The sequence below is a fragment of the Python bivittatus genome, unplaced genomic scaffold (genome assembly GCF_059951505.1).
Source record: "Python bivittatus isolate LINGU-HERP-01145 unplaced genomic scaffold, Pbiv_v1 ctg000480_np1212, whole genome shotgun sequence".
NCBI classification, from domain to species: Eukaryota; Metazoa; Chordata; class Lepidosauria; order Squamata; family Pythonidae; genus Python; species Python bivittatus.
This window is the reverse complement of record NW_028277075.1, coordinates 72,486,321-72,557,614: the sequence shown is the minus strand read 5'-3', so window position 1 is coordinate 72,557,614 and position 71,294 is coordinate 72,486,321. Positions and strand designations below refer to the sequence as shown.

The following is a 71,294-nucleotide window of genomic DNA, read 5'->3' as shown; positions in this document are numbered from 1 at the left end:
TATTTGGAGAGGAATACCATAGCTTTAGCGCCCTTGGACTCTTACCAAAGCACACAGAAAAGATATTCGGTACCGGCCATTCAATGGTTGATGTATATAGCACATACAGAGGACATACATATTCAGCACGCTCTGAATGGGGGCAAAAAGCAGGTAGACAGATATTTTTGGGACGGCTATGCTGTCATAAACGGGTGACCCACAGCCTTTGAATTTCACAGTTGTTTTTTTCATGGGTGCCCCATCTGCTACTGTGAAAAAGACGTCAGCAAACTACATGATGCAATCTATGGCGCCCTGTACAGCCATACAAAGTTTAAAGAAGAATACCTCAGGGAACGGGGTTATGCTGTGCGCACCATCTGGGAACACAAATGGAGGGATATGTTGGCGAACGATGACTTTTTGAAACAGTTCCTAGTTGAGAAGAAGTTCCCAACCCCTCTGAATCCGCGAGATGCTTTTTTTGGAGGTAGAACAAACGCCACATGCCTGTACTATAAACCAAAGCCTGGTGAACAAATCTCATATTACGATTTCACCAGTTTGTATCCCTTCGTGAACAAGAACAAAGAGTACCCGATTGGGCATCCACAAATCATCTATCAAAACTTTGAGGACATAAGAAATTATTTTGGGCTTGCCAAGGTCAGGGTGTACCCCCCAAGGAACCTTTACTTTCCGGTTCTGCCCTACAAATCACAGGGTAAATTAATGTTTAGTTTGTGTGCAACGTGCACAGAGAAACAACAGCCATATGTGACCATACTGATGACGAAAGAGCTCTGACCGGGACATGGTGTACCGTTGAACTGAATGTGGCTTTAGAGAAAGGTTACAGAATTGCAGAGATCTATGAGATCTGGCATTTTGAAAGAAAATCAGACACCCTATTTTCGGGTTATATGAATATGCATCTCAGGCAAAAGCAAGAGGCCAGAGGCTACCCTGCATGGTGCCAAACAGAACAGGATAAAGACCAATATATTCAGGATTATGAAAAGATGGAAGGGGTCCGCTTACGACGTGAGCATATTGAAGTAAACCCCGCTCAAAGACAGATTGCCAAACTCTTTTTAAACTCTCTTTGGGGCAAGTTTGGCCAAAGTACTAACCACCTGACTACCGCTGTGATCACAAACCCTGAGGAATTATTCAAATATCTTTTTGTACCCTATTATGAAGTATCCTCATGCGAGTTTGTGGATGCAAAGACGGCTATTGTGACGTGGAAAATAGCCAAGGATCACCCAACCAAAGCCTCGTGTACTAACGTGTTCATCGCAAGTTTTACAATGGCTTACGCGCGGCTAGAGTTATACAAGTTACTGGATGGCCTAGGCAATAGATGCCTGTACCATGACACCGATTCTGTCATTTTTATAAGTAGAGACGGGGCATGGACACCTCCTTTGGGCGACTATTTAGGACAGTTGACGAGTGAGATCCCTCCGAACACCACGATCACGGAGTTTGTGGCGGCCGGTCCCAAAACATACGGCTACTCATTGTCCAACGGGGAAGCGGTGCTGAAGGTGAAGGGGATCACGCTAAACAGCGGCAATTGTGACAAGGTTAATTTTGACAGCTTAAAAGAATTGGTAGATGATTACTGCTTGGCTGGCACAGAGAGAAAAAAAGAGATCAGGGTAGAACAACCCGGTATCGTCCGGAATAAGAAACAGTGGGCTCTAGAGATAAGGGTACTCAGAAAAACCCTAAAAGTGGTCTATAATAAAAGGGTGCTAAAGAGTGAGGATTACTGCTTGCTGCCGTACGGCTATTAAGGGTAATGGAAAATAGTGCTCAGTTTGAACACCCTTTTTCTTGTATTATAAGCGGGCCGTCCAATTCCGGCAAATCTTATTTTATCAAACAAATGTTAGAAAATGGTCCCGCTGTGATGTCTCAAATGCCTCAAAATATTGTATGGTTTTATAGCTGCTGGCAACCTCTCTACAAAGAACTGCTTAATAAAATCCCCTATATTAAATTTATGGAGGGCCTTCCAGCTTCCTTTGAAGATGATGATTTGTTCCCGCCAAACCAAACCAATCTAGCCATGGTAGATGATCTTATAGCCTCAGCCGGTGACAGTGACCAAATACAGAAGGCTTTTATGCAGTACATTCATCACAGGAACCTGAGTGTTATTCTCATACTTCAAAATCTGTTTTTTCAAGGTAAAAAAAATGAGAACAATAGCTCTGAATTCCAAATACCTAGTTTTATTCCGCAGCCCCCATGACCAGGTGCGAATTGTCACGTTGGCCCATCAGATGTACCCCATTAACAGCCGGTACTTTTTAGAAGTGTTCCAAGATGCCATGCACAACCCCTATGGCTATCTTTTGGTAGATTTGGCCGCCACTACTGCAGAGGACTACAGGCTGAGAACTGGTATCTTTCTGCCTGATTGGCCTGCTGTTTACATTATGAAAAAGAAGAATAAAATAGCATTAGCTTGAAAGTCTTGGAGTTAGTATATACAGGATGTCGGAGAGGGTGCGCAGAAATTGGGGGGTCTTAAAAATCTTAGTAAGGGCTGGTCCAAAACAGAGAAAAGCCATCTTGTGCAATGCAAATAATGACCTAGTGGGGGCGATAGCCGAAATAGCGTTGAACACCTTAAAAGGTAACCTCCCACTGAAACCTTCACAATACAGAGTTTTAAAGAGAAAGAAAGGGGCCATCAAAAGTGATAGAAAGGTGTCGCTCAAAAAGAAGAGGCAGCTCATTCGCCAGTCAGGGGGCTTCGTTGGATCGTTACTGGGGGCAACTATACCGCTGCTGGCTAGTCTGTTCACTCATTAACCCATGGAACATGTGCAGAAAATGTTTTTGGTGTCGCGCCGTCAGATGGAGCAACTACAGAGCAGAACAGCCACTATGGGGGTTGTAGCTGCTAACTGGCTGGATGATGAGATGTGGACCATTCTTCAGAGACCTGATTTGCGGGAGGATAAAAAGATTAAACTCTATAATTCTGTGCTGCAGAGGTTTCTAAGACTGAATAGACAAAACGATTCTGAAAAAGACAGCCTGACTCTCATTTACCCCTCAGAAGAGAGCCGGCAACCTCAGGCGTTGGCGGAACAACTATCACAGATGTCCCCCCAGGACACTGCACTACATGACATCCTAAGTGGCGTGAGCACACGTTACAGGAAAAATGCTGAACTTTTGCTTAACAAAATGAAACAGCACTGGGACATACTGTATCATCCTGGGATGAGCACGGCACATTTTTGTACAAGGGCGTGCCTATTCCCGGTACTAACATTTTAGATCTGGTGAAAGGGGCCACGCAACACCGCCCCCTTACTGAGAAGTGGAAACCTAAAGGCTGGGGTGAATTTATGAATGCTATGGCTGAGACAAATGTTCCAACCTCTGTGCTGGGGTCTACAGCGGTTAAAGATGAATTAGAAAGGTTGAAAGATCCCCCGCCCGCTAAGGGTGAAACTGCTATTAGCCCTGATTCTGTTATGATGGGTCAAACAGATCCTCTGGTTACTGATACACCCTCTAGATCCTGGTTGCTAAATCCTAGAAGTAGGCTTAGGTTTGGTGACTGGCTCAGTTTGTAAACGATGTATGCTGTGTGGTATAAATAAAAACATTGTGAAACCAGTAAAAAATGTTTAAGTCTTTCTCTTTATTTTACAGTAAGGCACAGACGATTGCATACATTGGTGGTTGATACATGTTCCAGGCCCCCTTCCCCCCTTTATGGCTTTTACATACCACTGGACCATTTGATCATTTTTAATATTAACATCAGAGTACATCTTTAAAATATTTTCATAGCCCATGCCTTTAAACCGGTTCTGTAGAAAAAACACACAATGTTGCCCACAGGTCACAGTGCTGGGGTGTTGCAACCACCGCTGATGAAATGTGTACTTCTTAGACTGACGCTCTAAGAACCTCACTATGGATCTGGGAAAGTCCAGACTGCCTGGCGGTCTTCCGTAAGAATCAAAAAATTCCCCATATCCAGGAGCTGGGAAGTAGAGGGCTAACCAGTGTTCTCTGGGTAAAGTCTGAGGGTGGGTGTTTACAATTAATCCGAAAGACCTTTTGGAGATCAGCATCGTGGGTAGCAGATCACAGGGGTACACCCCTAAAAAATCAGGGTTTCCAGAGAAGAACCGCAGGATCTGTAGGGTGTCCATTCTCACATATAATCAAAAAGCACATTTCTGGTGTGGCTTATTTCAAGAACGTTTTCAAAGATGGTGTAGAGTATCATGTTGACGGTGTTGAGTAGGGGTTGTGCGAATCTAATTTCCGCTCTGAGGTTGCCATTTCTGATCAAAGAATAGTGCTCGGCACACCCGTGATCGGGACATAGATCAAAACAATATAAGTTATACCCTGTCTTAAATTCTCCCCGGCTGATTAAGAGAGGTCTGTCTTTTATACCTTTACCGGTCATCTGCACCATCTGCATGTACTCTCTCACATAAAGGTCGTGTTCATAATCAGGCTGAAGAGGCTTAGCGAGGATCTGTTCACCATCGCAATTCAGTGCACAAAAATTGACATTGAAGTTCTTAAAATTGAATGGGTTTCTGTCATATTCACCACTGAAAGAGGCGTTATCCACAAAACCAATCACTAGTTGTTTAGGTAGCTGGCCCAGAAAAAGGTTTTCCTGATTACACACAAGGCTGCCTGCCGGAATGCTGTAAACCTTCATCCCCACTCGATCAATGGGGTACTTGGCATTGTTGGTCAGCAAAGCTTCCGCGTGGCCCAAACGCACTCCGGCTGATACTTTTACACGTTTCACAAAAAGAGAGGCCGACACCAGCTGCACTTTGTAATTCTCGTTGCTGTCCCTCATTAGACAAAATTCATTTCTGCTTCTTGTGAGTTTGATTTTCACATCAACACCATTAATTAACAGCTTGTCTTGAAAAAAAAGATCACTATGCAACAGGCCAATCAGGTCCCATTTATGACTAGCAGCGGTGTAGTTTGCTCTCGCTCTGAATCCACTATTGCCCACACCTGTCAGTAAAGTGCTCTCCATGCGGCTTGGCTCATCTTTGTAAAACCCCCTGGCTGTAAATTGGGTTCCTAGAGTATCAGCGCCATAATTCAGAATCAGTTGATCATGGCTCTATAAGGATAGCAGTGATGGCTCTGCGTAATGAGACGATCTCCCAGGGTAACATCCAGTTGGTTAAACAGCGATGTTATAGGATAGTTGACCAAATGCGTCGTCAGCGATATCTGTGCTGTCCGCATTTACAATCTTGCAAGTCATGTGCAACAATGTGTTGTTTAAATCTGTGTAATGCTCGCCGTGTCCTGTGATAAAAAATTCCAGGGGGGCATTGGGTGTTAGCGCAGATAAAGGCAGGATCTCGACATACATGCTGTTTTCAACACTGGTTTGTGTAGGTGGCAGTTGAAAAAGATCCAGTTCCAACTTCACACACTCCTGCGAAGCCTCATGGATAAAAGACATTTTGTATTAGAATATATCTTGGCTGTCACCGCGCTTCCTCTTCTGTGCCCGCTTCCTCTTTGTATGAGCGCGTTTTTTCACAACTCTTCTCTTTTTAAAGGGGATAGGCAGTCCCAAGCCCTCTTGGCCTCTCCCTATAATGTGGGATACAATCTGACCAGCCATGTCTTTGACAATGCTCTTGGCTGCAGATTTCACATGCGGCTTGACGATTTCTAACCCTTTCCTTAGAAGAGGCATGGCTTTTCGAAAAAGACCCCGGAACAACCCTCCTAAACCTGTCCCATACATGATGGGGGTTCCTCGGAAGCCCGCAAGACCACTACCTGCTTGATCCCGGTAGTAGGCCACATAGTCTTGAGGTCTCCCGTACTCCTTGATCACAACCATCCTTCGCTTTTCTGTGGCCTGAAATGAAGCTTGACGATGACCTACCCATGGTTAAAATGGATGTATTAGTTCTGTTTTGATTTCTACCATGATGTTAGGGATGAAATGTTTGCAGACCGGGACATAATGGGGGATGTCATAGGTTACCGTTATGAATTCTTTGTCTTGCCCCCTCACAGGTACACAGCGCAGTAACGGTACATAAAAGTCACCAACTACCTGGGGTTCCACAATGTCTGTATAAATATATAATGTGTTGAATCCTCCGGTCACATCCGCAGCAAAGGGGTATTTTTTGGCGCGGAAACCCGGGAACAAACCTAATATATGTGCAAGTTTGTCACCGGTTAGAATGGCATACGTCCCGTTTCCTGTAAGATTAATTTTTTGAACCACAGGGTCGTACTGCAGGGTCGTCTCAGGACCATCCTCGATGGCCACTATATGCTTGTTCATTATTTCTATCAGCTGCTCGATGCTGGCGTAGTAACCGGCTTCCAAACGAAAATACCACCTCCTTTCCTCGGTAAGGATTTCAAAATATAGATCTGAAGTTAATGTGTCCCAGCAGTGTGGATACTGTATCTCTACTAGCCCGACTTCCCACGGCCCTGGAAGATCCAGTGTCCTCACTAATTGAATAGTAAAATTAGAGCTTTTGTTTTTGGGAAAAGCTGCTGCCGACACATTGCTGGGAAGGGTGATGTAAAAACCAGCCATATCAAAGATGGTGTGCTTTGCTCTCCTTAATCCAACTGTTGAATTTCTCCGACCACCCCACCCATTTGACGAGAATCTCTCTATTTTTTCCCCGCGCTCTTTTTCTGATCATTTTTTCAATTCTGTATACATGTTGTTGGTCATCAGATATCTTTTGGAGCTCCTCTGGGTAAAAAGACCCCTTTACAGGCTCATCGGCATAATCTTTTAATCTATACACTGTTCTTTCACCCCTTGTCCCCAGTTCTTTGATGATGAATATTTCATCCGTATAGGTTTGCTGATAGCCTTTTTCAAATTTCCCTTTCACTCTGGATACCCGAACGTGGTCCCCGACCTTAAGATGTTTTTCCTTTCTTTTACTTTTTTACATGTGCCCATACAGTCTTAACCACACATCTCTTTCATTAGACACGTTTATAGCATTAGGAGCAGTCCGTATGCTACGGTGATAAGTACCGTTGTATCCCTGAAGAATGGCTGGCAAAATGTCCATGTACCAATGGATGTTTCTAGCTGTAAAATACCGCCAGAGTTTATTCTTTAGGGTGCAGTTGAACCTCTCTATAACAACTGCTTTAGTGTCACTATGGGTGACAAAATGTTGAACGCCATAACGTTCTAAAAGTTTCTTCAGTGGTCTATTTAAGAACTCTTTACCAGCATCCGTCTGTATTTTTCGGGGTACGCGTCCTGTTTCGAAGATTCTCTGGAAGACTCCTGCAACCTCATCCCCCGACTTATCAGCCAACGGGCATGCCCAGGCATGTTTAGACAATACATCTATAACTGTTAAAACAAACTTTTTTCCATTATTTTCCTTATAAAATTTGGAGAAATCTATGAGATCCGCCTGCCATTGTTGATCTATGCCTGACACCACTGTTTTATTTCTACGAAATAAATTATTTTCTATGAAATTTTCTACAAAAATTAATTCTTGACGGTTTATGAAGCATGTAAGCCTCTTGCCCTGAGAGCCGTGTCTTGACCTGTTTCATGGTCAGGTTTTTATCATGTTTTCTCCCCTCCTGAAAAAGCGAATTTACCCCTGCATAACTATCCATCCTCCCTGGCGTGTAATAAATGTCCCTTAGAACCTTTTCATACCTCATGATGCCTGGTCCTAGGACAGAATGATAACACTTTGTCTTTATTACAACTTTTAATTGATAACACAATTCAGCACAGCTTATCTATGTCATTGGAGAAAAAACCCTCATCATCTTCAGTAGGTAAACCGGCATACCCCTCTGTTTGATCCATGCCCTCCAAGCAGCTCCAGCAACCATTGCCAAATATCCCTTTATAAATTTCACAGGCCATGTCGTTGTCCGAGTCAGATAAGTCGCAAGATGGTGGGTGGATGCTGAGTTCTGAAAAGGGCATTCTTCGACATCTTTGCCCCCTAGGTGGCACAAAATATAAACTGTTACCTGTTAGAAAGCTATACGTGACCCCCCCCCCCCAACATTTACACGATCATAAATATATGCATATTTACTTACCATCTACGGATGCTTTACGGGGTATTACTATATCGCTCACCATTTCGCAGGTTGCCCGGTAAGTATCGCCGCCCACTTCTTCTCCTGTTTTACTCGGTGCTTTGCCGTTAAGATAGCAACAAGTGTTATGGCAACCAAATAAAATGGGTCTGAATAAAAAATTTTCTTTATCAAAACCCCGGCAACAGATGTTGGTGCATTCTTCCGGCAACGGCCTTGAGTTAGTCGGTGCAGTTAGGTTTGTCTACTGGTGCAGAAGCCTCTTTAGAATCTTCCGTAGCCATGATTTCCAAAAGAGAAACCTTCTCTCTCTCTCTCTCTCTCTCTCTCTCTCTCTCTGACTTGTCAGACCCTTTTGGTGCCAGATGTTCACAAATATAATACGTGCAAAAGACAGAGTCCATATACCTAGACCGCCTGCTGCAGGGCTTTGTCTGAACACACCTCACGCATGCCCTTGTCTCTACACGTTCCCTAACTCCACCCCGCCCTAGGAGGTTTTTGAATAAATAGCCAAACACAAGATGTAGGGAATTTTTTTCTTTTTTTCTTATTATTAAATAGTTTATTGTAATTAAACCCCGCCACGTTTCCCTCTTATGATTTTTTTCAGAGATTCTGGTAATTCGGTCTCGATTCTTGCCATGACGGTCTGCGGGTCAGAGGACCTCTCAATACATTTTATAAAAGACCAAAGGTCGCCTAGGCTGTCTTGTGTAAAACTTAATGTGCCTAGTTTACTGGAGAGATTATTTTTAATTTTGTCCATTACTGGTTGTGAATCATAGTCCTCAGTACATTCTGTAAAATCCTCAAGGTGATCAACGGCTTCCTGTGCGAAAAGTAGTTTGTCCAACCTGATGGCTGTGTTAATAAGGGTCCAAAGCCGCCTAGATCTGGTTAGGATAGTACACAGTGTTTGGATGATCTCTGCTTCATTGCCTTCTTGCAGCCTGGCCATTAACCCGCTGTATAAAAATTTTAGGATGCACACTTTCAAAACAGGCGCAACACCATCAGTCCATTTCATTTCTTTGAAAAAAGAAAAAGAAAAAGAACATTAAATCACCCCTGTGAATTGTTGCCGGGCGTTATTCAAAACGCTCTATGGCCGCTTACCCTCTGCAGGCTTGCAATATGTGCAATAACACGCCACAACCGGCCTGTCCTGCCCGCTTTCATACGGTGCCTGCCTGGCGGCTTTTTTCCTGGGTATTTTCTTTTTGGGTGCTCTGGGGCCGGGATCCCATCGAACAAAGATTCTGCAGTGCTTTCCATCTTAAAAATACAACTTTTTGTTTTTTGAAACATGCGCTCTGGCTCCCAAACCCTCGCTGGCGTCACGGTCCTGCCCACTGCCACATGTGTGCCACGTATGGCGCCCCATTGGCCTCAACACACCTCTGCCCCTGGCCGTGTCTGGAACATGCCTGGACATGACCCCCCTGGGGCGGGAACAACATGTTTTTTAAGGAATAAGGGCCCCCCGTACTTCTTTAGACAGACCCCCTGACAAGCCCCTCTTGCATTTGGGATTTAAGGGAAAAAACTCCTGTAGCCAGAGACAATGTTTTAAGGGTTCTTTTTCTCTCCCTGGCGTGGATAAACTCTGGGGGGGAGAGCCGGGCACCTTTTATCATGTGAGTAACGTGCTTATTTGTTTATTTACTTTGCTGCACCCGGAGAGGGCATTTTTACGGACTTGTTTCAGCACTCAGATGCTGCATTTTTAAGGGGAGGAAAAAAGCCCGGCGCAGCTGTGCTTTACACTCGGGGAAGCCGCTCTCTTCCGGGTGGGGGGGGCAGGACGGGGCTGCGCGGCGGGCGGCGCACATGTTACGCAGCTGTTCCGGCACGACGCTTCCATGGGGTGGGGACGGTGCGAGGGGTCCGGGAAGGAAAACCCGGGGCGCCTGCAGCCTTTATTGTGTGCGAGCAACGTGCTTATTTTTTAATTGCGGCGGTGCTTTTTAAATGCCGGGAAGTCGCTTTCTTCCGGATGGGGCGGGGGCGGCAGCTACGGGCAGCGCTCTGGCGAGCCTGGGGCTGGGATGGCTGTGGCGGCAGCGGGGCGGCGCTCGCGTTACGCACCCATTCCGGCCCCTTTATGCAGACCTTCCGGGTCTGGTTAGTCCTGCTGGCCGCAAGGCGCTCACAGGCACCGACTTGATGATTCTCCCCCCACACCGCCCAGTGATTTCCGCTCGGCCACATGCCCAGGGCGCCCGCAGGCGACACCTTGACGACCCGCCCTGTGACGTCATCATGACGTCAATATGACTCAGCAATTCCTTATCTGATCAACCCCCGTTAAAGTTTGTATGTACAATTACTACTCACATTTCTCAATAGATGATCTCCATTTAGCTAATGAAATCCTAGGTGGTCTATTTTCCAATGGAAATTTCCTCAATAGTACATCTATCTTAAGAAAATATTTTTTAATATTGCGATACCTCTTAATACATATATTAATCTTGGCACAGTATTAATTTAATAACCATTTTACCTCTCCAACTTAATGGAATTTTGATCCATCTATTAATATCTAGGCAAGGTTCTCTAATACCTTTAGTTTATATAATTCCCTATATTTAGCAATATTTTTGCCAAGGTAAGGTTGGACACTGAATAAGAATTTTCCAAAATCTGCTGCATCTAGCAATGGCCTATTAAGTAAAGGGCAGATCACTGCTTCTTTCAAAGCAGCTGGAACCATCCCCTCCCTGAGAGAAGCATTCTCTACTGCATGGATTCAGCCACATGTCACCACCCAGGAAGCCTTGACAGCTGGGGTGGAAGGGGGAGGGGGACATGCATCTGTAACACAGGAGGTAGACCCCCAGTCCCAAGGACCCTGTCCACTTCCTCAGGGCTAACAGGGGCAAATTCTTCTCATATAACTGAGAGGTTGGCTCTATAGGACTAACAAAGCCAAAGTACAACTACATGGATATCTGACCAAGAATCCCTCTGTGCTCAGCCAAGTTTTTTTAAATGGATATTAGGTTGACCCAGGCACCCATGAGGAAATCATGGATATGGCAGATTTGACTACGATCAACCTTGCATTCAGCAGCAACAGGGAGAAAACAGGGGAGCTGAAGCTCCAAAGACCAACTGTTGGCTCAACGTTGGGGGCTGGAATATGAAACTGGCAACAAATACCAAAAATGCCTTCCCTGAGAGTGGCCTGCCATTGATTCCTACCCTACTGTCCCATGCCCATCATCATCATCCTGATATTATAGCCTGCCCTATCCCCCACCAGACCCTCCTGACCTGATCTGACCCTCTGTCTCCCTGATTAAAAGTCCCCATTCAAACAAACCAACAACAGACTCCTCCAAGTGGCCAAAATAGCCGAATCTTTGGATACTTCTGATAGCACTTACTTGCTTCAAGTCTATCCAACAACCCCACTCCACCCTCCTCGACTCCCCACTTTCATCCTGGTAGCCAACAGGGAAAACACACACACACACACGGACACACACACACACACACGCTATATCTGACTAGGAAGGATACAAAAGCCAGTGCCCACCCAGAGAGGAGGAGGTGGCCCAGGTGTGCCCAACCCCAGCACACTGTCCAAACTGATGATCCAGAAACTGACACATGTAGCCCTCTCATCTTCGGGGGCACTGAGGTAAAGTCCATGGAGCTGCTAAACAACACATTCCAGGCAGACCTCAGTCCCTCCAAGTCTTATGGGTACTGGTAGCCAAAAGCAGACAATGGCCACAAGAGCCACTGTACAGTGTGGCAGGCTTCTTTTTTTCTGCATAGGAAGACACATGGACAGGTTTATAAACACGCAAGGCATTTTGTTCAAGAAGTATATTACTTGATTATTAATCCAGAGCTGATCTAGTTTTCCTCCACCCAGAGAGACAATGAACCCACACACACTTCCAGTCTGAAGGTAGAGGAGATTCTTTGCACCTCCAGGTAAGGCTAGGAAAGTCTCCTGTGAAATCCTGGGAACATATTGCTGGTCCAGTTAGACTGCACAGAACTAGACAAGCCAATCTTCTTACTTGGCATAAAACCAGTAGAACTGGCAGATTGCATCCTTATCTTTTAAATGAAGAGGCCAGACACAATATATTAACATATTTTTATCAGTTTTGTTAATAATGTTGTATCAAATTAAGCCACAGAAATATAATGGTGATGATGATGATAATTTCTATGCCAAGGTTCTCCGCACAATTTTATGACCTTGCCCCCACACCCCATTTCCTTTTTCCATGTAAAAGATCTTTCTTGTCCCCTTTGATATTTTATTTGCGTTTTTTCCTACCTCTTCTTCAGCTTTAAATGCATTTTCGAGATGGAATGACTAAATGATAAGAACTAGCCCTATCGATTTCTGCTAGTTGTAGAGTTCTACAGCAAGTGCATCAAAAATATGTTCATTATTCCCCAGCAGGACTTTCCTTAGCTTTGTGAATAATAGTATCTATTCAGTTGCCAAAAGAAACAAATCCTAGTAACTAAAAGGAACAAAAAAATCCATAAAATGTTTTAATTTAATGTTTGATTTCATTTCTTTCAGTGGTGTGGAGTTTAAAACAACTTCCTTCAAACCGGTATATGTGTTGGCTCCAAATTGATGAATCCTAACCAACATTGCCCTAGATAGGACAAGGCTAATTGAACAGGTAGTCTCCTTTACCCCAGAAAGAACTTGAAGTCAGATATTTTTAAGCTTGTAAAGATTATACTCATGGCTAATTTACAAACTCGCCGCCTTGTCATTTCTACAGTCAGTAGTTATAAAGGGTTTTGATCCTGTGATTTGTACAATCAATCATTTTGATTCAGGACTTGCAGGAACCATCTTTTGCTGGACACGTGCCTGGCTGCCATTGTTTATGGCTGAAGATCCTGGGAATGGCTATGGGGGAACCAGCTGGAAGGGCAAAACTTCTTTGATTAAACTGAAAGAATGGCCTATGGCAGAGGTTGGGACGCATGTTAATGAACTATATTTTATTTGTATAAAATGTGCTTTTTATTCAGATAATATTCAGAAGAGTAAGTGATCTGACATACAGTACACGCAGTTTGAAAGACAAGAGTATGCAAAGTGTTCTTTTTTCCATCAAAGACTTACTTCTGCAGAAGTGGCAGAGGTTGTGATCAAGTTGTGTTTTAAATTTGTCTAGAGCTATTTCCTTTAAAAATCCATGTATCACCCACTCATTTTACCATATCATCTAGATAAGCCTTCAGTATGTTTTTCACCCAAATGGCTACATTTGCAAGTTTTTATAAAACAAAGTTTATCCCTTTCCAAATCCATACATTGCCCACTGATTTTGTCAGAGCATCTTTCACCTCCTTGTTCCTCAGGCTGTAGATCAGAGGGTTGAGCATGGGGATCACAACCGTGTAGAACAATGAGGCCCATTTGTCTTGATCCATGGAAAAGCTGGAGCTGGGCCGGAAGTACATATAGAGAATTGTTCCATGGAATATCCCGACAGCCGTCAGGTGAGAAACACAAGTGGAAAACGCCTTGCGCCTGCCCTCAGCTGAGCGCGTTCTCAGGATGGTAGCCAAAATATACACATAGGATACAAGAACCATACCAATGCTGCCTGCTTCAAGGAAGCCATCAATGGTAAATATCACCATCTCATTAACATACGTCTCAGAACAGGAGAGTACTAGGAGTGGAAATTCATTACAGAAGAAGTGATTGATAATGTTAGAGTTGCAGAAAGACAGTCGGAATGTACAGGAAGTGTGTATTGTTGAATCCAGGAGAGCTGTAAAGTACACAATAGTGATCAATTGCTGGCAGGTCTTTTTGGACATTACATTTGAATAGAGAAGTGGATTGCAGATGGCTACATATCGATCATAGGCCATCACAGCCAACAAAAGGCATTCTGCATCTGCAAGCATATCAAATAGAAAGAACTGTGTAGCACAGGCACTGTAAGAAATCCTTTTCGTTGCACTTAATAAGTCAGACAGCATTTTAGGAGCAATGGCTGAGGAACAGCAGAGATCCACAAAGGAGAGGTTGCCCAGGAAGTAATACATGGGTTTGTGGAGTTGGGGTTGAGTGCAAATCAATAGAATCATGATGAGATTCCCTAACACAGTGATGGCATAAACGAAGAGGAAGATGATAAAAAGAACAAGCTGTATTTTGGGATTGTCTGTGAATCCCTGAAGAATGAATTCAGTAATGACAGAATTATTTCCTTTATCCATGATTTCCTCAGGGGATGGTTGGTTTAGGTTATTAACCGATCCTGAAAGTTTTTTCTGCTCTCTTGTGAGGGAAAATAACATTATATTACTTAGAGCTTCATGCATGTTCCTATCTTGATGCAAGAACAAGCTGGATTTTTTTTTAAGAGAACTGGGACCTCATTACTAACTTAACTCAGCATGCAGTATATTTTCTAGGTGGAATCTATTTATTATGCAAAAATGTACCTTGTAAGAATATACATAATTCTAATATACTTGCTTCATTTGGTGTTTCAATGTCAGTGAAGGACACAGATCAATATATTTCTATGTCTGTTGCTGTAAAAGTATATCTTGGATTTTAATGTACTTACGGCAGCTGGCATTTGCAATCCTCCCTCCTACCACCATTCCAAAACCTTGCAACATGTCTGAGAAAGGGGGATTTGAAAGCTCCAGAAGTCCTGGTTCAGACCCCCTTCATCCCAGGTCTCCGTTCAGTAGAAGGCAAGTTGGCAGGTGGTAGAGTACATGAGATTCCCACCCCATTCATTTTTCAGTTTTGTTTCTTTGGGGTCCTAATTTCAGGTTCAAGCAGCCATTAAAAGATTCTTTGTTTCAGAAGCTCTCAACATACACCAACCTGGAATTTCATGTCCGTTTATTGTTCTTTCTTGCATGTGTTCGCTTTTACACAATTTTCCCCTCCACATTGCCTGTGTGACACCCCTCTGTGTACCTATGGTGTCCCTTGCCTTTGGTGACAACTGAATTTATTTTGATGTGGAGCCAAGTAATGTAGGAAGTACACAGATTCTATTAGCCTATTTATTAAAGCACTTTTGACCAACATTTTAATGATAAAGGTTAAGAAATCCGGCAATAATTACTTGAGATATCTTTATAGGTAGGAGTGGAACAGTTGGAAAGTGATGCCTCCAAATTCTCACTGCCAATGCTCCATTATCACTGATGTATGAAGGCACTGAAAGATGTAGGTACATCAAGAGGGTTGCATTCTTTCCTGATGTCTCTGCTTGTAGAAATCATCCACCAGGATGACCAAAGGTTCTTCATGCCAGATCTGAGCCTCATCCCAGGCTGGGAAGGTTCAAGTTTTAACTAAGAAGTCCTGAAGCTGTAGGATCAATAAAACCCTATCCATCAGTTTGGCAAAATATCTAATACTTTGGCTGAGGTAACTGTTGATCAAGATCCTCACCACACCTCCTCTAAAGGGCAGGGTGAAAAACAGATATTAGTGATGTGATGGATGTTGTCAAAGAGAAATGCTTAGACACCCTCATATACCAAGCTGGGGGGGAGATAAAATCTTATGCCCTTTTTACAGAGACAAGTAACAACACTAATTGAAGCAGATAGTAAAACCTTGATATAATGTTCCCCGAAAAGACATCCTGTCTGTCCTAAATATGAGTTTTCTCATCCACAAAGAATCCCCCAGACTTCTCATGATAGAGTTTAGATGGTGTCTGGATGGAGTTAAGCCCTGGACTTGAACCGGGGAGCCCTGAAAAGCTCCCTTGGACAACTCATCTGATAGAGAACGGGGCAAGAAGCCTATCTCTTCCGTCTTTGATGACAATGGTCCAAAGCAATTTCTTGCCATTACTCGATACAGATTCCTAACTTTGCTTCTAGTTATTGTCTCATTCTTATTTAGACTTACTTGGAACTCAAATTAGAAAGATTCCATTTAATTACATTAAATTAAACTGAAGTCAGGAGAGGGCAAGAGACTACATGTTTATTGTTACAGTTGGGAGAGGGGATGATTCTCATTCTCTATGCTACACATGGAAATCATGTCCTGTTCTCAGTAAAGCTCAGATCAGACATTGAGTAAAAGGGGATTCCTGAACGTGAGGATGAGCCAGTCTTGCTAAAAGAATCGTTCTGATACTAGTCATGTGATTTGTATTAATTCCAAGTTTTCAAGCTTTCTCTACATTATGGAACTCTGTTGAAGGGATCCTTATAATGGATGCATTTTCACTCTTCTTTACAGCATCCATCTTCTTCTAAATCCTGTTCTTATAGATTCATGTGGAATTAAGCCTTGAGAATCATTTAATAGCTTGAAACTGAACTGTTATACATCTATTGAAACTCAGAACGTAAGCTTGTCTGACTTTAATAAGGTTTAGAGACTTCTCAGTCCCCATAAAGGTTGTTTTTGTTAACATAAAAATGCAGTGCATAATGGCAAAAAGTCTAACCTAAACTTTAGCATAAATCTTTTTCTGAAATAGCCAACATACCTGGAGTTGAGTCAGTCTTTGCTCTTACAAAACCTGTAAAGAGGGGCATAGAGCTTAAATGTCTTTTCATATCACTTGGGAGATTGTCCCTCACGGACTTCAATACCCCAGATCCTGGAGATAAGTGTTTGCATTTTCATTCTTTGTTGTGATCATTTTAATTGGAGACTATTGGCAAGCAAATTACATCTTGTATCTACAATTCAAGAATCTACAACTCAGACATGTCTGGCTGCTTGTAAACCCAAGAATAAAATACCCTGCCTAGTCTATATCGAGCCTAGCAATTGCCAGGACTTTAATGCGAATACAGAAAGACTTTTCAAAAGAGTCCACAAAGACTGACGTTCTATAGATGTGCATTCCACATAGATGTAGTTGATGAAATGTAAGCCCATTGATCTTTTTGAAAATCTGATTAAGATTTTCTCATTTCTCAATAGATGATCTCCATTTAGGTAATGAAATCCTAGGTGGTCTATTTTCCCATGGAAATTTCCTCAATAATACATCTATCTTAAGAAAATATTTTTCATGTTGGGATACTTCTTAATACATAGATTTATCTTGGTGCAATATTCATTTAATAACCATTTTACTTCCCCAACTTAATGGAATTTTGATCTATCTATTAATACCTAGGCAATATTTTCTAATATCTTTAGCATATTTAATTCCCTATATTTTGCAATATTTTTGCTAGGGCAAGGTTGGAAACTCAATATGGGGGGGGGGGGCATGCATCTGTAGCACTGGATGTGGAACTCCCAGTCCCAAGGACCTTGTCCACTTCCTCAGGGATAACCAGGGCAAATTCTTCTCAGATAACTTCTGAAATTAACAGATCTATCTTAAGAAAGTATTTTTTAATATTGGGATACCTCTTAATACATATATTAATCTTGGCACAGTATTAATTTAATAACCATTTTACCTCCCCAACTTAATGGAAGTTTGATCCATCTATTAATACCTAGGCAAAATTTTCTAATACCTTTAGTATATTTAATTCCCTATATTTAGCAATTTTTGAGGAATATAAAGTCCTTGATACTTAATATAATCTGTGGTAATTGCAAAACCTAAATCTCTGCATTCTACTCTTGAAACTTCAGAGTGTAAGGGAAGTAAAAAAAGACTTATTCCTCTGAACTTTATATCCTGAACATTTATCAAAATGCTGAATCACCTGTATAATATTTAGCAATTTATTAACATAGTTATCTAAAATTTTCAAATAAATCAGCATATAAAAATAGTCTATACTCAAAATCTGCCACCTTAATGCTAGTAATATTTTTTGATAGTCTAATACAAATTTCTAAAAGTTCCAAGATTAAACTTACTGGAAGCCCTGATGATCACCACCCTGTAACTCCAACCGTTCTGTAATCAACTGTTTTTTATAACTTGCACACAGGTTAGTTGGTATCTCCTCAAGAAAATTAATTTGGATCATTTCAAAAGCTTTTTCAGCATCTAAAGATAACAGTACCTCTGAACTGAATCTATCATGAGCTATATCCAAAAGATCAATTCATAAACATATATTATTCAATCTGTGTCTATTTTCATTTATTTGTTTGTTTGATTTGTATAGCCACCCATCTCACATGAATGACTTTCATAAATCCAGACTGAGGGAAGAATGGTGCCTGGTAGAAACTCCTGCGATCATCTAGCCAATAAAGCAGTTAATATCTTATAACAGCATTAAGTAATGGAATTATTCTATTACTTTATCAGGTTTTAAAATCACTGTTATATGATCCTCATAAAATGATTGGGGCACTTTACCTGATTTAAAGGATTCATTATAAACCTCTAACAATAGAGGAGCCAGTATATCTATACAGGATTTATGCCATTCAATTGGGGAGCCATTAGGATCAGGGGCTTTCCCATTTTCCATGAATTGAATAGTTCCCACTATCTCTTGGAGTGACAAAGGGGTTCCAAAAACAAAATTTTTATCTTGTGATAATGGTTGAATATTAATTTGAATTAAAATTGATTAGTACTTTGTTGATCAAACTTATCCTCCAGTTTATATAATGACTTATAAAATTGAAAAAAAACCCCAACAGTTTGTTAAAAGATTCAGAGTCCAGAATTCTCTGGCCATCTTCCGTTGCTACTCTTTTGCAATCTGCCAGCAATTTACCAATGTTTTCGTCTGATTCCCAGTATTTTAACTTCAATCTTGTCAGTGTAGAAATCAGCCAGCTTTACTTTAGAGCATTGTAAGTTTGTTCTTTAGCATTTTTTGCATAGACCAGAAAACTTTCTTTAACCACAATATCCATCTGCTAATAAAGATTTCTGGGGACGCGGTGGTGCAGCAGCTTAATGACGCTGAAAGTTGCCGGCCAGAAATGGCTGATGCTTCGGCGGTTCGAGTCCAGCCTTCGCGCTAAACACGGTGAGCTCCTGTTTCCTCCCCAGTTCCTGTCAACCCAACAGGTCGAAAACTCACATGAGTAGATAAATGGGTACTCTCACTCCGGTGGGAGGAAAAATGCTGGCGGCGCTTGCACGGGAGTCAGGAGCAGTTGCCGGTAAGCGCGAAAAACTGTGCGCGCCCGAAAAGGGCGCGAAGCAACAGAAACCCCGCCTCCTGCGCTCGCCAGCTGGGCTCTGCTCTAGGAAGGAGGCACTGGCAAACCACTTCCGAAACACCTTGCCTTGAAAACTGCAAGGATTCGTCCAAGCAGTCACTGCAGGGTCAGTAATGACTGAGCGCAGAAAAAAAATAAAGATTTCTAGGTTTCCTTCACTAGCTGCATAAGTAACGATCTAGCCACCTATATTGGCCTCTTAAGCACCCCAAACTATGTGAAGACTAGCTGAATTATGAGTGACTTCAAAAAATTGTAAAATTTCTTTTGTAATATAGATAAGAAAATTATTATCATGAAACGAAGAATTATTAACGTAGCATCTACCATTAAGTAACGTAATATTTTTAAATTCAATAGTTAATGGAATCAGAGCATGATTTAATTTAACTGTATAATTAATCTTGGAATCTAAAACCTGATCAACTAGAGAAAATGAAATAAAAAAATATTCTAATCTAGGACAAGTATTATGGACATTGGAAATAAACATATAGTCCTTGGTGATGGAACGAGGATTATGCCAAATATCTACCAAACTAAATTTCCACAAATAAGCATAAAGTACTTTCCAATTCTGAGCAGAAATACATTTTGGTGGGATATTGCAATCCATATAAAAATCAAAAACAACATTAAGATCACCAAAAGTTATGAATTCCTATTGAATTTTGAAAATAAAACTGAAACACCTATGATATAAATCAGGATTATTCTTTATAGGACCATAAACATTATGCATTACCACATAAGAATCAAATATCTTTAATCTAAGAATAATAAAATGCCCTTCAATATCCAGATATTCTTGAACCGCTTCATTTTTAACAACCTTATTAATTAGAATCCTAACCCTGCTGCTTTAGTATTATTACAAATAAAAGGGGTCCCCTGGTTAAGAACACCTGGTTTACAGATGACCCATAGTTAAGAATGGAGCCTATTGTAGCAAAATTTGAGTTAGATACACAATGGTTTGAGTTATTTACACAATCCTACTTATACCAAATTATACAATAATACTGTTCCAGCTTACATACAAAGTTGACTTAAGGGCAGACCTTGGGAACAGAACTCCTTAAACTGGGGACTACCTGTAATAGAAGATGAACTTACCCAATCCATTTCATACAAAAAAGGTTTTTCATGTTGTAAAATATCAGATTCTTGAAAAAAATACAACATCCTCATTATATGTACTTATCACTTTGAATAACTTTCCAAGCTTAGCAATATTCTGTATCCTAAATTCTGCCATCTGGCAAAACCAGGTTTAAAATAAAGGTATATTTATATAATTCTAGACATTTAGATAATAAGGCTGCAGATATATATACAAGTAGATATATTTAGATATAATATACTTAAATGAATAACTGAACAAATGTTTAAGAAGAGAATCCCCCAAATTAAACAAAAAACAAACAAACAAACAAGAAACAGCACAATGAATAAATAAAAGACCAAATAAAAAAAATAAAAATTGTGAGTTTTGAGCAGAACAAATTAGCCACCCCCTCTCCCTTCACAAACCCAAATTGGAAAGAAAAAAGTGGAATTGGAAAAACTTAATATAATACATAAGAAAAGGAAAACAAAACCAACCAACCAACCTAGCAGAGGGCAGCATGGCCAAAAAACAAAAAGTCAGTTTTGTCTAGCTAGATTTATTTATGTCTGTCTGCTGTGGACATAAATAAAAAAAAACACTAAAACAAAAATTCCAGAATTTTTATTGCGCAGTAAGAAACTCCAGAATTTCATCAGGAGCAGAAAAACATTTAGTCTGGTCAGAAATTTACAGGCAAAAAAAATAAATAAATACTGGAAACAAGAGGAAAACATTTGTTTATTTGTTTGTTTATTTATGTATGTATTTAAAAAGACTTATATGGCCACCCATATTGTAACAACCTGAAGCAGTGTACAAAACATGAAAAACCACAGAAACACCCAAACCATGAAATAAACATCTATAAAACTCTATAAAATGCTACAAAAACTCCTGGTACTCCAGGCCAGCACGTCTCCCATACATCTGCACACCATCTTGCTGGGCTCCAGCTTCATCCTAGCCCAACATTCGTAGGAAGAGCCAGGTCCACAAGCCTTCTGGAAGGCAAGGAAGATGAAGGCCTGCCAGTTCTCTGGGGGAACAGTTCCTACAGGGCAGGAACAGCTACCTAGCTCCCACTAGATGACAATTTTTAAGGAAAGGGGCCTGGAACGTGCCCACCCCATCTGACATGGTGGGACAGGTAGATACCTTTGGGGAAAGGGTCCTGCAAGTAGCCTGGTGTCAGCCCTTCTAGGAAACCAGGAAACCAGTGCCATGTAGATCAGTACTACTTTTATTAGTACTGATAATAAAGTCTGAATGTACTTCCTACCTCCCTTTATCTTCATATGAACTAGGGAAGGGCTTGTCTGAGACGTTTACTCACTTGACATTCTTGCCTTGAACTCAGCCCCCTTTTATCTGACTGTTGGCTTGGTAGTGGTTCTTCCTCCTGTCCCTCAAGGCCATTCCCTCTTTTCTCTGCGCCTGGCTTTGAAGGTGATAACCATAACCCTGAGTTGCACTCGGAAAGAAACTGGAAGCCAGCACAGCTCGTGCAGCACTGGTGTAATATGGGCAAAACATGGAGTGCCCAGGAAGGGCGTGAGTGACTGAGCAAGGCCTCCTGGTCCAGGAATGGCTGCAATTGGCACATGAGATGGATCTGTGCCAAGGCCCCCCCCAGCTGCCACTTGCTCATCGAACAGGAGCCACAAGCCCAGAAAAACCCCCAAATTGTACACCAGCTTTTTCTGGGGGAGTATTACCCCAGCAAGAATCAAAGATGACACATCACTGGACCCAGGAGGTCTAAAAACCAAGGGCCATTCCATCTGGCTAGGGTTGCATCAAAACCGGTTCTTTCCCATCCACACCTTTACAGACTCCAGGCACTGGGCCAGCACCAGGATAGCATCACTAGGACAGCCAGGGGTGGAGATGTATAACTGGGTATCATTAGCATATTGATGGTAGCACACCCCATGCCTCCGGGTGACCTCTCTCAGCAGCCTCTTATAGGTGTTAAAAAGGAGGGATGGGAGACTTGAGCCCTGAGGCAGCACATTGCAGGGGCTTTAGGGCTCAAACTCGACTGCTATTTTTCCACCCCTCAAATGGCTTGACTAGTGTCATAAACTCTGTTTGCATCATTTGTTCTGACATGCCAGTTATAATGAGGTTGTGTGTTCATATGGCAAAATTCCGTTGTTGAATCATTACCGCTGCTATTCTTGCAAAGGGAGTTGTATGTTTGCTTATTAAACTTGAAAATAAGTGTTCCCTTCTTCTCAACAACAAGGCCAACTCATTGCTGCTCATTCTTTCCTTGAATTTAAAAATTGTAATCAAGCACATTTTTACCCTCCGGGACAAAGGCTCCAAAGGATATTGTGCTGTCTCAGCCTGCAGGCACTAGGAAAGAACCTCGACAGCATCGCTTGGGTGGCTTGGGGCAGGAATGTACAACTGCCATCAGTGTACCTTGTGGTTCCTAACCCCCTGCGGATGGGAGATCTAACCCACTAAGTTTCATGAAAATGTTACACGGGAGAGAGGAGAGAGTGGCGCCTTTGGGTATGTCATGTTTCAGGGGCCTAAGGCTGGAGCTCTCCCCACTACCAACACTGACTGGACCCAGTCTTGAAGGAAGAATGAGAACCACTGGAAAGAGGTACATCCCGTTCTCAATCCCCTGAGCTGGTCCAGAAGGATACCATGATTGAAGAGGTCCTATGAGATCAAGGAGGGCCAGGATGAACACAGTTTCCCTACCCTGTGCATGTCAGAGGTCATCCACGAACATGATAAATGCAAGCTCAGTGGTATAACCTGGCCTGAAACTGAGGCTTTCGATAATCTGCCTCCTCCAGAGACCTTTGAAGCTTTCCGCCTTCTTCCCTCTCTACAACTTTTCCCCAAAGGCAAAGTTGGACACTGAATAAGAATTTTCCAAAATCTGCTGCATCTAGCAATGGTCTCTTAGGTAAAGGGCAGATCACTGCTTCTTTCAAAGCAGCTGGAACCATCCCCTCCCTGAGAGAAGCATTCTCTACTGCATGGATTCAGCCACATGTCACCACCCAGGAAGCCTTGACAGCTGGGGGGGGGGGAGGGGGACATAAGATTTTATAGAGTGCCTGGATTCCTTCCAGAGCCAAAAGTTGTTAATTTTTTTGTTTTCAGATAGACCGTACCAGTCCATGGAAGCTCTATCAAATATTGTCCTAAACATTGTTTCCCTTTTGTTCATAAAATCCATACTGAGGGACAAAGATGAAACCTACTAAACTCTTCCTCATAACCCATTTAGTTTAAAAGTAAAACACATGAAGACCCCCTTTAGGGCCAATGCTGGATTCTTGTTGCAAAGCAGAGAATGAGATTGCTGATAAAAGTTGAAATGCAAAGCAGTCTTAGGGACAGCACAGCAATTAAGCAATAGGGCAAAAAAAATGTACCTCCCTCCCCCCTTCTCTGGGGTTGCATAGGTCTTCTTGAGAGAAGTTACCACTTTTTCCTAACAGTAGCAGTGGAAGAAAATAAATTTGCAGAGGAAAACATTTGAAATGCAGATCTTTATTCTAAAAAAGAAACACTTAAAGTCCAGCCCATTGACTGCAATCACCTTTTTTTACATTAGAGGGAGAAGCAAGCTTCCCCTTTCCGCTTCAAGTCTGATAGACTGGAAAGAAAAGATTGCTTCAGGGCTTTTGTTTTCAGGGAACTAATGCTCCAAAACCATAAGGGTAGGAAACTTTTCATAACGTTTTCCTGAAAAACTTCAGATCTTTTCCCCTGATGTTTCGCAAATATAACATATGCCATGGAGGTGAAGTTATTTTGTAATAACATGTACAAACTACAAAATACTGGAGCATGTTGCAAAGATGTTAGCCATTACAGTAGTATTTGAGCCTTCAGACTTTTATTCCTACTTTCACTTCTGGCCAGATGTTTTCCTGCACCAGGAAAAAAGAAAACAGAAGAACACGCACTCCTTCACGTCTTCGTGGGCCAATTCTTGGTAGCTTTTCTGGTATAGCTGCTTTTTGCAACTCTGGCTTTAGATCAGCTGCCTTCCCATCTTGAGATCAGGCCCTCAAACAGAACTGCCAGTAAACACACTAACCCCTCACAAACCCTTTTACAACATACAATGTGCTTTTCTTTGCTTCTGTGTGCATCTTCTGATGCCTTTCAAAAGACCACCGTGTCCCTTTGCACTCCATCTTCTACAACCATGCCCAACCCTTCTACCTTCACTAACACCCATTCCCAGCAGTTCAAAACAGTTCAGACAGACTTCAGTCTTCTTCTACTCAAGACTGCCACTTCCCAGCCACTGGAGCTCTCCTGTGCCTTTACACGGAGAGGAGACTTCCTCTCCTCTGGCCTAGAGCTGTCTTAGAAGGCCCCAGAATCCCAGATCTATTGGAGGGTGGGAACACAGTTACGTTTCCTACCCCCACACAACTCCAATGGCTCAAGTATGTGTGGGTTTGTTTCACCTGGTAACGTCCTGAATTGGCTTTAAGTATAGCTAACAAACAGTAGACTAGCACACGTGCATCAAGAAGAGAAACGAAAAGGAGAAAAGGTCAGTTCCAAAAACAAGAAATACACAGAAATCAAAGTACAAGAGGAGGTACAAAAGTAATTAAAAGAAAGATTAAATATGTGGCATGTCAAGAATGCACACCACCAAAAAGTAAAGAATTCCAGTCATTATTCAGATTTTACTGCCCATTGCTATACTTGGTGGTGCCTTTCTCTTTTTTCTTTTTTTTTTCCCAATAAGAATTTGTGGAGCAACCGGGGGCAGAGAGTGGGGAATGGAGATGAGCTTATGCAAAGGTGGAAAAAGCTAGAGAGGTCCAGGAGAAAACATGGAGAGGTGGGATAGAGTCTCCACCAGGAGCCTGAAAGAGTGGGTGGAGCAATCACAAAGAAATCCGCAAGGAAGGCATAAATCAAAAGAGGAAAGTTAAGGAAAAAGGAAAGAGCAGCCCTACATTTTCAGCTAGAGTATTGGCTATAGGAGCGGAGACTTAAAGAAATCCAGGTAATGGGATAGAGGTTCCCAAAGTCTAAAAATATCCTTTGGAAAGAAATCTCATTTCCCTACTTGTGTTCTGGAGAGTGGACACGCACACGCGCGCACACCACATTTGGGAGCAGAAACGAACAGGAGGCCTCAAAAGAATTCCCTGGGGTACTTAGGGGTGGCTGTACCTCATGGTTTAGAAAGACAAGGAAAATCCATGTGCAGGCACAGACATGCTTAAAACAAACAAACAAAAAAACTACTGATAACTCTTTGGTTGTAGTTACAAAGGAGATAGTTCGATGTTTTTTTTTCTTTTTTCTTTGGTGAGAGAAAAGGAGAGAAAGAGCTGCTCCATGCCCTTGCTTTCTAAGAAATCCACTTGGGAAGTCCTAGGTACGGCTGCACAGAATAGCAAAAGGAGACAAGAAATGAGCTCACAAATAACACACAGACTCACAAGCAACATGTGCATATACAACTGCGGACAACCTGGATCCAATCACTCTTTAGGCCCGGGGAGGTGCCACATCGGGACTCACCTTCACGATGCTGGTTGGCTTTGCTCCTTCCTAAACCTTCTCTCTTGCTCCTGTCGTGCCTTGCCTGGAAGAGGAATCCGATAGGGCTGCTCCCACCGCGAATCCCGCTTGGAAGGGGAACCGGCAGAGCCGTTTAGAACCCTGGCATTGTCCTCTGGCACCGGTCAGAGTCCCGCTTGGGAGGAGAGTGACAGGCCCAGCCACCACCACCTAAACCGTGCACACAACCTATTGTTGCACAAAACTACCCTGGTGGCAACTTCAACCGTCCGCAGCTCTTACCTACCGGTGCTTTCCCGGCAATCTCTTGGTTTTCTCCTCAGGGGCTGATCCAGGTGCTGCTCTGGGGGGTGCTGACTTAAGGAAGAAAAGGGACACAAAGGATCCCGTGGGTAGCTGGTCTCAGTTGTAGCCAGAACTCACCAGAGCAGATCGCTGGATCCCACTTCTGACACCAAAACTGTCATGGAATTGACCAAAGGAAGGAGCACAACACTGAGGAGAAAAGAACCGAACTTTATTCAACAATCGTTGGGTGCCTATTTTCAGAGGAAGAGGGACCCTGAACAATAGAAAAACATAGAATTTATACACTTTTGAGTTTGAGAGGTGGGAAATCTGAGGGATCTGATTGGAGGATAGGTTCGGATAGGTGTTAAATGAGGGATAAATGGTTTTTCTATTGTGAGAGATGAACCACCGCAAGCCCTTAAGCAGGCAGGTGATGGCCCTTCCATTGTTTCAGTATGATAGTGTTAAGAGGGCTATTTTTGGCAGCGGAACATGGTCACTCTTGGGTCATGCAATAGCTTGGAGCTAATCCAGTTTTGCATGAGCAAACAATGGCAGGAGGAAGCGGAGAAAAGAGATTGCAGGAGAGGCAAGGGGGAGGGAGGAGAGTGTCCAGCTTTATTTTATTATTTTTCCATCACAGTGATGATGATAATTTCTATGCCCAGGTTCTCCACACAATTTTATGACCTTGCCCCCACACCCCCATTTCCTTTTCCCAATGTAAAAGATCTTTCTTGTCCCCTTCAATATTTTATTTACGTTTATTCGTACCTCTTCTTCAGCTTTTAATGCATTTTCGAGATGGAATGACTAAATTATAAGGACCAGCCCTATCAGTTTCTGCTAGTTGCAGAGTTCTACAGCAAGTTCATCAAAAATATATTCATTATTCCCTGGCAGGACTTTGCTTAGCTTTGTGAAAAATAGTATCTACTGAACTGCCAAAGTAAATAAATAAAATCCTAGTAACTACAAGGAAAAAAATCAGCCAAGGATGTTTTTAATGTTTGATTTCATTTATTTCAGTGGTGTGCAGTTTAATACAACTTCTTACAAACTGGTGTCCCTCCATCTGTGTTGGATTCAAAACCCATGAATTCTAACCAACATTGCCCTACATTGGACAAGGCTAACTGAACAGGTAGACTCTTTTACCACAGAAAGAACTTGGAGTCAGATATTTTTAAGCTTGTAAAGATTATAGTCATGGCTAATATGCACACTTCCCACCTTGTCAGTTCTACAGTCAATAGTTATAAAGGGTTTTGATCCTGTGATTTCTACAATCAATCCTTTTGATTCAGGACTACCATGAACCCTGTTTTGCTGAACTCCTGCCCAGCTGCCATTGTTTATGGCTGAAGATCCTGGGAAGAAGCTAAGGGGTGAACCAGCTAGAAGGGCAAAGCTTCTTTGATTAAACTGAAAGAATGGCCTATGGCAGAGGTTGGGACTCGTGTTGGTGAACTATATTTTATTTGTATAAAATGTGCTTTTTATTGAGATAATATTCAGAAGAGTAAGTGATCTGACATACACATAGTTTGAAAGACAAGAGTATGTAAAGTGTTCTTTTTTCCATTGAACTTCTCCTTCTTCAGAAGTGGCAGAGGTTTTTATTAAGCTGTCTGTTAAATTTGTCTAGGGCTACTTCCTTTAAAAATCCACATATCACCCACTGATTTCAACATATCAGCTAAATCATCCTTCTGTATGTTTTTCCCCCAAATGGCCACATTTACAAGTTATAATAAAACAACGTTTTTCCGTTTCCAACTCCATAGATTGCCCACTGATTTTGTCAGGGCATCTTTTACCTCCTTGTTCCTCAGGCTGTAGATCAGAGGTTTGAGCATGGGGATCACAACCGTGTAGAACACTGAAGCCCATTTGTCTTGATCCATGGAATAGCTGGAACTTGGTCGGAAGTACATATAGAGAATTGTTCCATGGAATATCCTGACAGCCGTCAGGTGAGAAGCACAGGTGGAAAACGCCTTGTGCCTGCCCTCAACGGAAGGCATTCTCAGGATGGTAGCCAAAATGTAGACATAGGAAACAAGAACCATACCAATGCTGCCTGCTTCAAGGAAGCCATCAATGGTAAATACCACAATCTCAGTAATATATGTCTCAGAACAGGAGAGTATGAGAAGTGGAGGTTCATCACAGAAAAAGTGATTGATAATATTAGAGCTGCAGAAAGACAGTCGGAATGTACAGGAAGTATATATAATTGAATCCAGCAGGCCTGTAAAGTATGCAATAGTGATCAGTTGCTGGCAGAGTTTTTTCGACATTACATTTGAATAGAGAAGTGGATTGCAGATGGCAACATATCTATCATATGCCATCACAGCCAATAAAAGGCACGCTACATCCCCAAGCATACCGAATAGAAAGAGCTGGGTAGCACAGGCACTGTAAGAAATCCTTTTAGCTGCACTTAATAAGTCAGACAGCATTTTAGGAGCAATGGCTGAGGAACAGCAGAGATCCACAAAGGAGAGGTTGCCCAGGAAGTAATACATGGGTTTCTGGAGTTGGGGTTGAGTGCAAATCAGCAGAATCATCCCAAGATTCCCAAACACAGTGATGGCATAAACCGAGAGGAAGACCATAAAAAGAACAAGCTGCATTTTGGGATTGTCTGTGAATCCCTGAAGAATGAATTCAGTAATGAGAGATTCATTTTGTTGGTCCATGATCCTTATCACTGGATGCTGGTTTCAGGATATCAGCTGATCCTTTCTGATGTCTTTACACTCCCTTGTGAGGGAAAAGAAAATTATATTACTTAGAACTTCATATGTATTCCTATATTGATGCAAGAACAATCTGGATGTTTTTCAAGAGGATTGGGACCACATTAGTAACTTAACTCAGCATACAGTATATTTGCTAGAGGGAATCCATTTATTAAGCAAAAATGTAGTCTGTGAGAATATACAACATAGAATTCTAATATAGTTGCTTTATTTGCTGTTTCAATGTCAGTGAATGACACAGATCAATATATTACTCCATCTCTTGCTATAAAAGTATATGCTGGACTTTAATGTGTTTATGGCTGCAGGCATTTGCAATCCCCCCTCCTGCACCCATTCCAAAACCTTGCAACATGTCCTCACCACACCTCCTCTAAAGGGGCAGGGTGAAAAACAGGTATTACTGATCTGATGGATGTTGTCAAACTGAAATCCTTGGTCACCCTCATAAACCAAGCTGGGGGCAGATAAAATCGTATGCCCTTTTTGCAGAGACAAGTAACTACACTAACTGAAACAGATAGTAAAACCTAGACATAATGTCTGTCCTAAATATGAATTTTCTTATCCACAAAGAATCCCGCAGACTTCTCATGATAGAGTTTATATGGTGTCTGGATGGAGTTAAGCCCTGGAGGCTGGTCTTCAAGTGAGAAAAGCCCTGAAATCTCCCTTTGACAACTAATCCCATAGACAACAAGGCAGGAATCCTATCTCTTCCCTATTTCATGAGAATTGTCCAAAGCAATTTCTTGCCATTACTTGATACAGATTCCCAACTTTGCTTCTAGTTGATGTCTTATTCTTATTTAGACTTACTTGGGTCTTAAATTAGAAAGGTTCAATTTAGTTACATTAAATTAAACTGAAGCCAGGAGAGGGCAAGAGAATACATGTTTATTTTTACAGTTGGGAGAGAGGATGATTCTCATTCTCTATGCTACACGTAGAAATCATGTCCTGTTCTCAGTAAAGCTGAGATCAGACATTCAGGAAGAGCGGATTCCTTAAGATGAGGATGAGCCAGTCTTGTGAAAAGACTCTTTCTGATACATGTAATGTGATTTGCATTAATTCCAATTTTTCAAGCTTTCTCTACATTATGGAACTCTGTTGAACGGATCCTTATAATGAATGCATTTCCTCTACAGCATCCATCTTCTAGATCCATGTGGAATTAAGCCTTGCATAGGATTTAATAGCTTGGAACTGTGAACTGTTATAAATATATTGAAACTCAAAAAGTAAGCTTGTCTCTGACTTTAGTACGGTTTAGTGACTTCTGAGAAGAAATGTCTCAGTCCCAATAAAGGTTGTTATTGTTAATACAAAAATGCAGTGCATAATAGCAAGAGGTCATAATAGGAAAAAGGAGGGTTCCACCAGATCCTTCTGACCTGATCTGACTCTCTGTCCCCCTGATTAAAAGTCCCCATTCAAACAAACCAACAACACACTCCTCCAAGTGGCCAGAAGAGGTGAATCTTTGGATGCTTCTGATAGCACTTACTTGCTCCCAGTCCATCCAACAACCCCACTCCACCCTCCTAGGCTCCCCACTTTCATCCTGGTAGCCAACAGGGAAACACACACACACACACACACACACACACACACACACATTATATCTGACTAGGAAGGATACAAAAGCCAGTGCCCCCCCAGAGAGGAGGAGGTGGCCCAGGTGTGCCCAACCCCAGCACACTGCCCAAAGTGATGATCCAGAAACTGACACATGTAGCCCTCTCATCTTTGGGGGCACTGAGGTAAAGTCCATGGAGCTGCTAAACAACACATTCCAGGCATACCTCAGTCCCTCCAAGTCTTATGGGTACTGGTAGCCAAAAGCAGACAATGGCTACAAGAGCCACTGTACAGTGTGGCAGGCTTCTTTTTTTCTCCATAGGAAGACACATGGACAGGTTTATAAACATGCAAGGCATTTGTTCAGGAAGTATATCACTTGATTATTAATCCAGAGCTGATCTAGTTTTCCTCCACCCAGAGAGACAATGAACCCACTTAAACTTCCAATCCGAAGGTAGAGGAGATTCTTTGCACCTCCAGGTAAGGCTAGGAAAGTCTCCTGTGAAATCCTGGGAACATATTGCTGGTGCAGTTAGACTGCACAGAACTAGACAAGCCAATCTTCTTACTTGGCATAAGACCAGTAGAACTGGCAGATTGCATCCTTATCTTTTAAATGAAGAGGCCAGGCACAATATATTAACATATTTTTATCAGTTTTGTTGATCATGTTGTGTTAAATTAAGCTATGGTGATAATGATGATAATTTCTTTTTTTCCATAACTTTGTTAAAAGTTTTGGATAGAACATTAAAGAATACAAGCGAAAAAGAAAAAAAGGAAGAAAAAAAGGTATAATAAAATTAAACAACCCCCCCCCCAATCCAAAAAAGTGACTCCCTACCCTCATCGTGACAAGTATAAACAATTCCATAATCTCTTCACCTCCTCTTATTTAACCAATGTAAAACTCTTCATCCTATAACCCATTTTTTAATGGTAGGCAAATCAAAGAAATAACCTCTTGTGCCATCCAATTCTCAGCAAGAAGTGTAAACAGAGCTCTAAATATTAACAGTAGTTAACATATATAAAATTCAACATTCCGCATCTCCACTCTTAGCTAAAATAAAATCCCATATAAAAAGGATAACATGGTCCCAATATCCCAGTATCAACAAAATAAAAGAAAGGTTTAACATACCAAAAAGGAACCATTTCTCCTTTACAAAAGACCAGCTCTAACACACAACATTTTTACCCTAAATAACAACTTATCCCGTTCAGATAAACATTCCATATCTCAACTCTATACTGTAAGCATATCTACAAAAGACTAAATTTTAGCCGAACAAAGAGAAATAGTTTCTCCTTTTTTAAAAAGGATCAAACTCCTTACTTGAGGTAAAAAGACAATTAAATACAAAGCCAATTTGAGTAGTGTAAAATTACGATACATAAAATGCCAATAAAGGGAAGAACGTAAACACCTTATTAAATATAAACAGATCCAGGGTACCACATTTTTTTCCAGTTAACATATCTGCACATCCAAAATGAACCAGCCAGAATAACAACATCTCCACTTTATCTCTTCATATTCTTAGATTAAGGATTGGAGGCACTCACCAGCTATTTCCAGCCCTGTCATTTTGCAGGTGTCTAACTTCTTTGAAAGGGTTAAAAGGCAATTAGAAGGTAGTTAGCAAGGGGAGTGTACAGACTTAGTGTCCTCTAAAAAAATACTCCGTTTGGGGCTTCAGCAATTATAAAGAATTTCCCTATCTCCTTTTTCCCCCCACACACTTGAGACTACTGCCTTGTGGTCTTTCCATGAGGAAAAGGAACAATCGTAATGAGAAAGAGCTTGGGTGATTGCACTACCTCTCTCTTTTGTCCAGAGAGGATTGTAGGAGCCGATGGGCTATCTGACTCCTTACTGAAGTCCGCAGACATTGGCTCCGCTATACACAGAATTGTCTTCAATCCGCCATCTTCTCCACGAAATCGATGATGATGATAATTCCTATGCCAAGGTTCTCCACACAATTTTATGAGCTTACCCCCACACCCCCATTTCCTTTTTCCAATGTAAGAGATCTTTCTTGTCCCCTTCAATATTTTATTTGGATTTTTTCCTACCTCTTCTTCAGCTTTTAATGCATTTTTGAGATGGAATGACAAAATTATAAGAATGATCCCTATCAGTCTCTGCAAGTTGCAGAGTTCTATAGCAAGTTCATAAAAAATATATTCATTATTTCCTGGCAGGACTTCCTCTAGCTTTGTGAACAATATTATCTAGTCAATTGCCTAAATAAAAAAATTAAATCCTAGTAACTACAAGGAAAAACATCAGTCAAAGATGTTTTTAATGTTTCATTTCTTTCAGTGGTGTGCAGTTTAAAACAACTTCCTTCAAACTGGTATCCCTCCATATGTGTTGGAATCTAAGCCCGTGAATCCTAACCAACATTGCCCTACATTGGACAAGGCTAATTGAACAGGTAGTCTCCTTACCCCAGAAAGAATTGGAGTCAGATATTTTTAAGCTTGTAAAGATTATAGTCATGGCTAATATACACACTCGCCACTTTGTCATTTCTACAGTCAATGGTTATAAAGGGTTTTGATCCTGTGATTTGTACAATCAATCATTTTGATTCAGAACTCCCAGGAACCCTCTTTTGCTTGACTCCTGCCCAGCTGCCATTGTTTATGGCTGAAGATCCTGGGAAGAGGCTAACGGGTGAACCTGCTGGAAGGGCAAAGCATCTTTGATTAAACTGAAAGAATGGCCTATGGCAGAGGTTGGGACTCGTTTTGGTGAACTATATTTTATTTGTATAAAATATGCTTTTTATTGAGATAATATTCAGAAGAGTAAGCGATCTGACATACACACAGTTTGATAAACAAGAGTTTACAATGTATTCTTTTTTCCATTGAAGTCCTCCTTCTTCAGAAGTGGCAGCGGTTGCTATAAGATTGTCTATTAAATCTGTCTAGAGCTACTTCCTTTAAAAATCCATGTATCCCCCACTGATTTTACCATATCATTTAGATATGCCACCTGCATGACATTCCCCCAGATGGCCACATTTGCAAGTTATAATAAAACAAAGTTTTTCCCTTTCCAAAGCCATACATTGCCCACTGATTTTGTCAGAGTGTATTTCACCTCCTTCTTCCTCAGGCTGTAGATCAGAGGGTTGAGCATGGGGATGACAACTGTGTAGAACAATGAGGCCCATTTGTCTTGGTCCATGGAATAACTGGAACTTGGTCGAAAGTACATATAGAGAATTGTTCCATGGAATATCCCGACAGCCGTCAGGTGAGAAGCACAGGTGGAAAACGCCTTGTGCCTGCCCTCAGAGGAGCGCATTCTCAGGATGGTAGCCAAAATATACACATAGGATACAAGAATCATACCAATGCTGCTTGCTTCAACAAAACCAACAAAGGTAAATAGCACAATCTCAGTAATATATGTCTCAGAACAGGAGAGTATGAGAAGTGGAGGTTCATCACAGAAGAAGTGATTGATAATATTAGAGCTGCAGAAAGATAGTCGGAATGTACAGGATGTTTGTATCATTGAATCTAGGAGAGCTATACAGTACACAATAGTGATCAGTTGCTGGCAGAGTTTTTTCGACATTACATTTGAATAGAGAAGTGGATTGCAGATGGCAACATATCTATCATATGCCATCAGCGCCAATAAAAAGCACTCTGAATCTGCAAGCATATCAAATAGAAAGAGCTGGGTAGCACAGGCACTGTAAGAAATCCTTTTAGTTGCACTTAATAAGTCAGACAGCATTTTAGGAGCAATGGTTGAGGAACAGCAGAGATCCACAAAGGAGAGGTTGCCCAGGAAGTAATACATGGGTTTCTGGAGTTGGGGTTGAGTGCAAATCAGCAGAATCATCCCGAGATTCCCAAACACAGTGATGGCATAAACCGAGAGGAAGATCATAAAAAGAACAAGCTGCATTTTGGGATTGTCTGTGAATCCCTGAAAAATGAATTCAGTAATGATGGATTCATTTTGTTGGTCCATGACCTTTATCACTGGATGCTGGTTTCAGGATATTAGGTGATCCTGAAATGTCTTTCTGATTCCTTCTGAGGGAAAAAAAAATTATAAAAAAATTATATTACTTCTAGCTTCATCCGTGTTCCTATCTAAATGGAACAGCAATCTGGATTTTATTCAAGAGGATTGGGACCGCATTACTAACTTAACTCAGCATACACTACATTTTGTAGTGGAATCCATTTATTAAGCAGAAATGTAGTCTGTGAGACTATATAAAATTCTAAGAACTTGTTTCATTTGCTTTTCCAATGTCAGTGAAGGATGCAGGTCAATATATTCCTACGTCTGTTGCTGTAAAAGTATATGTTGGACTTTCATGTATTTATGGCTGTTGGCATTTGTAATCCTCCCTCCCACACACATTCCAAAACCTTGCAGCATGTCTTAGAAAGGGGAGATTGAAAGCTCCAGATCTTCTGGTTCAGGTCCCATTTATTTATTTATTTATTTATTTATTTATCCAATTTATATGGCTGCTGTTTAGATTTTAGATCGAAACAGATAGTAAAATGGATACTCTAGATATAATGTTCCCCAAAGAGACATCAAATCTGTCATAAATATGAATTTTCTTGTCCACAAAGTATCCCCCAAATTGCTCATGAAAGAGTTTGGAGAGCGTCTGGATGGAGTTAAGCCCTGGAGGCTGGTCTTCAACTGGGAGCCCTGAAAAGCTCACCCAACAGAAAACAAGGCAGGAAACCCATCTCTTCCCTGTTTCTTCACAATGGTTCAAAGCAATTTCTTCCCATTGCGCCATTTAAGATTGTTCTCATTCCTTGTAAAGACAAGAAATCCACTTAACAATGTGCACTGGTGCCTTAAACAATCTTTCATTTGGGGAGGAGTACCCTCAATTGATTCCTGCTTTATTATTGGGCAGTCCACATTTCCAATGGCTAATGGATTTATTTATTTCTTTATTTGTTGCTGTTTCTTTTGAGTGCAAAGATGTGGTGAAGACTTACTTGTCAACTATCTCCTAGACTATAATGAGCTGAAAAGTAGAGTGAATCACAAATTGGCCCCCATGAAGTGGCTGTATGCTCAAGTAGATACAAAGAGGACGAAAAGTAAACTTGTAGATTGCAGCTCAGACCTTTATAGTGCCAGAGAGAAAATTGGGTCAAGGAGAATTGAAAAGAGGTGTTTAAATATTCACAATGGTGGGGAAGGGGATATGCAGAAATTAACAACTGAAAGAAAAGCCATAGCTTTCTCTGAGGGATTAAAAATTAGATTTAGAGCTTAAAGCTGGATAACTCTGAGTGGAACTTTGAATGGACCAACTGAGATGCTAAACTATCTTCCCAAACTGAGCTGTCCTTGGTCTCACTTCTTTCCCCTATCTAAAAATTGGGCATCCATACAAATACCTGTTCAAAAGCAGTCATTTTATACACTGGTACTTTCTAGGTCAAAGCACAAGTGACTGCTGGAGGATAATTGAGGCATACAAGACCAGTGCAACTTTACTTACAGGTTTATGCACTGTGACATACAACCTGACTTCTTGTTCAACAGTTGGAAGCAAAATGTTCTTCCTCTTCAACTATAAATCACGCAGAGATCTATCAGAACCTTGACTTTACTCTCTACTGTTGTTTAGGTTAACGTAATTTTACTGTATCCTGCTACGCTTAAAATTATGTCCTGTCCCTACACAGAGATATAAAAAAATGGGAAGCTGAGATCAGACTTTAAGAAAGAGAAGGTTCGCTAACATGTGAATGAGCCAGTATTGGGAAAGGAATTTTTTTTGACCCTGTCATTTGATTTGTATTTAGCTCAGATTTTGAAGCTGTCTACATGATTGGACTCTGTTGAAGGGATCCTTACAATGGATTCATTTTCTCTCTTCTCACAGCAGAAAGATGCATCTGGAATTAAGCCTTAAGAAGGATTTAATAGCTTGAAACTCTGAACTGTTATAAATCTACTTAAACTCAAAAAGGAAGCTTGCCTCTGACTTTAATACGGTTTACAAACTTCTCAGTATAAACTTCTCAGTCCCCATAAGGGTTGTTATTAATATAAAAATGCCACATGTAATGACAAAAAGACTAACCTTAACTTCAGTATAAATCTTTTTCTGAAATAGTCAACATACCTGGAGTTGAGTCAGTCTTTGTTCTTACAAAACCTGTAAAGAGGGGCAGAGATCTTAAAGGTCCTTTCATATCACTTGGGACATTGTCTCTCATGGACTGCAGTACTCCAGATCCTGGAGATAAGTGTTTCCCTTTTCATTCTTTGTTGTGCTAATTTTAATTGGAGACTATTGGCAAGTAAATAACATCTTGGATCTACAACTCAAAAAACTGCAACTCAGACATGTCTGGCTGCTTGTAAACTCAAGAACAACATTCCCTGCCTAGTCTGTATCGAGCCTAGGAATTGCCAGGACTTTAATAGGAACCCCTAAAGACTTTTCAAGAGAGTCCACAAAGACTGACGTTCTACTAGATGCACATTCCACATAGATGTTGTTGATGAAATGTAAGCCCAATGATCTTTTTGAAAATCTAATTAACGGAAACCACATTTCTCAATAGATGATCTCAATTTGGCTAATGAAATCCTAGGTGGTCTATTTTCCCATGGAAATTTTCTCAATAACGTATCTATCTTAAGAAAATATTTATTTGGCATTAACATTGGGAGACTTCTTAATACATAGATTAATCTCGGGACAGTATGCATTTAATAACAATTTCATGGAATTTTGATCCATCTATTAATACCTAGGCAAGATTCTAATACCTTTAGCATATTTAATTCCCTATATTTAGCAATATTTTTACTAGGGCAAGTTTGGAATCTGAATAAGAATTTTCCAAGTCTGTGGTACCAAGTAACGGTTTCTTAAGTAAAGGGCAGATCACTGTTTCTTTCAAGGCAAGTGGAACCATCCCCTCCCTGAGAGAGGCATTCTCTACTGCATGAATTCAGCCACATGTCACCACCCAGGAAGACTTGACAGCTGGGGGGGGAGAGGGGGACATGAATCTGAAACAGAGGACATGGAACTCCCAGTCCCAAGGACCCTGTGCACTTCCTCAGGGCTAATAGGGGCAAACTCTTCTGAGATAACTGAGACGTTGGCTCCATAGTACCTACAAAGCCAGAGTACAACTACATGAATATCCAATCAACAATCCCTCCGTGCCCTGTCCAGTTTTTATAAATGCATATTAGGTTGACTAAGCACCCATGAGGAAATCACGGATATGGCAGCCTTGATTATAGATGAACCTTGCATTCAGCAGCAACAGCCAGCAATCAGGGGTGTTGAAGCTCCAAAGACCAACTGTTGGGCTCAACGTTGGGGGCTGCAATATGAAACTGGCAACAAAAACCAAAAATGCCCTCCCTGAGAGTGGCCTGCCATTGACTCCTACCCACTGTCCCATGCCCATTTATCATCCTGATATTATAGCCTGCCTTATCCCCCACCAGATCCTCCTGACCTGATCTGACCCTCAGTCCCCTCATTAAAGGTCCCCATTCAAACAAACCAACAACACACTCCTCCAAGTGGCCAGAAGATCTCAATCTTTGGATGCTTCTGATAGCACTTACTTGCTCCACGTCTATCCAACAACCCCACTCCACCCTTGTAGGCTCCCCACTTTCATCCCGGTAGGCAACAGGGAAACACACACACACACACACACACACACACACACACACAATATCTCACTAGGAAGGATGCAAAAGCCAGTGCCCACCCAGAGAGGAGGAGGTGGTGCAGGTCCACCCAAGCCCAGCACACTTTCCAAATTGACAATCCAGAAACTGACACGTGCCTCTCTCATCATCGGGGGTGCTGATGTAAATTCCATGGAGCTGCTAAACAACACATTCCAGGCAGAACTCAGTCCCTCCGAATCTTATGGCTGCTGAGCTAAATGAGGAGAATGGCGAAAAAGGCCACTGTACGGGGTGGCAGGCTTCTTTTTTTCCCCACAGGAAGACACATCAATAAGTTTATAAACACGCAAGGCATTTTGTTCAGGAAGTATATTATTTGATTATTAATCCAGAGCTGATAATTGTTTTCTTCCATCCAGAAAGACAATGAACCCAGTTAAACTTCCAAGCTGAAGGTAGAGTAGATTCTTTGTATCTCCGGGTAAGTCTAGGAAAGTCTCCTGTGAAATCCTGGGAACATATTGCTGGTCCAGTTAGACTGTACAGAACTAGATGAGCCAATCTTCTTACTTGGCATAAGACCAGTGGAACTGGCAGATCGCATCCTTATCTCTTAAATGGAGAGGCCAGGCACTATATATTAACATGTTTTTATCAGTTTTGTTGATCATGTATCAAATTAAGCCAAGAAATATAATGCTGATAATGCTGATTATTATTTTTTCAATAATTTTGTTTATTATTTTGGATAGAATAAAAGAGTACAAGTGAAAAAGAAAAAAAGGAAGCAAAAAAGGTGTACGAAAGTGAAACAAAAAACCCCCCTCCCATCCAAAAAAGCGACTTCCTACCGTCATCATGAGAAGCATGAACAATTCCATAATCTCTTCACCTCCTCTTATCTAACCAACATAAAACCCTTCATCCTATAACCCATTTCTGAACAATAGGCAAGTCAACGAAGTAGCCTCTTCTGCCATCCAATTCTTGGCAAAAAGTCCAGACAGAGCTCTAAGATATGAACAGTAGTTAGCATAAATAAAATTTAACATTCCGCATCTCCATTCTTAGCTAAAATAAAATCCCATATAAAAAGGATAACATCTCCCAGTATCAACAAAATAAAAGAAAGGTTTAACATAGCAAAAAGGAACCATTTCTTCTTTACAAAAGACCAGCTCTAACACACAACACTTTTACCCAAAATAAGAACTTATCCCATTCAGATAAACATTCCATATCTCAACTCTATGCTGTAAGCAAATCCACAAAAGACTAAATCTTAGCATAACAAAGAGAAATAGTTTCTCCTTTTTAAAAAAGGATCAAACTTCCTTACTTGAAATAAAAAGACAATTAAATACAAAGCCAATTTGAGTACAAGGCTCTTTCCAGCCTTGTCACTTTGCAGGTGTCTAACTTCTTTGAAAGGGTTAAAAGGCAATTAGAAGATAGCTAGCAAGGGAAGTGTACAAACTTACTGTCCTTAAAAAAAAGCTCTGTTTGTGGCTTGAGCAATTATAGAGAATTTCCCTATCTCCTGTTTCCCCCAAGACACCTGGGAATGCTGTCTTGTGGTCTTGCCATGAGGAAAAGGAACAATTGTAAGGAGAAACAGCCTGGGTAATCACACCATCTCTCTCTTTTATCCAGAGAGGATCGTAGGTGCCGATATGTTAACCGGCTCCGTATTGAAGTCTGCAGACATCAGCTCCGCTTTACACAGAATTGTCTTCAATCTGCCATCTTCCCCAGGAAGTCTAGGATCATGATAATTTCGATGCCAAATTTCTCCAGATAATATTATGAGCTTGCCCCCATACACCGCATTTCCTTTTTCCACTGTAAAAAATCTTTCTTGTCTCCTTCAATATTTTATTTGGATTTTTTCCTACCTCTTCTTCAGCTTTTAATGCATTTTCGAGATGGAATGACTAAATTGTATGAACGACCAGCCCTATCAGTTTCTGCTAGTTGAGGAGTTATACAGCACGTTCATCAAAAATATATTCATTATTCCCCAGCAGGATTTTCTTTAGCTTTGTGAACAATAGTATCTAGTCAATTGCCTAAATAACAAAATAAAATCCTAGAAACTAAAAGGAAAAAAAATCAATCAAATATATTTTTAATGTTTTATTTCTTTCAGTGGTGTGCAGTTTGAAACAAATTCCTTCAAACTGGTATCCCTCCATATGTGTTGGACTCAAAACCCAAGAATCCTAACCAACATTGCCCTAGATTGGACAAGGCTAATTGAACAAGTAGTCTCCATTACCCCAGAAAGAACTTGGAGTCAGATATTTTTAAGCTTGTAAAGTTTATACTCATGGCTAATATACACACTCACCGCCTAGTCATTTCTATAGTCAATAGTTATAAAGGGTTTTGATCCTGTGATTTGAATAATCAATCATTTTGATCCAGGACTCCCAGGAACCATCTTTTCCTGGACTCCTGCCGAGCTGCCATTGTTTATGGCTGAAGATCCTGGGAAGCGGCTAAGGAGTGAACCAGTTGGAAGGGCAAAGCTTCTTTGATTAAACCAAAAGAATGGCCTATGGCAGAGGTTGGGACTCGTATTGGTGAACTATATTTTATTTGTAAAAAATGTGTTTTTTATTGAGATAATATTCAGAAGAGTAAGTGATCTGACATACACACAGTTTGAAAGACAAGAGTACACAATGTATTCTTTTTTCCATTGAAATCCTCCTTCTTCAGAAGTGGTGGAGGTTGCTATAATATCATCTATTAAATCTGTCTAGAGCTACAACCTTTAAAAATCCATGTATCACCCACTGATTTTACCATATCATTTAGATATGCCACCTGCATGACATTCCCCCAAATGGCCACATTTGCAAGTTACAATAAAACAAAGTTTTTCCCTTTCCAAAGCCATACATTGCCCACTGATTTTGTCAGAGCATCTTTCACCTCCTTGTTCCTCAGGCTGTAGATCAGAGGGTTGAGCATGGGGATGACAACCGTGTAGAACACTGACGCCCACTTGTCTTGGTCCATGGAATAGCTGGAACTTGGTCGGAAGTAGATATAGAGAAGTGTTCCATGGAATATCCCGACAGCCGTCAGGTGAGAAGCACAGGTAGAAAATGCCTTGAGCCTGCCCTCAGAGGAGCACGTTCTCAGGATGGTAGCCAAAATGTAGACATAGGATACAAGAACCATACCAATGCTGCCTGCTTCAAGGAAGCCATCAATGGTAAATAGAACAATCTCATTAACATATGTCTCGGAACAGGAGAGTATGAGAAGTGGAGGTTCATCACAGAAGAAGTGATTGATAATGTTAGACCTGCAGAAAGACAGTCGGAATGTACAGGAAGTATATATAATTGAATCCAGCAGGCCTGTAAAGTATGCAATAGTGATCAGTTGCTGGCAGAGTTTTTTCGACATTACATTTGAATAGAGAAGTGGATTACAGATGGCAACATATCTATCATATGCCATCACAGCCAATAAAAGGCACGCTACATCCCCAAGCATAGCAAATAGAAAGAGCTGGGTAGCACAGGCACTGTAAGAAATCCTTTTAGTTGCACTTAATAAGTCAGACAGCATTTTAGGAGCAATGGTTGAGGAACAGCAGAGATCCACAAAGGAGAGGTTGCCCAGGAAGTAATACATGGGTTTCTGGAGTTGGGGTTGAGTGCAAATCAGCAGAATCATCCCGAGATTCCCGAACATAGTGATGGCATAAACCGAGAGGAAGACCATAAAAAGAACAAGCTGCATTTTGGGATTGTCTGTGAATCCCTGAAGAATGAATTCGGTAATGATGGATTCATTTTGTTTGTCCATGATCTTTATCACTGGATGGTGGTTTCAGGATATTAGCTGATCCTGAAATGTCTTTCTGGTTACTTCTGAGGGAAATGAAATTTATATTACTAAGAGCTTTATCTATGTTCCTATCTTGAAGCAACAACAATCTGGATTTCATTCAAGAGGATTGGGACCGCAATACTAACGTAACTCAGCGTACAGTACATTTGCTAGGTGGAATCCATTTATTATGCAAAATTATAGTTTGTGAGAATATATAATATATAATTCTAATATACTTGCTTCATTTGCTGTTTCAATTTCAGTGAATGACACAGATTATTATATTTCTATGTATGTTTCTGTAAAAGTATATGTTGGACTTTAATGTGTTTATGGCTGCAGGCATTTGTAATCCTCCCTCCTCCACCCATTCTGAAACCTTGCAACATGTGCGAGAAGGGGGGATTTGAAAGCTCTAGATCTCCTGATTCAGGTCCCCTTTATCCCAGGTCTCCTTTCAGGAGATGGCAAGTTGGCAGGTGGTAGAGTACATGAGATTCCCTCCCCATTCATTTTAGAGTTTTCTTTCTTTGGGTTCTTAATTTCAGGTTCAAGCAGCCATTAAAATATTCTTTGTTTCAGAAGCTCTCAGCATACAGGAACCTGGAATTTCATCTCCTTTTATTGTTCTTTCTTGCATGTGTTTGCTTTTACACAATTTTCCCTTCCACATTTCCTACGTGACACCCCTCTGTGTACCTCCAGTGTCCGTTGCCTGTGTTGACAACTGAACTTATTTTGATATGGAGTCAGGTAATATAGGAAGTATAGAGATTCAATCAACCTATTTATTAAAGCATTTTCGACCAATATTTTGAATGTTAAGTGTTAAGAAGTCTGGCAATAATTCCTAGAGACATCTTTACAGGCAGGAGTGGAACTGTTGGAAAGTGATGCCTACAAATTGTCACCACCGGTGCTCCATGATCATTGCCGTATAAAGCCACTGAAAGATGTAGGTGCATCAAGAGGGTTGCATTCTCCTGATGTCTCTGCAAGTAGAAAACATCCACCAGAATGACCAAAGGTTGTTCATGCCAGATCTGAGCCTGATCCCAGGCTGGGAAGGTTCAAGATCATTTCTTTTACCTAAGAAGTCCTGAAGCTGTAGGATCAAGAAAACCCCATCCATCAGTTTGGCTAAAATTCTAATATTTTGGCTGAGATAATTCTTGATCAAGAACCTCACCACACCTCCTCTAAAGGGGCAGGGTGAAAAACAGATATAAGTAATCTGATGGATGTTGTCAAGGAGAAATTCTTGGACAAACTTATAAATCAGGCTGGGGGCAGACAAAATCTTATGGCCTTTTTATGGAGACAAGTAACTACACTAAGTGAAACAGATAGTAAAACCTAGATATAATGTTCTCCCAAAAGACATCCTGTCTGTCCTAAATAGGAGTTTTCTCATCCACAAAGAATCCCCCAGACTTCTCATGATAGAGTTTAGATGGTGTCTGGATTGAGTTAAGCCCTGGAGGCTGATCTTCAAGTGAGAAAAGCCCTGAAATTTCCCATGGACAACTCATCCCATAGACAACAAGGCAGGAAGCCTATCTCTTCCCTGTTGATGAAAATGGTCAAAAGCCATTTCTTCTCATTACTTGATACAGATTCCTAACTTTGCTTCTAGTTGATGTCTTATTCTTATTTACACTTACTTGGGTCTCAAATTTGAAAGATTCCATTTAATTCCATTAAATTAACCTGAAGTCAGGAGAGGGCAAGAGAATACATGTTTATTTTTTCATTTGGGGGAGAGGATGATTCTCATTCTCTATGCTATATGTAGAAACCATGTCCTGTTCTCAGTAAAGCTGAGATCATACACTGAGGAAGAGAGAATTCCTTAAGGTGAGGATGAGCCAGTCTTGTTAAAAGAATCGTTCTGATACTAGTCGTGTGATTTATGTTAATTCCTTTTTTACAAGCTTTCTCTACATTACGGGTTTCTGTTGAAGGGATCCTTATAATGGATGCATTTTCTCTCTTCTTTACACCATCCATCTTCTTCTAGATCCTCTTCTTACAACTCCATGTGGAATTAAGTCTTCAGTAGGATTTAATAGCTTGAAACTGTGAACTGTTATAAATCTACTGAAACTCAAAAAGTGAGCTTGTCTCTGACTTTAATACAGTTTAGTGACTTCTGAGAAGAAACTTCTCAGTCCCCATAAAGGTTTTTTTTGTTAATATAAAAATGCAGTGCATAGTGGCAAAAAGTCTAACCTGAACTTTAGTATAAATCTTTTTCTGAAATAGCCAACATACCTGGAGTTGAGTCAGTCTTTGCTCTTACAAAACCTGTAAATAGGAGCAGAGATCTTAAATGTCTTTTCATATCACTTGGGAGATTGTTCCTCATGGACTTCAATATTCCAGATCCTGCAGATAAGTGGTTGCATTTTCATGCTTTCTCGTGATAATTTTAATTGGAGACTATTGGCAAGTAAATATTATCTTGAATATACAACTCAACAATCTACAAGTCAAACATGTCTGGCTGTGATAAAACCAGGAATGAAATACCCTGCCTAGTCTATATCGAGCCTAGCAGTTGCCAGGACTTTAATGGGAATACAGAAAGACTTTTCAAAAGAGTCCACAAGGACTGACGTTCCATAGATGTGCATTGCACATAGATGTAGTTGATGAAATGTAAGCCCAGTGATCTTTTTGAAAATCTGATTAATGGAAACCACATTCTCAATAGATGATCTCAGTTTAGCTAATGAAATCCTAGATGGTCTATTTTCCCATGGAAATTTACTCAATAATACATCTATCTTAAGAAAATATTTTTAATATTGGGATACTTCTTCATAAATAGATTTATCTTGGTACAATATTCCTTTAATAACCATTTTACCTCTCCAACGTAATGGAAGTTTTGTCCATCTATTAATATCTAGGCAATGTTCTCTAATACCTTTAGCTTATTTAATTCCCTATATTTAGCAATATTTTTGCTAAGGTAAGGTTGGACACTGAATAAGAATTTTCCAAAATCTTCTGGATCTAGCAATGGTTTCTTAAGTAAAGGGCAGATCACTGCTTCTTTCAAAGCAAGTGGAACCATCCCCTCCCTGAGAGAAGCATTCTCTACTGCATGGATTCAGCCACGTCACCACGCAGGAAGCCTTGACAGCCGGGGGTGGGGGGGTGGGGGGGGGTATGCATCTGTAACACAGAACGTGGAACTCCCTGTCCCAAGGACCCTGTTTACTTCCTCAGGCTAACAGGGGCAAATTCCTCTCAGATAACTGAGACGTTGGCTCTATAGGACCTGCAAAGACAGAGTACAACTAGAGTCTTGTGAAAAAGAAAGTACACCCTTTTTGGGTTCTATGGTTTTATGAATCAGCACATAATAAAAATCATGTGGTCCTTAGCAGTTCTCAAAATAGGTAAATATAACCTCAGATGAACAACACATGACCTATTACACCATGTCGTCATTTATTTTACAAAAATAAAGCCAAAATGGAGAATTTCAGTGGTATGCAGTTTAAAACAACTTCCTTCAAACTGGTGCCCCTCCATATGAGTTGGACTCCAAACCCATAAATCCTAACAAACATTGCCCTAGATTGGACAAGGCTAATTGAACAGGTAGTCTCCTTACCCCAGAAAGAAATTGGAGTCAGATATTTTTAAGCTTGTAAAGATTATAGTCATGGCTAATATACACACTCGCCACTTTGTCATTTCTACAGTCAATGGTTATAAAGGGTTTTGATCCTGTGATTTGTACAATCAATCATTTTGATTCAGGACTCACAGGAACCCTCTTTTGCGGGACTTCTGCCCAGCTGCCATTGTTTATGGCTGAAGATCCTGGGAAGCGGCTAAGGGGTGAACCTGCTGGAAGGGCAAAGCTTCTTTGATTAAACCAAAAGAATGGCCTATGGCAGAGGTTGGGATTCGTATTGGTGAACTATATTTTATTTGTATAAAATGTGCTTTTTATTGAGATAATATTCAGAAGAATAAGCGATATCACATACACACATTGAAAAAGAAGAGTATGCAAAGTGTTCTTTTTTCCACTGAAATGGCAGAGGTTGTTATCAAATGGTCTATTAAATCTGTGTAGAGTTACTTCCTTTAAAAATCCATGTATCCCCCACTGATTTTACCATATCATCTAGATAAGCCTTCTGTATGTTGTTCCCCAAACGGCCACATTTACAAGTTATAATAAAACAATGTTTTTCCCTTTCCAAATCCATACATTGCCCACTGATTTTGTGAGAGCATCTTTCACCTCCTTGTTCCTCAGGCTGTAGATCAGAGGGTTGAGCATGGGGATGACCACTGTGTAGAACAATGAGGCCCATTTGTCTTGATCCATGGAAAAGCTGGAACTCGGCCGGAAGTACATATAGAGAATTGTTCCATGGAATATCCCAACAGCTGTCAGGTGAGAAGCACAGGTGGAAAATGCCTTGAGCCTGCCCTCAGCAGAGCGCATTCTCAGGATGGTAGCCAAAATATAGACATAGGAAACAAGAACCATACCAATGCTGCCTGCTTCAAGGAAGCCATCAATGGTAGATACCACAATCTCATTAACGTATGTCTCAGAACAGGAGAGTATGAGAAGTGGAGGTTCATCACAGAAGAAGTGATTGATAATGTTAGAGCTGCAAAAAGACAGTCGGAATGTACAGAAAGTGTGTATTGTTGAATCCAGGAGAGCTGAAAAGTACGCAATAGTGATCAACTGCTGGCAGGTCTTTTTGGACATTACAGTTGAATAGAGAAGTGGATTGCAGATCGCCTCATATCTATCATATGCCATCACAGCCAATAAAAGGCACTCTATGTCTATAAGCAGAGCAAATAGAAAGAGCTGGGTAGCACAGGCAGTGTAAGAAATCTTTTTCGTTGCACTTAATAAGTCAGACAGCATTTTAGGAGCAATGGTTGAGGAACAGCAGAGATCCACAAAGGAGAGTTTGCCCAGGAAGTAATACATGGGTTTGTGGAGTTGGGGTTGAGTGCAAATCAGCAGAATCATCCCGAGATTCCCGAACACAGTGATGGCATAAACGGAGAGGAAGACCATAAAAAGAACAAGCTGCATTTTGGGATTGTCTGTGAATCCCTGAAGAATGAATTCGGTAATGAGAGATTCATTTTGTTTGTCCATGATCTTTATCACTGGATGCTGGTTTCAGGATATTAGCTGATCCTGAAATGTCTTTCTGATCCCTTCTGAGGGAAAAGAAAATTATATTACTTAGAACTTCATCCGTGTTCCTAACTTGATGCAGGAACGATTTGGAAGTTTTTCAAGATGTTTTGGACCACATTACTAACTTAACTCAGAATACAGTAAATTTGCTAGGTAGAATCCATTTATTAAACAAAAATGTAGTCTGTGAGAATATATATAATTGTAATATACTTACTTCATTTGCTGTTTCAATGTAAGTGAAGGACACAGATCAATATATTGCTACGTCTCTTTCTGGAAAGTATAAGCTGGACTTTATTTATGGCTGCTGGTATTTGCAATCCCCCCTCCTCCACCCATTCCAAAACCTTGCAGCACGTCCTGGCAAGGGGGATTTGAAAGCTCCAGATCTCCTGGTTCAGGCCCCTTTTATCCCAGGTCTCCTTCAGGAGATGGCAGGTGGTAGACTACATGATATTCCCACCCCATTCATTTTCCAGTTTTGTTTCTTTGGGATCTTAATTTCAGGTTCAAGCAGCCATTAAAAGATTCTTTGTTTCAGAAGCTCTCAACATACCACCAACTTGAAATTTCATGTCTGTTTATGGTGCTTCCTTGCATGCATTTGCTTTTACCCAATTTTCCCCTCCATATTTCCCAAGTGACACCCCTCTGTGTACCTATGGTGTCCCTTGCCTGAGTTGACATCTGAACTTATTTTGATGTGGAGCCAGGTAATATAGGAAGTACACAGATTTTATTAGCCTATTTATTACAGCATTTCTGACCAATATTTTTAATGATGAAGGTTAAAGAAGTCCAGAAATAATTCCTAGAGACATCTGCATAGGTAGGAGTGGAACTGTTGGAAAGTGATGCCTCCATATTCTCACTGCCAATGTCCATGATCATTGATGTATAAAGCCACTGAAAGATGTAGGTGCATCAAGAGGGTTGCATTCTCCTGATGTCTCTGCTAGTAGAAATCATCCACCAGGATGACCAAAGGTTCTTCATCCCAGATCTGAGCCTGATCTCAGGCTGGGAAGGTTCAAGGTCATTTATTTTAACTGAGAAGTCCTAAAGCTGTATGATCCATAAAACCCTATCTGTCAGTTTGGCTAAAAATCCAATACTTTGGCTGAGATAATTCTTGATAAAGAACCTCACCATACCTCCTGTAAAGGGGCAGGGTGAAAAACAGGTATTAGTGATCTGATGGATGTTGTCAAGCAGAAATCCTTAGTCGCCCTCATAAACCAAGCTGGGGGCAGATAAAATCTTATGGCCTTTTTGTGCAGACAAGTAACTACACTAAGTGAAACAGATACTAAAACCTAGGTATAATGTTCCCCGAAAAGACATCCTGTTTGTTGTAAATATGAGTTTTCTCATCCACAAAGAATCCCGCAGACTTCTCATCATAGTGTTTAGATGGCATCTAGAGAGAGTTAAGCCCTGGAAGCTGGTCTTCGACTGAGGAGCCCTGAAAAACTCCCTTGGACAACTCATCCCATAGACAACAAGACAGGAAGCTTATCTCTTCCCTCTTTGATGACAATGGTCCAAAGAAATTTCCTGCCATTACTCGATACAGATTCCTAACTTTGCTTCTAGTTATTGTCTCATTCTTATTTAGACTACTTGGGTCTCAAATTAAGAAAGATTCAATTTAATTCCATTAAATTAAACTGAAGTCAGGATAGGGCAAGGGAATACATGTTCATTTTTACAGTGGGAGAGAGGTTGATTCTCATTCTCTATGCTAGACATGGAAATCATGTCCTGTTCTCAGTAAAGCTGAGAACAGACATTGAGGAAGAGAGGATTCCTTAAGGTGAGGATGAGCCAGTCTTGTTAAAAGAATTGTTCTGATACTAGTCATGTGATTTGTATTAATTCCAAATTTTCAAGCTTTCTCTACATTATGGGTTTTTGTTGAAGCAATCCTTAAATGGATGCATTTTCTCTCTTCTTTACAGCACCCATCTTCTTCTAGACCTTCTTACAGATCCATGTGGAATTAAGCCCTAATAGCTTGAAACTGTGAACTGTTATAAATGTATTGAAACTCAAAAAGTAACTTGTCTGGACTTTAATATTGTTTAGAGACTTCTGAGAAGAAACTTCTCAGTCCCCATAAAGGTTGCTTTTCTTAATATAAAAATGCAGTGCAGAATGGCAAAAAGTCTAATCTGAACTTTAATATCAATCTTTTTCTGAAATAGCCAACATACCTGGAGTTGAGTCAGTCTTTGCTGTTACAAAACCTGTAAACAGGGGAAGAGATCTTAAATATCTCTTCATATCACTCGAGACATTGTCCCCCATGGACTTCAATACCCCAGATCCTACAGATTAGTGGTTGCATTTTCATGCCTTTTCGTGATAGTTTTAATTGGAGTCTATTGGCAAGTAAATATTATCTTGTATCTACAACTCAAGAATCTACAACTCAGATATGTCTGGCTGCTCATAAACTCAAGAACAAAATACTCTGCCTAGTCTATATCAAGCCGAGCAATTGCCAGGACTGTAATGGAAAGATAGAAAGACTTTTCAACAGAGCCCACAAAGACTGATGTTCTACTAGATGCACATTCCACATAGATGTAGTTGATAAAATGTAAGCCCAATGATCTTTTTGAAAATCTGATTAACGGAAATGACATTTCTGAATAGATGATGTCAATTTCGCTAATGAAATCCTAGGTGGTCTATTTTCCCATGGAAATTTTCTCAATAACGTATCTATCTTAAGAAAATATTTATTTGGCATTAACATTGGGAGACTTCTTAATACATAGATTAATCTCGGGACAGTATGCATTTAATAACAATTTCATGGAATTTTGATCCATCTATTAATACTTAGGCAAGATTCTAATACCTTTAGCATATTTAATTCCCTATACAGTGGTGCCTCGGGTCATGAACGGTTCTGTTCACGACCAATTCGGGTCATGAACAGCTCCAGTCACAAAATTTTGCCTCTGTTCGCGAATGCCAGATTGGGTCACGAACAGGATCCGTGGCCATTTTCCGCCCCTGACATGTGATCCGCGGTCATTTTTTCACCCCTGACACATGATCCGCGGACATTTTTCCACCCCTGACACATGGTCCCCGGCCATTTTCCACCCCTGACACGTGGTCGTAGGGAGGGGGACTCTCCCTACAAGCAGTAGCCGCCTCCCTGTCCTCTACACCAGAATGGATTAATGGTAATTACATTGAACCTTACGGGAAAATTTGCTTCGGGTCGCGACCAATTCGGGTCGCGACCAGAGTCGCAGAACGAATTAAGTTCATGAACTGAGGTTCCACTGTATTTAGAATTTTCCAAGTCTGCTGGATCTAGCAATGGTCTCTTAAGTAAAGGGCAGATCATTGCTTTTTTCAAAGCAAGTGGAACCATCCCCTCCCTGAGAGCAGCATTCTCTAATGCATGGATTTAGCCACATGTCACCACCCAGGAAGCCTTGACAGCTGGGGGAACATACATATGTAACACGGGACATGGAACTCACAGTCCCAAAGACCCTGTCCACTTCCTCAGGGCTAACAGGAATAAATTCTTCTCCTATAACTGAGAAGTTGGCTCCATAGGACCAGCAAAGTCAGAGTACAACTACAGTCGTTTGAAACAGAAAGTACACCCTCTTTGAGTTCTATGGTTTTATGTATCAGGACATAACAAAAATCATCTGGTCCTTAGCAGTTCTCAAAATAGGTAAATACAACCTCAGATGAACAATAACACGTGACCTATTATTCCATGTCATCATTTGTTTTACAAAAATAAAGCCAAAATGGAGAAGCTATGTGTGAAAAAACTAAGTACACCCTTACTGCTCCCATAGGTATGAAGAGGCTAAGTAGCAGCCAGGTGCTGCTAATCAAATGCCCTTGATCAATTGATCATTAGCAAGTGTGACTACCTCTATAAAAGCTGAAGTTTTAGGACTTTGCTGGTCTTGAGCATTGAGGTGTTTGTTAACACAGTGCCAAAGAATAAAGACATCAGCAATGATCTTAGAGAAGCAATTGTTGCTGCCCATCAGCCTGGGAAGGGTTATAAGGCCATTTCCAAACAATTTAAAGTCCATCATTCCACAGTGAGGAAGATTATTCTCAAGTGGAAAACATTCAAGACAGTTACCAATCTTCCCAGGAGTGGACATCCAAGCACATTCACCCCAAGGTCAGACTGTGCAATGCTCAGGGAAATTGCAAAAAAATCCCAGAGTTACATCTCAGACTCTACAGGCCTCAGTTAGCATGTTAAATGTTAAAGTTCATGACGGTACAATTAGAAAAAGACTGAACAAGTATGGTTTGTTTGGAAGGGTTGCCAGGAGAAAGCCTCTTCTCTTTAAAAAGAACATGGCAGCACGGCTTAGGTTTGCAAAGTTGCATCTGAACAAAGCACAAGACTTCTAGAGTGCTGTCCTTTGGACAGACGAGACCAAAGTGGAGATGTTTGGCCATAATGCACAGCGCCACGTTTGGCAAAACCAAACACAGCATATTAGCACAAACATCTCATACCAACCATCAAGCACGGTGGTGGAGGGGTGATGATTTGGGCTTGTTTTGCAACCACAGGACGTGGGCACCTTGGAGTCATTGAGTCGACTCCTCTATGTACCAAAGAATTGTAGAGTCAAATGTGAGGCCATTTGTCTGACAGCTAAAGGTTGGCCAACACGCAACAGGACAATGATCCCAAGCACACCAGCAAATCTACAACAGAATGGCTGAAAAAGGAAAGAATCGAGGTGTTGCAATGGCCCAGTCAAAGTCCAGACCTCAACCTGATTGAAATGCTGTGGTGGGACCTCAAGAGAGCTGTGCATAAACAAATGCCCGCAAACTCAATGAACTGAAGCAATGTTGTAAAGAAGAGTGGGCCAAAATTCCTCCAAAACGATGTGAGAGATAATGTCATATAGAAAACGATTATTTTAAGTTATTGTTGCTAAAGGTGGTTCTACAAGCTATTGAATCATAAGGTGTACTTAGTTTTTCACATACGGTTTCTCCATTTTGGCTTTCTTTTGGTAAAATATATGATGACATGGTATAATATGTCATGTGTTGTTGTTCATCTGAGGTTGTATTTACCAATTTTGAGAAGTGCTAAGGACGAGGAGGGCGGAGCTGGCGTCGCGGCGGTACGGTGGGCGATCCTGGGCTCCCAGGATCGCAGCCTATATCTCCCCCCCCAGACGGTCCCGATGGACCTAAGCCGTCCCGTAGAGATGGCGATCGCAAAGGGCGCGTCCCGCGGATCTCAGGGACGCCGCAAGTCCCAGATTGATCCCGGGAGAAGCTCTTGAAGCCGGCGGAGGAGAGGCAGCCAAAAATGGCTGTGAAAGCCAGGACAGCTCCAAAGTAAGAAGAGAGGGGTGTCAACCGGGTGAGATGGACCTTTACTATTCAACTATTCTTAGAGAACACCTTAAGTAACTTAAAGAGATTTTTAAAAGTGAAGAAAAGTGGATCAAGCGGCGAGATTGAGCCTTATAAAAAAAAAAAAAAAGGGGGGGGGAAATCTTTTTTTTAACTTTCCCTTTTTAGTGGAATTGGCAAGATGTTTTTTCTTTTAAAAAAAAATATTTTTAACTGGACTGGCTTTTTCTTTTTAATACTCAATAATTCTTTATCTTAAGCCTCTCTTTTGACTAAGATTTCTTTATTGTTATAAGAAATTTATATTTTTTGATTTTGAAATGGGGAAAGTGGAGTTAAGAGAAAGTAAATGAAAGAAAGTTGCACTGCCATCTAGAGGCTCGACATAGTGTTTTTTTTCTTCCATTGTGACGCATGCTCAAGGACCCTGGGCTTTCTAAAAAGATAGTGGGATGTGCATGTTTATACAGGTGCCATCCGAATAATTATAAACAAGAAAGTGGAGTTGAAAGCAACTTTGAAAATATCAAGATGGAAAGTTTGAGTTAGTCACAAGAGCCTTGATTAGTGGCAGTAGCTCTTCTTTCTGCTAGAAGCTCTGCTTTGCTCTCTATTCCCCCCCCCCCAGTTGGATTTTTAAAGAGATCCAGCCTTTCCCCTCCTCTTCTTTTTTTTTTTTTGCTTTTTTTTCTCTTTCTCTTGGCAAGAACAAAGATAAAGAATCCTTTGACTCAATGAAGGTTTATACAAGATAATAGACTATACGAGAAACACAATGCAGAAAAAGATTTTTAAACTATCGAGGATGACTATAAAAAACTGGAAGAAGAGCTGCAGAAATTCCTGCAAAAAAGAAAAAAAGATATTAAAGCTAAAATGGACTTAATTAAACATAAAATGGGATCAATGGAAAAGGAAGAAATAGCACAAGAAATCAGAAACATTAAACAGAATTATTTTGAGGCTTATAAACTGAGAATTAAAAGGGTTAATCAACTGATAAATGAAGAGGGACAGACTTGTTCTTGGTACTGAGGGTGAGAAAAAGATTATACAAGATTATAATGGAAAATCGTACTAAGAGAATGTATAAAAAGAAGAAGTAAAACAATATTGAAAGAAACTACTTCAGATGCTTAAAGAAAAAATGAGGGGAATACAACAATGATGGAACTGACAGAAGCTTCAAAAAGCAGAATGTTTGAAAGGACATTTATTATTGCTTTCTCTTATCCAATAATATAGAAAAAGGAATAAACAGCTAGATGTTTTGGGATATTGAATGAAAAGGGTGAACTTAAAATTATGCAAGCGCTGGAATAAAGTATAAAACTGAGATATATAGTTAAAAATTGTATTTGATTATAAATGTTTTAAGAGATTAGACTAAAATTTATACATGGTTGGATATAGTAACATATAGATTTTAAACTAGAGACATTTTTGTTGAAACATGTAGTGAAGAATTAAGTATGTTTTGATAGTGGTTAGAACTGTAACTTTTAAGAATTGGAAGAATGAAAAAGTACCTATGCAGGAGGAAGTTATTGAAAATTATGGAATGTGCAGAGATGAGTTAAATTGAGATTTGAAATTAGAATAAGAAGATAAGTAATTTTATATGACACGGGATTTGTTTTATTAATGATTGGATGAGAAAATATAGTAATGTAATGGATTAGGAAATTTTACAATAGAAATTTGATATCAATTATTATATATATATACATATAATCGATAGATGAAAATGTACTACTAATCCTATTGAAAGTTAAAATTTCTTGTAATAAATGATTCTATAGACTAGCTATGAATGATTAATAATTGTTAATTGATAAGTACACAAGTATATTTTGAATAGATGATATGAGAATTTAAGATTATGAAAGGGGCACCAACGAGTTGGTAACTGGTTGACACACGGTATAAAATGGAAGATTTTTTTTTTTATGCTTTTCTATGTTCTTGTTTGTTTATGTATGTTTTGTGTTTGTTGTAAAAAATAAAAAAAATTATTAAAAAAAAAAAAAGAGAAGTGCTAAGGACCAGATGATTTTTATTATGTCCTGATAACTAAACCATAGAACTCAAAGAGGGTGTACTTTCTTTTTCACATGACTGTACATGGATATCTGATGAACAATCTCTCTGTGCCCAGCCAAAGTTTTGTAAATGCATATCAGGTTGATCCAGGCACCCATGAGTAAATCATGGATATGGCAGTCTTTATTATGACCAATCTTTCATTCACCAGCAACAGCCAGAAACCAGGGGTGCTGAAGCTCCAAAGACCAACCACTGGGGCTGAGCGTGAGGGACTGGAATGTGAAACTGGCCACAGATACCAAAAACTCCTTCCCTGAGAGTGGCCTGCCATTGATTCCTACCCTACTGTCCCATGCCCATCATCATCCTGATATTATAGCCTGGCCTATCCCCCACCAGATCCTACTGACCTGATCTGACCCTCAGTCCCCCTGATTAAAGGTCCCCATTCAAACAAACCAACAACACACTCCTCCAAGTGGCCAGAAGATCTCAATCTTTGGATGCTTCTGATAGCACTTACTTGCTCCCAGTCTATCCAGCAACCCCACTCCACCCTCCTAGGCTCCCCACTTTCATGCCGGTAGCCAACAGGGAAAAACACACATACACAAAAACCCTATATCTGACTAGGAAGGATACAAAAGCCAGTGTCCACCCAGAGAGGAGGAGGTGGCCCAGGTCCGCCCAGCCCCAGCACACTGTCCAAATTGACGATCCAGAAACTGACACATGTGCCTCTCTCATCTTCAGGGGTGCTGATATAAATTCCACAGAGCTTCTAAACAACACATTCCAGGCAGAACTCAGTCCCTCCGAGTCTTACGGCTGCTGAGCCAAATGATGAGAATGGCGAAAAAGGCCACTGTATGGGGTGGCAGGCTTCTTTTTTCCCCCCATAAGACATCACATCAATTGGCTTATACAAATACAAGGCATTTTGTTCAGGAAGTACAGTCATGTGAAAAAGAAAGTACACCCTCTGCTAAGGCCAAATGATTTTTATTATGTCCTGATACGTAAAACCATAGAACTCAAAGAGGGTGTACTTTATTTTTCACACAACTGTATACCACAATCCAGAGCTGATCTAGTTTTCCTCCACCCAGAGAGATAATGAAACCACACAAACTTCCAATCTGAAGGTAGAGGAGATGGTGATAATGATGATAATTTCTTTTTTTTTCCAATAATTTGGTTAAACATTTTGGATAGAACATTAAAGAATACAAGTGAAACAGAAAAAAAGGAAGAAAAAAAGGTGTAAGAAAATGAAACAAACCCCCCCTCCCATTCCAAAAAAGTGACTTCCCACCCTCATGATGACAAGGATAAACAATTCCATAATCTCTTCACCTCCTCTTATTTAACCAATGTGAAACTCTTCATCCTATAACCCATTTCTTAACAATAGGCATCTCAAAGAATTAACCTCTTGTGCCATGCAATTCTTGGCAAAAAGTCCAAACAGAGCTCTAAGATATGAACAGTAGTTAACATATTGTCAGGTTCAGCCCAAAGAACTCCCCAAGATAGTGCAGATATAGTTCTGTTGCGTTTATTAGCTTCCATCTCAAGACAGAAATCTCTCCAGACTGAATCTAACTTCCCAAGCCAGCAAGCCAAAACAGGGTGAATTCCTTAGGGTGGTGCCAGTCTCATCTTCTTAAACTTCCCACGTTCCTGTTGAGGGCTAAGGGAATGCTTATCTCCTTGAGCGCAGCCTTCATCCAACCATACCTTCACATCATCTCTCCCTCCATCTCCATCCTCCCCCTCGGAGTTCTCATGAGAACTGGGCAAAGGCGGCGGAGACGAAAGGTCAGGTGATGTCAGACGTAGCCCAAGGAACTCCAAGAGACCATGCAGATTCAGTTCAGCAATGTTTATTAGCTACAACCTCTAGCAAGAATCTTCCCAGACTGAAACCTCAGTTCCCAAAGTCAGCCAGTCAAAACAGAGTGAATTCCTCAGGGAGGTCCCAGCCTCATCCTCTTATCTCTTCCTCACCCCTCAGGAGACGACAGAGCATGTTTCCCTCCCTGAGTCTGGCCTTCATAATTCCATTCCATCACAGGTGATGATGCTCTCTCGTTACCTCCTGGCTCCTCCTTCCAGCCATTTGATCGGTCCTGGAAAACAGCTACAACATTAGCAGAATCAGCTCCCCTCCCCCCTACCACATGCAAACCCAAAGTGGAAGGCTGTGGACTGCTTTCTCCTGCCCGCTCCTCCCCTAAAGCCCCCACCAAACCTTCCTCCAGCATGCTGACCCCACCGTCTTCTTCTGCAAGAGTCCAGGATTGCCTACAATCGGAGGAGGTGGGGAAGACTGCATTCTCAAGGGACTTGGTGGAGTCTCCTTAAATAGTAAGGAGCGGTGAAAGACCGGATGGACCTTCATTGAAGGTGGCAGCTGCAAGCGAAAAGCTAACTGGTTCACCTGCTTCACTACTTTAAAGGGTCCGACAAACTGGTCATCCAATTTTTTGGATGGCCTGTTGGAAGTTAAGAACTTGGTAGACAACCACACTTTGTCCCCCACCAAAATCTGTGATCTGTCTGCCTGCGGGTATCAGCAGCTCCTAATTGCATCGGTTCTCCCTCCGCTAGCTCACATGTCACGGTATGAGGGGAGGGAAGGGCAGCCAGGGGAGGTTGAGGAGCAGTGAGAGGAGTATACGGAGCATACTGCTTTAATTCCAGCAGCCTGGCATCAACTACTATACAAAGCTGATACAGGTCATCCAGAGTATTCGGAATGCCTTGTTTTGTCAGCTCAGACCGGAGCTCAGGGTCCAACCCCTCTCTAAACTGGTCCATAAGACCACTTCATTCCACTCAACATCCCCTGCCAACAACTTGAAATCTGCAGTGAATAACCTTACCGGTCTGCCGCCTTGCTTGAGCTTGCAAATGTCCTGACAGGCAGTTAATCTTCTCACTGGATCTCCAAAATGCCCCCTGAAGGCAGCTACGAAATTTTGGTAGTTGTTGAGCACTGGATCACCTGCCTCTATGAGAAGGGTCGCCCACTTGGCAGCAGCGCCCTTCAATAAACTCATCACAAAAGCCACTCTTGTTCGGTCTGTAGGGAACTCTCCCAGTCTGCTGTCCATGAACAACTTGCATTGTGCCAAGAAGGTTGTCATCTGCTCCACCTCACCTCCATACTTCTCAGGCATGCTACCAGGTGAACGTAGCAATACTGGTGGCAGGGGAGGTGGTGGCTGGTCTCCTGGTGCAAGCTGTTCTATTAACTGCCCCATAGCTTCTTGGAGATTATTAATCTGTGCATCCACTTGCTGTTGATATTGTAGTAGGGCTGCCACCAAGAACTGGGGTGTCAAATTTGCCCTCTGGGGATCCATTGCCATAATTCCAGTTCCCCCCTCTTGATGGTAGTATGAGTCTGGAGAGATTGGTGTCAGGTTCAGCCCAAAGAACTCTCTGAGACAGTGCAGATACATTTCTGTTATGTTTATTAGCTCCCACCTCAAGACACAACTCTCTCCAGACTGAATCTAACTTCCCAAGCCAGCAAGCCAAAACAGGGTGAATTCCTTAGGGTGGTGCCAGTCTTATCCTCTTAAACTTCCCACACTCCTGTTGAGGGCTAAGGGAATGCTTACCTCCTTGAGCGCGGCCTTCATCCAACCATTCCTTCAGACATATATAAAATTCAACATTCCACATCTCCGCTGTTAGCTAAAATAAAATCCCATATAAAAAGGATAACATGGTCCCAATATCCCAGTATCAACAAAATAAAAGAAAGGTTTAACATAGCAAAAAGGAACCATTTCTTCTTTACAAAAGACCAGCTCTAACACACAACACTTTTACTCAAAATAAGCACTTATCCCATTCAGAAAAACATTCCATATCTCAACTCTAAACTATAAGCAAATCCACAAAAGACTAAATTTTAGTGTAACAAAGAGAAATAGTTTCTCCTTTTTTTAAAAAGGATCAAACTCCTTACTTGAAGTAAAATGACAATTAAATACAAAGCCAATTTGAGTAGTGTAAAATTAAGATACATAATATAATGATAAAGGAAAGAACTTAAACACAATAAGTTTATACTTATTAAGTATAAACAGATCCAGTGTACCACATTTTTCTCCACATTTTTCTGCACATCCAAAACGAACCAGCCAGAATACCAACATCTCCACTTTATCCCTTCATATTCTTATATTAAGGATTGGAGGCACTCACCAGCTATTTCCAGCCCTGTCATTTTGCAGGTGTCTAACTTCTTTGAAAGGGTTAAAAGGCAATTAGAAGGTAGTTAGCAAGGGGAGTGTACAGACTTAGTGTCCTCTAAAAAAATACTCCGTTTGGGACTTGAGCAATTATGGAGAATTTCCCTACCTCCTGTTTTCCCCCACACACCTGGGACTGCTGTCTTGTAGTCTTTCCATGAGGAAAAGGAACAATCACAAGGAGAAACAACTTGGGTGATTGCACTACCTCTCTCTTTTGTCCAGAGAGGATTGTAGGAGCCGATGGGCTATCCGACTCCTTACTGAAGTCCGCAGACATTGGCTCCGCTTTACACAGAATTGTCTTCAATCCGCCATCTTTCCCAGGAAGTCTATGAAGATGATAATTCCTATGCCAAGGTTCTCCACACAATTTTATGAGCTTGCCCCCACACCCCCATTTCCTTTTTCCAATGTAAAAGATCTTGACTAAATGAGAAGGACCAGCCCTATCAGTTTCTGTGAGTTGCAGAGTTCTATAGCAAGTTCATCAAAAATATGTTCATTATTCCACGGCAGGACTTTCTTTAGCTTTGTCAACAAGAGTGAACTGCCAAAGTAAATAAACAAAATCCTAGTAACTACAAGGAAAAACACCAAAGATGTTTTTAATGTTTGATTTCATTTCTTTCAGTGGTGTGCAGTTTAAAACAACTTCCTTCAAACTGGTATCCCTCCATATGGGTTGCACGCGAAACCCATGAATCCTAACCAACATTGCCCTACATTGGACAAGGCTAATTGAACAGGTAGTCTCCTTACCCCAGAAAGAACTTGGAGTCAGATATTTTTAAGCTTGTAAAGATTATAGTCATGGCTAATATACACACTCGCCACTTTGTCATTTCTACAGTCAATGGTTATAAAGGGTTTTGATCCTGTGATTTGTACAATCAATCATTTTGATGCAGGACTCGCAGGAACCCTCTTTTGCTTGACTCCTGCCCAGCTGCCATTGTTTATGGCTGAAGACCCTGGGAAACAGCTAAGGGGTGAACCAGCTGGAAGGGCAAAGCTTCTTTGATTAAATTGAAAGAATGACCTATGGCAGAGGTTGGGACTCGTATTGGTGAACTGTATTTTATTTGTACAAAATGTGGTTTTATTGAGATAATATTCAGAAGAATAAGCGATATCACATAGACACAGTTTGATCTCACATACACACAGTTTGATAAACAAGAGTTTACAATGTATTCTTTTTTCCATTGAAGTCCTCCTTCTTCAGAAGTGGCAGAGGTTGCTATAATATCATCTATTAAATCTGTCTAGAGCTACTTCCTTTAAAAATCCATGTATCCCCCACTGATTTTGCCGTATCATCTAGATAAGCCTTCTGTATGTTGTTCCCCAAACGGCCACATTTACAAGTTATAATAAAACAATGTTTTTCCCTTTCCAAAGCCATATATTGCCCATGATTTTGTCAGAGCATCTTCCACCTCCTTGTTCCTCAGGCTGTAGATCAGAGGGTTGAGCATGGGGATGACAACCGTGTAGAACAATGAGGCCCATTTGTCTTGGTCCATGGAATAGCTGGAACTTGGTCGGAAGTAGATATAGAGAATTGTTCCATGGAATATCCCAACAGCTGTCAGGTGAGAAGCACAGGTGGAAAATGCCTTGAGCCTGCCCTCAGCAGAGCGCATTCTCAGGATGGTAGCCAAAATATAGACATAGGAAACAAGAATCATACCAATGCTGCTTGCTTCAAAGAAGCCATCAATGGTAAATAGCAGAATCTCATTAACATATGTCTCAGAACAGGAGAGTACTAGGAGTGGAGGTCCATCACAGAAGAAGTGATTGATAATATTAGACTTGCAGAAAGACAGTTGGAATGTACAGGAAGTATGTATTATTGAATCTAGGAGAGCTGTAAAGAATGCAATAGTGATCAGTTGCTGGCAGAGCTTTTTCGACATTACATTTGAATAGAGAAGTGGATTGCAGATGGCCACATATCTATCATATGCCATCACAGCCAACAAAAGGCACTCTGCATCCACAAGCAGAGCAAATAGAAAGAGCTGGGTAGCACAGGCAGTGTAAGAAATCTTTTTCGTTGCACTTAATAAGTCAGACAGCATTTTAGGAGCAATGGTTGAGGAACAGCAGAGATCCACAAAGGAGAGGTTGCCCAGGAAGTAATACATGGGTTTCTGGAGTTGGGGTTGTGTGCAAATCAGCAGAATCATCCCGAGATTCCCGAACACAGTGATGGCATAAACCGAGAGGAAGACCATAAAAAGAACAAGCTGCATTTTGGGATTGTCTGTGAATCCCTGAAGAATGAATTCAGTAATGATGGATTCATTTTGTTTGTCCATAATCGTTATCACTGGATGGTGGTTTCAGGATATTAGCTGATCCTGAAATGTCTTCCTGATCCCTTCTGGGGGAAAAAAAAATATATTACTTAGAACTTCATCCGTGTTCCTATCTAGACTCAAAAGCAATCTGGATTTTATTCAAGGGGGTTCGGACCGCTTTACTAACTTAACTCAGCATACATTACATTTTGTAGGTGGAATTCATTTATTATGCAGAAATGTAGTGTGTGAGATTATATAAAATTCTAAGAACTTGTTTCATTTGCTTTTCCAATGTCAGTGAAGGATACAGGTCAATATATTGCTACGTCTGTTGCTGTAAAAGTATATGTTGGATTCATGGCTGCTGGCATTTGTAATCCTCCCTTCTGTACTGATTCCAAAACCTTGCAGCATGCCTTAGAAAGGGGGATCTGAAAGCTCCAGATCTTCTGGTTTAGGTCCTATTTATTTATTTATTTATTTATTTATTTATTTATTTATTTATTTATCCAATTTATATGGCTGCCAATCTCACAAAAGTGACACTGGGTGGCATAGAACAAGCCAAGAAAGCAAAAATTTATAAAATAAACACTGCCTAGAAAATTATATAATAATTATTAAAAAAGCATTAAAGCTATAAAAGCAGAACTGAAAGAGAGAAAAATTTATCCCAGTTCTCCGTTCAGCAGATGGTAAGTTAGCCGGTGGTAGAGTACATGAAATTCCCACCCCATTCATTTTCCAATTTTGTTTTTTGGGGGTTTAGATTTTAGATCGAAACAGATAGTAAAATGGATACTCTAGATATAATGTTCCCCAAAGAGACATCAAGTCTGTCATAAATATGAATTTTCTTGTCCACAAAGGATTCCCCAAATTGCTCATGAAAGAGTTTGGAGAGCGTCTGGATGGAGTTAAGCCCTGGAGGCTGGTCTTCAACTGGGGAGCCCTGAAAACCTCACCCAACAGACAACAAGACAGGAAACCCATCCCTTCCCTGTTTCTTGACAATGGTCCAAAGCAATGTCTTCCCATTGCTCCAATTAAGATTGTGCTCATTCCTTGTAAAGACAAGAAATCCACTTGACAGTGTGCACTGGTACCTTAAACAATCTTTCATTTGGGGAGGAGTACCCTCAATTGATTCCTGCTTTATTATTGGGCAGTCCACATTTCCAGTGACTAATGGATTTCTTTCTTTCTTTCTTTCTTTCTTTCTTTCTTTCTTTCTTTCTTTCTTTCTTTCTTTATTTATTTATTTATTTATTTATTTATTTATTTATTTATTTATTTATTTGTTGCTGTTTCTTTTGACTGCAAAGATGTGGTGAAGACTTACTTGTCAACTATCTCCTAGACTACAATGAGCTGAAAAGTAGAGTGAATCACAAATTGGCCCCCGTGAAGTGGCTATATGCTCAAATAGATACAGAGAGGACGAAAAGTAAACTTGCAGATTGCAGCTCAGACCTTTATAGTGCCAGAGAGAAAATTGGGTCAAGGAGAATTGAAAAGAGGTGTTTAAATATTCACAATGGTGGGGAAGGGGATATGCAGAAATTAACAACTGAAAGAAAAGCCATAGCTTTCTCTGAGGGATTAGAAATTAGATTTAGAGCTTAAAGCTGGATAACTCTGAGTGGGACTTTGAATGGACCAACTGAGATGCTAACCTATCTTCCCAAACTGAGCTGTCCTTGGTCTCACTTCTTTCCCCTATCTAAAAATTGGGCATCCATACAAATATCTGTTCAAAAGCAGTCATTTTATACACTGGTGCTTTCTAGGTCAAAGCACAAGTGACTGCTGGAGGATAATTGAGGCATACAAGACCAGTGCAACTTTACTTACAGGTTTATGCACTGTGACATACAACCTGACTTCTTGTTCAACAGTTGGAAGCAAAATGTTCTTCCTCTTCAACTATAAATCACGCAGAGATCTATCAGAACCTTGACTTTACTCTCTACTGTTGTTTAGGTTAACGTAATTTTACTGTATCCTGCTACGCTTAAAATTATGTCCTGTCCCTATACAGAGATATAAAAAAAATGGGAAGCTGAGATCAGACTTTAAGAAAGAGAAGGTTCGCTAACATGTGAATGAGCCAGTATTGGGAAAGGAATTTTTTTTGACCCTGTCATTTGATTTGTATTTAGCTCAGATTTTGAAGCTGTCTACATGATTGGACTCTGTTGAAGGGATCCTTACAATGGATTCATTTTCTCTCTTCTCACAGCAGAAAGATGCATCTGGAATTAAGCCTTAAGAAGGATTTAATAGCTTGAAACTCTGAACTGTTATAAATCTACTTAAACTCAAAAAGGAAGCTTGCCTCTGACTTTAATACGGTTTACAAACTTCTCAGTATAAACTTCTCAGTCCCCATAAGGGTTGTTATTAATATAAAAATGCCACATGTAATGACAAAAAGACTAACCTTAACTTCAGTATAAATCTTTTTCTGAAATAGTCAACATACCTGGAGTTGAGTCAGTCTTTGTTCTTACAAAACCTGTAAAGAGGGGCAGAGATCTTAAAGGTCCTTTCATATCACTTGGGACATTGTCTCTCATGGACTGCAGTACTCCAGATCCTGGAGATAAGTGTTTCCCTTTTCATTCTTTGTTGTGCTAATTTTAATTGGAGACTATTGGCAAGTAAATAACATCTTGGATCTACAACTCAAAAAACTGCAACTCAGACATGTCTGGCTGCTTGTAAACTCAAGAACAACATTCCCTGCCTAGTCTGTATCGAGCCTAGGAATTGCCAGGACTTTAATAGGAACCCCTAAAGACTTTTCAAGAGAGTCCACAAAGACTGACGTTCTACTAGATGCACATTCCACATAGATGTTGTTGATGAAATGTAAGCCCAATGATCTTTTTGAAAATCTAATTAACGGAAACCACATTTCTCAATAGATGATCTCAATTTGGCTAATGAAATCCTAGGTGGTCTATTTTCCCATGGAAATTTTCTCAATAGCGTATCTATCTTAAGAAAATATTTATTTGGCATTAACATTGGGAGACTTCTTAATACATAGATTAATCTCGGGACAGTATGCATTTAATAACAATTTCATGGAATTTTGATCCATCTATTAATACCTAGGCAAGATTCTAATACCTTTAGCATATTTAATTCCCTATATTTAGCAATATTTTTACTAGGGCAAGTTTGGAATCTGAATAAGAATTTTCCAAGTCTGTGGTACCAAGTAATGGTTTCTTAAGTAAAGGGCAGATCACTGTTTCTTTCAAGGCAAGTGGAACCATCCCCTCCCTGAGAGAGGCATTCTCTACTGCATGAATTCAGCCACATGTCACCACCCAGGAAGACTTGACAGCTGGGGTGGAAGGGGGAGGGGGACATGCATCTGTAACACAGGAGGTGGAACCCCCAGTCCTAAGGACCTTGTCCACTTCCTCAGGGCTAATAGGCAAATTCTTCTCCTATAACTGAGAAGTTGGCTCTATAGGACCAAAAAAGCCAGAGTACAACTACATGCATATCCAACCAACAATCCCTCTGTGCTCTGCCCAGTGTTTATAAATGCATATTAGGTTGATCCAGACACCCATTAGGAAATCATGGATATGGCAGCCTTGATTATAGACGAACCTTGCATTCAGCAGCAACAGCCAGAAACCAGGGGAGCTGAAGCTCCAAAGACCAACCGTTGGGCTCAACGTTGGGGGCTGGAATATGAAACTGGCAACAAATACCAAAAATGCCTTCCCTGAGAGTGGCCTGCCGTTAACTCCTACCTTACTGTCCCATACCCATCATCATCCTGATATTATAGCCAGTCCTATCCCCCACCAGACCCTCCTGACCTGATCTGACCCTTAGTCCCCTGATTAAAGGTCCCCATTCAAGCAAACCAACAACACACTCCTCCAAGTGGCCAGAAGAGCCGAATCTTTGGATGCTTCTGATAGCACTTTCTTGCTCCAAGTCTACCCAACAACCTCACTCCACCCTCCTAGGCTCCCCACTTTCATCCTGGTAGCCATCAGGGAGAAACACACACACACAAACACACACACACACCATACACACACACACACACACACACACACACACCATATCTCACTAGGAAGGATGCAAAAGCCAGTGCCCGCACAGAGAGGAGGAGGTGTATGTTTTACTGTGTATCATCAGCATATTGATGATACCTCATCCCATTGTGACGGATGATCTCACCCAGTTTCATGTAGATGTTAAAAGGAGAGGAGAGAGTACCGAACCCTGGGGCACCCCACAAAGGAGGAGCAGCAAGCTGGACTTCTCATCCCCAATCAACACTGATTGGGATTGACCTTGGGGGAAGTAAGAGAACCAGCGCAAACCTATGTCTCCCACTCCCAACTCCCCAAGTTGACCCAAAAGGATACCATGGTCGATGGTATCGAAAGCTGCTGAGAGGTCAAGAAGGGCAAGGGTGGATGCACTCCCCCCATCCTGCTCCCACCAGAGATCATCCATGAGTGCGACCAATGCCATTTCCATCTTGAATCCAGGCCTGAAACCTGACCTTAAAGGGTCCCGATAATCCATTTCCTCCAGGATCCTCTGGAGCTGCAACATTACCACCTTCTCAACCACCTTCCCTAAAAAGGGGAGGTGGGAGACCGGATGAAAATTGTCCAGTATGGTGGGATCCAGTGATAGCTTCCTGAGGAAGGGGTGCACCAGGATGTCCACTTTATCCCTTCATACTCTGATAATAAGGATTGGAGGCACTCACCGCCTATTTCCAGCCTTGTCTAACTTATTTGAAAGGGTTAAAAGGGACTTACAAGGTAGTTAGCAAGGGAAGCGTACAAACTTTGTTGTTGTTGTTTAGTCGTTAAGTCGTGTCCGATTCTTCGTGACCCCATGAACCACATTGCGCCAGGCCTTCCTGTCCTTCACTGCCTCCCTGAGTTTGCTCAGTTTCATGCTCATTGCTTCAGTGATGCTATCTAACCATCTCATCCTCTGCCGTCCTCTTCTCCTTTTGCCTTCAATCTTTCCCAGCATCAGGGTCTTCTCCAAAGAGATCTCTCTTCACATTAGGTGACCAAAGTATCTGAGCTTGAGCTTCATTATCGATCCTTCCAATGAGCAATCAGGGTTGATTTCCTTTAAGATTGACTGGTTTGACCTCCTAGCAGTCCAGGGGACTCTCAAGAGTCTTCTCCAGCACCACAGTTCAAAGGCATCAATTCTTCGGCGCTCAGCCTTCTTTATGGTCCAGCTCTCACAGCCATACATTACTACTGGAAAAACCATAGCTTTGACTATGCGGATCTTTGTCGGCAAGGTGACGTCTCTGCTTTTTAATATGCTATCTAGGCTTGCCATAGCTTTCCTCCCAAGGAGCAAGCGTCTTTTAATTTCATGGCTGCAGTCTCCGTCTGCGGTGATCTTGGAGCCCAGATAAATGAAGTCTGTTACTGCTTCCATTTCTACCCCTTCTATTTGCCAGGAATTGATGGGTCCAGATGCCATGATCTTAGTTTTTTTAATGTTGAGTTTCAAGCCAGCTTTTGCACTCTCCTCTTTCACCCTCATCAAGAGGCTCTTTAGTTCTTCTTCACTTTCTGCCATTAGGGTGGTATCGTCTGCATATCTGAGGTTGTTGATGATTCTCCCTGCAATCTTAATTCCAGCTTGTGATTCTTCCAGCCTGGCATTTCTCATGATGTACTCTGCCTATAGGTTAAATAAGCAGGGTGACAGTATACAGCCTTGTCGTACACCTTTCCCTATTTTGAACCAATCGGTTGTTCCATGACCGGTTCTAACTGTTGCTTCTTGGCCCGCATACGGATTTCTCAGGAGACAAGTAAGGTGGTCTGGTACTCCCATCTCTAAGAATTTGCCACAGTTTGTTGTGATCCACACAATCAAAGGCTTTTGCATAGTCAATGAAGCAGAAGTAGATATTTTTCTGGAACTCTCGTGCTTTCTCCATGATCCAGCGAATGTTGGCAATTTGATCTCTAGTTCCTCTGCCTCTTCGAAACCCAGCTTGTACATCCGGTAGTTCTCGGTTCATGTATTGCTGAAGCCTAGCTTGTAGGATTTTGAGCATAACCTTGCTAGCATGTGAAATGAGTGCAATTGTGCGATAGTTTGAGCATTCTTTGGCATTGCCCTTCTTTGGAATTGGAACATAAACTGACCTTTTCCAATCCCATGGCCACTGTTGCGTTTTCCAAACATCCTGGCATATTGAGTGCAGCACTTTAACACCATCATCTTTTAGTATTTTAAATAACTCAGCTGGAATACTGTCATCTCCACTAGCTTTGTTGTTAGCAATGCTTCCTAAGGCCCACTTGACTTCACTCTCTAGGATGTCTGGCTCAAGGTCAGTGATCACACCAGCGTGGACATCAGGGACATTAAGATCTTTCTTGTAGAGTTCTTCTGTGTATTCTTGCCACCTTTTCTTAATCTCTTCTGCTTCTGTTAGGTGCCTGCCTTTTTTGTCCTTTATCATGCCCATCTTTGCACTAAATGTTCCTTTCATATCTCCAATTTTCTTGTAGAGATCTCTAGTCTTCCCCATTCTATCGTTTTCCTCAATTTCTTTGCATTGTTCATTTAAGAAAGCCTTCTTATCTCTCCTTGCTATTCTCTGGAAATCTGCATTCAGTTGCTTATATCTTTCCCTTTCACCCTTGCTTTTCGCACTCCTTCTTTCCACAGCTATTTGTAAAGCCTCATCAGACAGCCATTTTGCTTTCTTGCATCTCTTTTTCTTTGGGATGGTTTTAGTTGCTGCCTCCTGTACAATGTTACGGACCTCCATCCATAGTTCTTCAGGCACTCTGTCTACCAAATCTAATCCTCTAAATCTATTCATCACCTTCACTGTGTACTCACAAGGAATATGATCTAAGTCAAACCTGAGTGGTCTAGTGGTTTTCCCTACATTCTTCGATTTAAGCCTACATTTTGCAGCAGGAAGCTCATGATCTGAGCCACAGTCAGCTCCTGGTCTTGTTTTTGCTGTCTGTATAGAGCTTCTCCATCTTTGGCTGCAAAGTATATAATCAATCTGGTTTCGGTATTGACCATCTGGTGATGTCCATGTGTAGAGTCGTCTCTTGTGTTGTTGGAAAAGAGTGTTTGCTATGACTAGCTTGTTCTCTTGACAGAACTCTATTAGCCTTTGCCCTGCTTCATTTTGTACTCCAAGGCCAAACTTGCCTGTTATTCCGATTACTCCTTGACTTCCTACTTTAGCATTCCAATCCCTATGATGAAAAGGACATATTTTTTTGGTGCTAGTTCTAGAAGATGTTGTAGGTCTTCATAGAAGTGGTCAACTTCAGCTTCTTCAGCATCAGTGGTTGGGGCATAGACTTGGATGACTGTGATGTTGAATGGTTTGCCTTGGATACGCACTGAGATCATTCTGTCGATTTTGAGGTTGTACCCCATTACTGCCTTTCCCACTCTCTTATTGACTATGAGTGCAACTCCATTTCTTCTAAGGGTTTCTTGCCCACAGTAGTAGATATAATGGTCACCCGAATTAAATTCACCAATTCCCGTCCACTTCAGTTTGCTGATTCCCAAGATGTCGACGTTCAATCTTGTCATCTCATGTTTGACCACATCCAGCTTGCCTTGGTTAATAGTTCTTACATTCCAGGTACCTATACAATATTGTTCTTTACAGCATCGGGCCTTCTTTTCACTTCCAGATACATCCACAGCTGAACGTCCTTTCGGCTTTGGCCCAGCCGCTTCACTCTTTCTGGAGTTACTTGGAATTGCCCTCTGCTCTTCCCCAGTAGCATATTGGACACCTTCTGACCTGAGGGACTCATCTTCCGGTGTCATATCTTTTAGCCTTTTAACATTGTCCATGGGGTTTTCTTGGCAAGGATACGGGAGTGGGTTGCCATTTCCTTCTCCAGTGGACCACATTTTGTCAGAACTCTCTGTCATGACCTGTCCGTCTTGGGTGGCCCTGCACGGTATAGCTCATGGCTTCACCGAGTTACGCAAGCCCCTTCGCCACGACAAGGCAGTGATCCATGAAGGGGTATAAACTTAGTGTCCTTTGAAAAAAAGCTCTGTTTGCAGCTTGAGCAATTACGGAGAATTTCCCTATCTCCTGTTTTCCCCCACAAACCTGGCACTGCTGTCTGGCGGACTTCCCATGAGGAAAAGGAACAATTGTAAGGAGAAACAGCCTGGGTTCACCATCTCTCTTTTTTATCCAGAGAGGATCATAGGTGCCGATATGTTAACGGGCTCCTTATTGAAGTCTGCAGACATTGGCTCCGCTTTACACAGAATTGTCTTCAATCTGCCATCTTCCCCAGGAAGTCTATGATAATGATAATTTCGATGCCAAATTTCTCCAGATAATATTATGGGCTTGCCCCCCCCCCCAATTTCCTATTTCCAATGCAAAAGATGTTTCTTGTCGCCTTGGCTATTTAATTTGCGTTTTTTCCTACCCCTTCTTCAGCTGTTAATGCATTTTTGAGATGGAATGACAAAATTATAAGAATGAACCCTATCAGTCTCTGTGAGTTGCAGAGTTCTACTGCAAGTTCATCAAAAATATATTCATTATTTCCCAGCAGGACTTTCTTTAGCTGGGTGAACAATAGTATCTAGTCAATTGCCTAAATAAAAAAGGAAAATCCTAGTAACTAAAAGGAAAAACATTCAGTCAAATATGTTTTTATTGCTTCATTTCTTTTAGTGGTGTGCAGTTTAAAATAATTGCTTTCAAACTGGTATCCCTCCATATGCGTTGGACTCGTAACCCATGAATCCTAACCAACATTCCCCTACATTGGACAAGGCTAATTGAACAGGTTGTGTCCTTTAAAACAGAAAGAACTTGGAGTCAGATATTTTTAAGCTTGTAAAGATTATAGTCACGGCTAATATATACACTCGCCGCCTTGTCATTTCTAGAGTCAATAGTTATAAAGGGTTTTGATCCAGTGATTTGTACAATCAATCATTTTGATACAGGACTCACAGGAACCCTCTTTTGCGGGACTTCTGCCCAGCTGCCATTGTTTATGGCTGAAAATCCTGGGAAGCGGCTAAGGGGTGAACCTGCTGGAAGGGCAAAGCATCTTTGATTAAACTGAAAGAATGGCCTATGGCAGAGGTTGGGACTCGTTTTGGTGAACTATATTTTATTTGTATAAAATGTGCTTTTTATTGAGATAACATTCAGAAGAATACATGATCTCACATACATGCAGTTTTAAAAAAAGAGTATACAATGTATTCTTTTTTCCATTGAAGTCCTCATTCTTCACAACTGGCAGAATTTATTATTAAGTTGTCTATTAAATTTGTCTAGGGCTACTTCCTTTAAAAATCCATGTATCCCCCACTGATTTTACCATATCATTTAGATATGCCACCTGCATGACATTCCCCCAGATGGACACGTTTGCAAATTATAATAAAACAATGTTTTTCCCTTTCCAAATCCATAGATTGCCCACTGATTTTGTCAGAGTGTATTTCACCTCCTTGTTCCTCAGGCTGTAGATCAGAGGGTTGAGCATGGGGATGACAACCGTGTAGAACAATGAGGCCCATTTGTCTTGGTCCATGGAATAGGTGGAACTTGGTCGGAAGTAGATATAGAGAATTGTTCCATGGAATATCCCGACAGCCATCAGGTGAGAAGCACAGGTGGAAAATGCCTTGTGCCTGCCCTCAGAGGAGCGCATACTCAGGATGGTAGCCAAAATATAGACATAGGATACAAGAATCATACCAATGCTGCTTGCTTCAAGGAAACCACCAATGGTAAATAGCAGAATCTCATTAGCATATGTCTTGGAACAGGAGAGTATGAGAAGTGGAGGTTCATCACAGAAGAAGTGATTGATAATATTAGAGCTGCAGAAAGACAGTCGGAATGTACAGGAAGTGTGTATTGTTGAATCCAGCAGGCCTGTAAAGTACGCAGTAGTGATCAGTTGCTGGC

At 41.0% G+C, this 71,294-nt stretch overlaps 8 protein-coding genes across 8 annotated transcripts in view; all 8 read right to left on the bottom strand.

The window, feature by feature from the left end:
• Positions 1-4,180: 4,180 nt before the first annotated feature.
• On the bottom strand, positions 4,181-5,041 carry LOC148215034 (uncharacterized protein F54H12.2-like). The gene has a single exon (XM_088145122.1). The coding sequence runs from the start codon at positions 5,039-5,041 to the stop codon at positions 4,181-4,183; it is 861 nt and encodes a 286-aa protein (XP_088001248.1).
• An 8,339-nt stretch (positions 5,042-13,380) lies between these two features.
• On the bottom strand, positions 13,381-14,337 carry LOC107326618 (olfactory receptor 5AR1-like). Its single transcript, XM_088145156.1, has one exon. It carries the CDS (start codon positions 14,335-14,337, stop codon positions 13,381-13,383), a length of 957 nt encoding a protein of 318 aa, XP_088001282.1.
• A 13,567-nt stretch (positions 14,338-27,904) lies between these two features.
• Positions 27,905-28,870, bottom strand: LOC107326815 (olfactory receptor 5AR1-like). Its single transcript, XM_015891448.2, has one exon. The coding sequence runs from the start codon at positions 28,862-28,864 to the stop codon at positions 27,905-27,907; it is 960 nt and encodes a 319-aa protein (XP_015746934.2). The 5' UTR covers positions 28,865-28,870.
• A 4,693-nt stretch (positions 28,871-33,563) lies between these two features.
• Positions 33,564-34,529, bottom strand: LOC148215033 (olfactory receptor 5AR1-like). Its single transcript, XM_088145121.1, has one exon. The coding sequence runs from the start codon at positions 34,521-34,523 to the stop codon at positions 33,564-33,566; it is 960 nt and encodes a 319-aa protein (XP_088001247.1). The 5' UTR covers positions 34,524-34,529.
• A 6,284-nt stretch (positions 34,530-40,813) lies between these two features.
• LOC148215032 (olfactory receptor 5AR1-like) lies at positions 40,814-42,044 on the bottom strand. Its single transcript, XM_088145120.1, has 2 exons — positions 41,124-42,044; positions 40,814-40,867 (listed from the first exon to the last, which is right to left on the bottom strand). The coding sequence occupies exons 1-2, from the start codon at positions 42,042-42,044 to the stop codon at positions 40,814-40,816; spliced, it is 975 nt and encodes a 324-aa protein (XP_088001246.1).
• A 4,225-nt stretch (positions 42,045-46,269) lies between these two features.
• On the bottom strand, positions 46,270-47,235 carry LOC103065269 (olfactory receptor 5AR1-like). The gene has a single exon (XM_088145119.1). The coding sequence runs from the start codon at positions 47,227-47,229 to the stop codon at positions 46,270-46,272; it is 960 nt and encodes a 319-aa protein (XP_088001245.1). The 5' UTR covers positions 47,230-47,235.
• Positions 47,236-54,914: 7,679 nt separating this feature from the next.
• LOC148215031 (olfactory receptor 5AR1-like) lies at positions 54,915-61,324 on the bottom strand. Its single transcript, XM_088145118.1, has 4 exons — positions 60,411-61,324; positions 60,080-60,135; positions 57,606-58,129; positions 54,915-54,989 (listed from the first exon to the last, which is right to left on the bottom strand). Exons 1-4 carry the CDS (start codon positions 61,316-61,318, stop codon positions 54,915-54,917), a joined length of 1,563 nt encoding a protein of 520 aa, XP_088001244.1. The 5' UTR covers positions 61,319-61,324.
• Positions 61,325-70,755: 9,431 nt separating this feature from the next.
• The window catches only part of LOC103063164 (olfactory receptor 5AR1-like), a 966-nt gene continuing 427 nt past the window's right edge, over positions 70,756-71,294 (bottom strand). The window contains exon 1 of the mRNA XM_088145116.1: positions 70,756-71,294. This exon is cut by the window's right edge and continues 427 nt beyond it. Coding sequence (XP_088001242.1) covers positions 70,756-71,294 — 539 coding nt within the window.

What these genes read in the sequence shown, in the direction of transcription:
- LOC103065269 (XM_088145119.1), bottom strand. Translation starts at nt 47,229, where the DNA reads ATGGACAAACAAAATGAATCTCTCATTACCGAATTCATTCTTCAGGGA.
- LOC148215033 (XM_088145121.1), bottom strand. Translation starts at nt 34,523, where the DNA reads ATGGACCAACAAAATGAATCCATCATTACTGAATTCATTTTTCAGGGA.
- LOC148215032 (XM_088145120.1), bottom strand. Translation starts at nt 42,044, where the DNA reads ATGGACAAACAAAATGAATCCATCATTACCGAATTCATTCTTCAGGGA. An exon ending in TGACAAAATCAGTGGGCAAT is followed by an intron (nt 40,868 to 41,123) that starts GTATGGCTTTGG and finishes TGTGTATGTCAG; the next exon opens with ATCACTTACTCTTCTGAATA.
- LOC148215034 (XM_088145122.1), bottom strand. Translation starts at nt 5,041, where the DNA reads ATGGAGAGCACTTTACTGACAGGTGTGGGCAATAGTGGATTCAGAGCG.
- LOC148215031 (XM_088145118.1), bottom strand. Translation starts at nt 61,318, where the DNA reads ATGGACAAACAAAATGAATCCATCATTACTGAATTCATTCTTCAGGGA. An exon ending in GTGGAAGATGCTCTGACAAA is followed by an intron (nt 60,136 to 60,410) that starts ATCATGGGCAAT and finishes TGAGATCAAACT; the next exon opens with GTGTCTATGTGATATCGCTT. An exon ending in TCTCAATAAAACCACATTTT is followed by an intron (nt 58,130 to 60,079) that starts GTACAAATAAAA and finishes CAATCTCTCCAG; the next exon opens with ACTCATACTACCATCAAGAG.
- LOC107326618 (XM_088145156.1), bottom strand. Translation starts at nt 14,337, where the DNA reads ATGGATAAAGGAAATAATTCTGTCATTACTGAATTCATTCTTCAGGGA.
- LOC107326815 (XM_015891448.2), bottom strand. Translation starts at nt 28,864, where the DNA reads ATGGACCAACAAAATGAATCTCTCATTACTGAATTCATTCTTCAGGGA.